The sequence below is a fragment of the Mixophyes fleayi genome, chromosome 7 (genome assembly GCF_038048845.1).
Source record: "Mixophyes fleayi isolate aMixFle1 chromosome 7, aMixFle1.hap1, whole genome shotgun sequence".
Lineage (NCBI taxonomy): Eukaryota > Metazoa > Chordata > Amphibia > Anura > Limnodynastidae > Mixophyes > Mixophyes fleayi.
Genome location: NC_134408.1, coordinates 32,475,500 through 32,547,588, shown reverse-complemented (window position 1 = coordinate 32,547,588; position 72,089 = coordinate 32,475,500). Strand labels below are relative to the sequence as shown.

The window sequence follows — 72,089 nt, the reverse complement described above, 5'->3', positions numbered from 1 at the left end:
GACCTCTGCCTGTCTCCTGGATCTTGATACCTGCTTGTTGCCCTGACCCTCTGCCTGGGATCTGGACCTGAATCATCGCTTGTTGCCCTGACCTTCTGCCTGTCATATAGATTTGAATCACCGCTTGTTGCCCTGACCTTCTGCCTCTTACCCGGACTTGAACCATCGCTTGTGGCCCCGACCCTGCTTGTATCCGACCTTCCCGCCTGTTCTCAGTTTAGACCAGTCAGACATTATCAACTCAGTTCCGGACCGCAGACCTCTGGCCTGTCCTTAACTCTGTGTTATTACCTCCCACTCCTGTGTGCTGCTGTGTGACCATAAACTTGTACTACACTGAGTATAAGACCTGGGGGCATCCGAGTACCTGTGAGCGTAACCAGTCTCCACAGGAAAGGCAGCTGCTATAGGTGAAGACCTATTCTGCTAATTTTACAAGTTTATAGCGCACTGGTGGCCATAACAGTTTTCACAAACTATGAAGCATAGCACAGTTCTATTGCCCTTTTGGAAAGAGAATTCTAGACTCCAAACAAAAATTGTCTAAACTTTTCTCTCTCAGTTTGTTGACTCACAAATGTACCTCCTTCAAGAATCACTGTCTGATACCCATCATAGGCATAATTTATGTTTCATACAGCACTTCATAGTACGAGTACGCTGCGCTCTCTTTATTTCATGTGACAAATATTTGAATCTTCTTTTCTTACAGACATTAGTTTATGTGCACACTTGCCCTGTATTTATATCCACATGCAGCAAAGGGTTTATTTGATATTACTGTGAATTGTCAGTGTACCATTGTTCCTATCCTACCATGGTGACACTCCATCATCCCAAGCCCACCCATCGCTCCATTCATTTGACTCACTCGTCAATACGCTGTGCAAATCTGCCTTATAGTCTGTACAAATAGGTACATGGACCATGCAATGCTCTTTTGTAAAGTATCAATGGTACTTGCAGGGCTCCTGCATTGTGTTTTCATTTCATAAATGAACAAAACTATGGGGTCTATGCATCAAGCTTTTTTGATACTTGAAAGATCCGCCTCTTTTAAGTATGTTTGTCAAGCGTTAACTGTCTTTAAGAGGGGATTTCATAGAAATCTCCTCCTTTTAGGCAAATACCATGCAGAATCACAGTCCCCATATATTACTATGGGAACTGTGATGTTCTGCAATGCATGAAGCTTTGATAAGCTTTGAATTGCACAGACAGGTAACGCCATCTCAGGATGGCATTACCTGTCATTTCCCATGGGATTCTGCTGAAGCCTCTCTGGCTTTGCAGAATCCGGTACAGAGGAAGTGCTGTACGCATGCGCACATCACTTCCTCCTATCACCTTCGCTGCCGATAAATAGTAAAAAAGATCGCAGCATAGGAGTCACTTGCCGGAGCTCCCAAAGTAGCATGGTGCATCTTAGCAGTGTACAAATATGCATCACTGCAGTTTGCAGTGATACATACTTAGGAGCACTGCAACTTATTGATGCATAGTCAGACGTTTTATTTATCTGACTATGTATGTATGGTGGCTGCTGCAATACATAGAACACAATTATCCACAATTAACCACAACAGACACAAATATGAAACGGAATATTGATACACACCAATATTATGAGAAATGCTTATTTGGAAATGAGTATTTCACTGCACAATAAGTTTTATTAGAATTGTGTCAAAGGTGGTCTGAAGGGATGGCAATCTTGCTTAGTATTATAGCGGTAGGATATGTTGGCTGTTTTGGAGAATTGCTACCCATGAGGCTGGTACACTTGCATATCTGTGGCATTCTTGTCCAGACAGAATGAGCATTCTGATTGGAATTCATGAAAGTTTTGTTGTTTTTGACATTTGAAAAATAAATATTTTTTTATAAAATAGACTTCGGTTGTTTAGTCAATATGTGCTATTTGCAATGGCTTTAGCTTTTCTTTAATAATAAACCGCTTATGGTGGACAACATACTATACCATCTTTTACCTTTACCAGGGTTAACTTAACAGACTAGAATAACGACACAGAGACTTGAATTGGCGTTTGAAAGATCAGGAATTTATTAAAGGCGAACCTGCTGGGGAAAATTGGTGGCCAATATAAACAGACCAATCAGCATCCAGGCCACACCTACCAGTTGTAAATTCCGTCCAAACTAATTTGGACCCGACTAGGCGTAAAATGCCAAACTCCCCCATTTGGCATATTAGCTGAGGCCCGCCCGCCTAAGCGGAGCCCCTTAACCCTGAAGGGCTATTCTGACTAATTGCTCAATCCCTTTAAGGGGAGAGTGCCTACTATGCCTTAAATGTAACCAAATTGGCCACTGATTGGGCTGCTTACCGCCACTTGTAAACTCAAGTACCAATACCAATACTAAAAATAGGGGATGGGTGGGTGGGTAACAACTCCAGACGGCAAGAGGAAGTCCAATCCTTTTCCTATATGTTATAAGCCTCATTTGGAAACCTAGCCCCTCCCCTTCCGGCTCTACTGATTGGGTAACTCAGATTTCTACCACCACCCAGATAAGTTAACTCCTGGTATGCCTGTACTTTTACCTCTGCCTGCCTCCTCAGCGTTTATATCACCTCGGTCTCATTCCATCCCTCTGTTATATTACTGCAGGCATGAAAATACAATATTTACAAATGTTTAAATATAATTTAAGGAATGAATAAATATGTGACACAAAATCATAAAAAAGAATGGTTACCTATCATAAAGAATTAAATATGCACAAGATAGAGGTGACAAAGGTTTCCCAAATTAATGTTAGCTATTTTGAGCGTTAAATTGGACACTTTCATGTTTTTATATTAGTTATTGCTTTCTGTCTTTAATGTTCTTTGGAAACTATTGTTAATAGTGAGAAATATCAATGCCACTTTTGTGAATTCCATCCTCTGTGTCTGTGTGTTTGCAGAACTACAGTGTGAGTCACAGGTGTAGCTGGTCCCACAGAGAACAAGTGGTTACAGATTTTACTCCACTGTTTAGAAGCAATAGAATTCTGTGACCACAAGCAATGCTGGAAACAGGATATGTCCACATTCTAGTATCAACTTCATATTGTTAGATATGTTCATCCGAATCAGTCATTTCAACATACCTCTTATGCCAATCTGTCCATAGGTACCTAATAAATAGAAAACTTATACAACATTACTTATTTTCAAAGCGCTCTACAGTAAAATCACAAGACTCGACAAATAAATAGATATATGATTCACCTTTTAATAACAAAACTTGTTTTAAGACCATTTATAATTAGTTATTTTATTTTAATTAGCATCTTTGTCATGTTGATGGGAACCCCAGTTTGGATCCCACTTGTTCCTAACCCTCACTAGTTTCCCAAAGTCTCCTTGTCTGTGACTCACCAGAATACATGAAGGGGATGTTAAAATTAGATGAATCAAAGACCTGCCTAGAACCGAGAAGTCTGATAGTTTATTTTTAGATACGTCGGGTCAGTCTTGACAGTCCTCCTCTGGTGCCACCTACTCTGCCAGCACAGCCAAATAGTGAGACATCTTCCCTCCGTATCAATGAGTAAGAAACATGTGTCATATATCTGAGTTGTTCTCCCGTTAATGAGAGATGTTTACTGTCTTATTCCAGTTAAGTTATTCACATTTTAATCTGCATGGATTTTAAAACCAGTCTTTCATTAACATTATTCTAAACACATACTCCTCTGTCATTTAGCCCTGTATTAAGGAATAAAGTTGTACGGCCAAGGGAGGGAGTGATCAACAATGACCTCAGGGGCAAACGAAGGATTTGTAGAAGGGGGTTTCCACACCACGCCACCAGTGGGCGTGACCAGCATGCATGGGGTGTTGCTATAATTTTAGACAGTGCTTGGCTGCTCTCCAACTCTTCCTATCCCCATAATATACATGGTCAATGCTGCGTGCACTACTGTTAGGTGCAGTAGTTAGGTGATCTCCCTTTTCAAGCACAACTGTGTGAAGCGGGGGCAGGGTCCAGCCACCTCACTTATACAGTTCCCCAGGCTTGGAGGAGGGTTTCCAAGCACTAGGACCCTCCCTTGGTTTGCCTATGGACCTACACCCCAACTGTCTCGAGTTAGGTGGCACAGCCTAGATTTGAGAACTCTGCCCCGCCATAGCGATAGGAGTAGCTTTGTCTGCAGACTGGAAGCTGGAGGGCTCTGTTCCGTTCACTGCCCTTTGTATAGCAAAGCAGCTGTAAACAGGTACCACGTGCATCCGCCACTGTGGCTTGTGGATTAGAAGGGGTGTTTTTAGGGGAGGGAAAGAGATTAGACACATCCCGTGATGCCTGGCCATGCCTCCATGACGTATGGCCACTCCCATGAAATAGCAGCGGGTGTATATTGTCCTGATTCTCCAACTTAAAGGCTTGGGAGGTCTGTAATGATAATGTTAAATACCAGACTTAGACAACCTACATGTCTCACTCAGACAGCTGCAGTCTTTAGGGGGAGTTGAAGGCATTTAGTGCCAATCAATGCAAATGGCAAACTTAATACCCCCCTGCCAAGTGTATTGTCCAGGAAACTTATGTACTGTATAATCTTTGCCTTCTGATCTGATACGATTCGGTGGTCCATGTGAATGTGAATCCATAAACTTGATTATTTCTACATCAAAGCTTTTTTGGTAAGATGGCTATGTCAAACTCTTCTATAACTACAAGTCCCAGCATGCCCTGCAAAAGGCTATCAGAACATGCTGAAACTTAGTATAATATCCGATAGCTGAACAGCCATATATGTGAAGTGAGTCATTGCAGAGAAGTGTCTGCAGTACTTTTTCTTGCCCCTGGGGGGGGGGGGCGCTAGGGTGTTTATAATATACAATTGCACATACACATGGGCTCAAGCTCACATGTATGCAGTATAAATGTTACCCCCTTCATGAAGTAATTATTGCCCTTATTAGCAGTCAAATATTACTGTCCACTTAATGTAGTTATATATTCATATTGCCCCCATAATTTAATAATACAATAATATTGTTGACCTTTATTATAATTTAAAAATAACATTTGCCCTCATATAGTTAATTTAAATTATTCAAATTGTCCCATAATTAATAAATAATGATTGCACCCATAATACATGAGCCATTGGTGCCTCCTCTTACATTCTGAATGGCAGGATAGCTCAAGCAGCCTACTCTTTAATAAATCTCGCCTCTCACACCCACCTCTCTTTTTATGGCTGTTTTTCCGATAGTTTGGCAAGCAGCAGCTTAGTAAACCTGAAGGTTTGTATTTTAATCATGCAAAAAATCAGGATGGTAATTTGCTGAAATGTGGTTTACAGGCTGATTTCTGGTGGTTTTGCCTTTGATAAATCTAATCTTAAGGGGTTTGCAAAGATATCTCCAGAATGAGTTCACTGTTTACAGCCAACTCTTCCCTGTGTCACAAACATGATGTCAATGGGTTTGAAATCAGCACTAATAGATTTTCTCCCTATTCTGTTCGAACCCAATAATAGTAGTGTTCTGTGATGCAGCACAGGGGGGCAGCCATAGATGGAAGGAAGGAAGATACTTGGATATGTCAGTGGGCATAGAACCTAATAACCAAGGTTTATTGCAGCATTAGGGTTGTGCAAACAGGCGTTCAGCGGACATTGCCCATCAGCTTGAGCAGCCAAAACTGACAGGAGAAAGATGCAATGCTGAATCTAGCTCCTGTAGGGTAATTATTATGTGTCACTCACCGGACTGTGAGTGCTTCTTCCCGGACTATTAGGAACCGTGGACGTCCTCTATCCTGAGGGACTGCGCATGCGCAGCCCTTTCCAAACCTTCAGTGTATGTTCCTTTAACTTAATTGGCAGATCAGGCAACCTCCCTATATTAAGCACCTGTGGTCAACACCACGTTGCCTGATCTTGGAGTCTCATTCCCCATGAGTCTCTGAAGGTGTTCCTGTGTTTCCTCGTTTATTCAGCCCAGCTGATTCCTGTGGTTTCCAAACCACTTCTACCTCTGTGGTTTCCAAACCACTTCTGCTACTGTGGTTCCCATACCACTTCTACCATCTACTGTATCATCGTGACTGTGAGCTGATTCCTATCCGCTGCCTCCGTGCACTACAGTCTTCAACCTGCAACTCGTCTGTGTTTCATCATCGTGACTGCTAGCTGATTCCTACCCGCTGCCTCCGTGCACTACAGTCTTCAACCTGCAACCCGTCTGTGTTTCATCGTGACTGTTTAGCTGATTCCTATCCGCTGCCTCTGTGCGCTTCAGTCTTCAGTCCTTGTCTACTCTACCGTGTTTCCTTGAGTCTGCTGCCACTATTGCTACCCGCTACTCTCCGTGATCATCTGTTCCAGTTCAACTCTGCTCCGGTGTGCCATCGTTACTGCACCTGCTGGTTGCTATTGGTTACCTCCGTGTTCCTGCAGAGACCCGCTGCTGTTACTTCTCAGCGCTACTCATCCATCTACTGCTGATCCGCTCTCCACGCCTTCCTGTGTTCCCTGCTGGTCTACCTACCTGTGCGCTGCACCTGCTAGACCCCTGCTTCACCCATCCAGGGACTTGTATCCTGCTGGCCTCCTGCCCTTCAGGTATCTCTGCACTCCTGTCTGACTGCCTTCTCCTGAACCACGGTATGCATACTTCCCATTGACTGTGCTGTGTATTGCATACCTTGCTGGACTGTGTTGGTTCTCCTCTGGAGTGTACTATCCGCTGAGTCTATTGCCATCATTGACTGTGTTGGTTCTCCTCTGGAGTGTACTATCTGCTGACTCTACTGCCATCATTGACTGTGTTATCTCATGCCGGATTACTTCAAGAGACTTTCTATATTGGCAGTGTTGTTCAGTCATTTATACATTTATATTGTGCATATTACTGTGGATCAAAGTCAAGGTGCCCGTGTATATATTGTGTTGCAGTCTCTCCCCGTGCACCTCCTCACATATATATTCAGTAGTACAACTTGCTAGTGGCAGACCACTGACTCCTGTTTACAGTTTCACCTGTTCCAGTATCCTCTCACATAGCAGTGGTACTACTTGCTAACGCAGACCACTGACTCCCCGGATACCTCCACTTGGATTCCATTCCTTCACTCAGACAGCGGTACAACTTGCTATCCGCAGACCGCTGACTCTCATCACCTCCTCGTTTCTGTTGGACATTTCTCCTCACTATAGCAGTGGTACAACTTGCTACCGCAGACCACTGACTACCTTCACGTGTCCTTTGTCCATACAGTTCCTCGTGTATTACTACCTCCATATTACCAGTGCTGCTAGTCATAGACTTTCCTGAGCATCTCATCATCTGCTATTTCCTGTTCCGTGATCACCCTGCTACCAGAGTACCATATTACCACCTATACTGCTCTGGTAAGCCTATCACCTGGTGATCCCTGGGTAAAGACTCCTAGTGCCCGTGACAGTAAGATCAGGCCATGACAGACCCAGATACGGAACCTACTGCTAAAGAGATGCTGCAGCATCTGGTCAGCCGTGTGGAGCAACAGGATGCTCGCCAACAGCTGTTACTTCAATGTTACCAATCGTTAACCTCCCAAGGAACATCTGGACAGACTGTTACAGCTAGTATTGAAGCTCCTGTGCTTTCCTCCGTTTCCCCAGTGCCATCCCAGGTGTCTACAGCTCCTACGCTTCACCTGCCTACTCCGTCAAAATATGACGGGGACCCCAAAACTTGTAGAGGTTTCCTTAACCAATGTTCAGTCCATTTTGAACTCCAACCTCAAAATTTTTCTACCCATCGTTCCAGAGTGGCCTATCTTATCTCATTGTTTTCTGGACAAGCCCTGGCTTGGGCCTCCCCTCTGTGGGAAAGAAACGATCCAATTCTACAAGATAGTGCCAAATTCATTTCCACGTTCCGAAGTGTGTTCGATGAACCAGGTCGTGTGACCTCCGCTGCTTCCAGCATTCTTCGTTTGCGACAAGGCTCCCATACAGTAGGACAGTATGTCATTCAATTTAGGATCTTAGCCTCTGAACTTCAGTGGAACACTGAAGCATTAGTTGCCGCCTTCTGGCAGGGGCTCTCCGATAAAATTAAAGATGCACTGACTACCCAAGAGCTTCCTTCGTCACTAGAAGATTTGATCTCTCTTTGCCATCGTGTAGACATGAGATTTCGTGAAAGAGAATCTGAGAAAACAACTTCTGCTAAAGCACCTCTTCGTTTAAACCCTCAATTTCGTCCAGTTTCACCTTCTGTGATTCCCATGGAGATAGGACGTTCCAAATTATCGTTAGAAGAGAGGAAACGAAGAGTAAAGAATAGACTCTGTATCTATTGTGCTGATTCCACACATATGCTCAGTTCTTGCCCTAAGAAATCGGGAAATGCCAGGCCCTAACTAGTTCTGGAGAGGTGAAGTTAGGGTCCCTGGAGTCCTCTCCATTGTCTATGAAATCTAAAGTCTGCGCTTTCGATGTTACGATTTCCTTTGCTACCAAATCCTTTGAGTCACAGGCATTGATTGATTCCGGAGCAGCAGGAAATTTCATTTCTAAATCACTAGTGAATCAATGGTCCCTACCAGTGATCACTTTAAAAACACCCATTACTGTGACGGCTATAGATGGATCACGTCTCATCAATGGTCTCATCACCCAGAGTACGTCTCCAGTAACCCTTCAGATTGGTGTACTACACCATGAAGAAATTTCGTTTTTAATTCTTCCTGTTACGACAAGTCCGATTGTCTTAGGCCTTCCATGGCTTCAATGTCACTCTCCCCAGATTGACTGGCGCACCCCTCAAGTTACGTCTTGGGGGCCTGAATGTCACCATCGTTGTCTCTCTCAAGTTATTCCTCTTAAAGTACAGCAATCTTCCATCTCATCTTCCTCCCCGGGACTCCCTCCTCAGTATGCTTCATTTGCCGATGTGTTTGATAAAGCTCAGTCTGAACGTCTTCCTCCTCATCGTTCTTGGGATTGTCCGATCGACCTTCTACCTGGCAAGACTCCTCCCAGGGGTCGGGTCTATCCTCTCTCGTTACCTGAAACTCAAGCCACATCTGAGTACATACAGGAGAATCTCCAGCGTGGGTTCATTCGACCTTCCACCTCTCCCGCTGGAGCTGGGTTCTTCTTCGTCAAAAAGAAGGATGGATCATTACGCCCTTGTATAGATTTTCGTGGACTCAACGCCATTACTATCAAGAATCGGTATCCCATTCCGCTGATCACTGAGCTATTTGATCGCATCAAGGGAGCTCGGATATTTACTAAGTTGGATCTTCGTGGTGCCTACAATTTAATTAGAATCCGTTCCGGTGACGAATGGAAGACCGCGTTTAACACCAGAGATGGGCATTACGAATATTTAGTAATGCCCTTCGGGCTGTGTAATGCCCCCGCGGTTTTCCAGGGTTTCATCAATGAGATCTTTCGGGACTTATTATATGTATGTGTCGTTGTCTACCTGGACGACATATTGATCTTCTCACAGGACCTGCCTTCTCATCACCAACATGTGGCAGAGGTCCTCTCCAGACTACGGAAAAACTCGTTGTTCTGTAAATTGGAAAAATGTTCATTCGAGTTACCCCAGATTCCATTCTTGGGGTATATAGTTTCCGGAGTTGGCCTGAAGATGGATCCAGACAAAGTAAATGCTGTACTACATTGGCCTCAGCCAACTACTCTTCGTGCCATCCAGCGTTTTTTAGGTTTTGCCAATTACTATAGACGCTTCATTCAAGACTTCTCATCCATTGCATCTCCCATTGTGGCCTTAACTCGGAAAGGGGCTAATACTAAGCAATGGTCATCTGAGGCTCTCCAAGCCTTTCAAATCCTCAAAGAGTCCTTCTCGTCTGCTCCCATTCTGCGACAACCTGATGTGACACTCCCCTTCTTCCTAGAAGTAGATGCCTCTAATGTGGGCTTAGGAGCTATTCTCTCCCAACGCTCGGAGCAACAAAAATTACATCCTTGTGCCTTCTACTCTCGGGGTCTTCTGCCCGCAGAGAAAAACTATACTATCGGGGACAAGGAGTTGCTGGCCATCAAAGCTGCATTAGAGGAATGGAGATACTTGTTGGAAGGAGCTCGCCATCCGGTGACGATCTTCACGGATCATAAGAACTTGTCATATTTGCAATCTGCTCAATGCTTGAACCCTCGTCAAGCAAGATGGTCTCTTTTCTTTTCCCGTTTTGAATTAATTATAACCTTCAAACCAGCTGCTAAGAACAAGAAAGCTGACGCTCTATCTCGAGCTTTTGTGACGTCCTCTGATGTAGAAGAGGTTCCCAACCATGCTATTCTAGACCCCAAATGTATTTCTCTGGCTGCTTCATCCACCAAAATGCTACCATTTGGGAAGACCCTCGTGCCTCCTACTCTGAGGAGGAAAATCCTTTCGTGGTTTCATGCCTCTCGTTTTTCTGGACACGCCGGTGAACATAAGACCTTTGAGATTCTCTCTCGTAGTTACTGGTGGCCTTCAATGAGGAGAGACGTCAAAGAGTTTATTGCTTCCTGTGATTTATGTTCTCAGTTCAAATCCTCCCGCAGAACTCCAGCAGGGTTGCTGCGACCACTACCCATTCCGTCCAAGCCTTGGACCCATATTAGTATGGATTTCGTTACTGATTTGCCACCAAGTAAGAATCACAATACTATTTGGGTAGTGGTAGACAGATTTTCGAAGATGGCTCATTTCGTCCCTCTGTCCGGTTTACCTTCCTCGTCTACTCTGGCTGAACATTTCATTAAAGAAATCTTCCGCATCCATGGATGTCCGTCTGAGATTGTGTCAGATAGAGGAGTACAATTCGTTTCCAGATTCTGGCGGGCCCTTTGTAAAACCTTGGGCATACGATTAGCACTCTCATCGTCTTACCATCCGCAATCTAACGGACAAACGGAACGAGTCAATCAAGATCTTGAGACTTTTATTAGGATGTTCTCTTCAGCCAACCAAGACAACTGGGTAGAATTGCTCCCTTGGGCTGAATTCGCCCATAACAACATGTACCATGAGTCATCATCCAAAACTCCATTCTTTGTGGTCTACGGTCACCATCCGTCTTTTCCGGAATTTCCTGCCCTCCCGCCCACCCAAGTTCCTGCTGTGGAGACTGCTTGTCAGACCTTCAAAAATATCTGGTCTCAGGTCAAAACCTGTTTAAAGAAGACATCTAACAAATATAAGTCTTTCGCAGATAAGAAGAGGCGGGCTATTCCACCACTAAAAATTGGAGATCGCGTCTGGTTATCTACCAAAAATATTCGTTTGAAGGTTCCATCTATGAAATTCGCCCCTCGTTTTATTGGTCCATATAGGATCATTCAAGTTATCAATCCAGTATGTGTTAAACTTCTTCTTCCTAAGAATCTTCGGATTTCCAATGCCTTCCATGTGTCCTTGCTCAAACCTCTCATCATCAACCGTTTCTCGACTCCTTCCTCAGCACCGCAGCCAGTTCAAGTTCATCAGGAGGAGGATTTCGAGATTACTGAGGTATTGGATGCAAAAATTTCGCGAGGAGTCCTCCGTTTCCTCGTTCATTGGAAGGGCTTTGGTCCTGAAGAGCGTTCATGGATCAAAGCTGAAGATCTTAATGCTCCTGCCCTTCTGAAGAAGTTTTATTCCAAAAATCCGGACAAGCCCGGTTCCAGGCGTTCTGTGCCCACCTTTAAAAGGGGGGGTACTGTCACTCACCGGACTGTGAGTGCTTCTTCCCGGACTATTAGGAACCGTGGACGTCCTCTATCCTGAGGGACTGCGCATGCGCAGCCCTTTCCAAACCTTCAGTGTATGTTCCTTTAACTTAATTGGCAGATCAGGCAACCTCCCTATATTAAGCACCTGTGGTCAACACCACGTTGCCTGATCTTGGAGTCTCATTCCCCATGAGTCTCTGAAGGTGTTCCTGTGTTTCCTCGTTTATTCAGCCCAGCTGATTCCTGTGGTTTCCAAACCACTTCTACCTCTGTGGTTTCCAAACCACTTCTGCTACTGTGGTTCCCATACCACTTCTACCATCTACTGTATCATCGTGACTGTGAGCTGATTCCTATCCGCTGCCTCCGTGCACTACAGTCTTCAACCTGCAACTCGTCTGTGTTTCATCATCGTGACTGCTAGCTGATTCCTACCCGCTGCCTCCGTGCACTACAGTCTTCAACCTGCAACCCGTCTGTGTTTCATCGTGACTGTTTAGCTGATTCCTATCCGCTGCCTCTGTGCGCTTCAGTCTTCAGTCCTTGTCTACTCTACCGTGTTTCCTTGAGTCTGCTGCCACTATTGCTACCCGCTACTCTCCGTGATCATCTGTTCCAGTTCAACTCTGCTCCGGTGTGCCATCGTTACTGCACCTGCTGGTTGCTATTGGTTACCTCCGTGTTCCTGCAGAGACCCGCTGCTGTTACTTCTCAGCGCTACTCATCCATCTACTGCTGATCCGCTCTCCACGCCTTCCTGTGTTCCCTGCTGGTCTACCTACCTGTGCGCTGCACCTGCTAGACCCCTGCTTCACCCATCCAGGGACTTGTATCCTGCTGGCCTCCTGCCCTTCAGGTATCTCTGCACTCCTGTCTGACTGCCTTCTCCTGAACCACGGTATGCATACTTCCCATTGACTGTGCTGTGTATTGCATACCTTGCTGGACTGTGTTGGTTCTCCTCTGGAGTGTACTATCCGCTGAGTCTATTGCCATCATTGACTGTGTTGGTTCTCCTCTGGAGTGTACTATCTGCTGACTCTACTGCCATCATTGACTGTGTTATCTCATGCCGGATTACTTCAAGAGACTTTCTATATTGGCAGTGTTGTTCAGTCATTTATACATTTATATTGTGCATATTACTGTGGATCAAAGTCAAGGTGCCCGTGTATATATTGTGTTGCAGTCTCTCCCCGTGCACCTCCTCACATATATATTCAGTAGTACAACTTGCTAGTGGCAGACCACTGACTCCTGTTTACAGTTTCACCTGTTCCAGTATCCTCTCACATAGCAGTGGTACTACTTGCTAACGCAGACCACTGACTCCCCGGATACCTCCACTTGGATTCCATTCCTTCACTCAGACAGCGGTACAACTTGCTATCCGCAGACCGCTGACTCTCATCACCTCCTCGTTTCTGTTGGACATTTCTCCTCACTATAGCAGTGGTACAACTTGCTACCGCAGACCACTGACTACCTTCACGTGTCCTTTGTCCATACAGTTCCTCGTGTATTACTACCTCCATATTACCAGTGCTGCTAGTCATAGACTTTCCTGAGCATCTCATCATCTGCTATTTCCTGTTCCGTGATCACCCTGCTACCAGAGTACCATATTACCACCTATACTGCTCTGGTAAGCCTATCACCTGGTGATCCCTGGGTAAAGACTCCTAGTGCCCGTGACATTATGTAAATGATGGCTTGGAAGTGTCTATTATTATAAAGGGCAAACTAGATCCTATTGGGCATTATTACCGGGAAAATGTAATTCTGCTGTGCATTATTACTTAGCAAATTACACGTTTTTAGGCATTATTTCTGTACAAATTATATATTCTGTGTGCATGTAATATTCTGGAGGATATACTACATCCTGCTGGTCATATTACCGGGCATGCAATTACTACTGTTAGGCATATTACAGGGCATGCTGCTCTGGCTGACTGGGAGAGGTGGCCAGGGGTCCGTGTATTTTGAAACTATGAGCAGTGGTTCATTTTTTACTTGTTTTGTTTTTTATTTTGTTTTGCTGTTATTTTGTTTTGCTGTTTATAATTACAAAGTGGATATAAGAGTACTGCTACTGTATATTGCTGGATAACGGAATAGAGGATGCTGTGAGATTTATTTAGCTTAAGTGTTAATGGTAATGAGTAAAGTGGGGTCTAAATAATTTATTCTACAGGACCCTGGGCAGCCCAGTCTGACATTACTTCCCTCCTGTCACAGCTAGGGCAAATATGGAAATTAATAGCCCAGTTATGGGCATACCTGGTTGTTTAGGGCCATTTATTTGTCAAACCCTACAACCTCCTATTTGGTCAGCATGCCTTGTGCTTGATGTTCCAGCCCTGATACTATTTCTGTGCAGGAACCTTTTGCTGCCTGTGATGATAGCAATGTCATTAATAATATGCATATTTATCATTTGTTTATTGTTCCACCCTGCCCCTCCTTTAATTTAGCAAAATTATGAGACGTTATGACTGACACTGACACCACCAGTATCGCATAACTGCAATACACTGGTGGTAAATGAAGGAGAGGTTAGCTTATCTCAGTTCTTCACCTAAAATAACATTTTAGAATTGAAAGCGTTAACTCACTTTCAGATTGTTCAAAAGAATGTTGCTCAGGCCCAGGGCTGCCTTCAGAAATCGCGGGGCCCAGTACAAACGAAACAGGCAAGGGCCCCTCCAGCACAACATCCGACAGCCCCCCTTCCCGAAGGTCCCCCCCCCTGCTGAACTACATTATCATCAATTACTGATACAAATTTACATTAAATACTAAGAGCAGCATATTTAAACTTTGTGTGCTCTGAATCGCTATTGGAAGTGGGATTTATTTTGGACTGTGGGACTGAATCACAGATATAAACTTATTGTTAGATTGGATTTGCCATATAGTTGTGAAATTGAATCACTTGAACTACATCGCAATCATTTGTGATTGTGCATCAAGTAGTGTGGAGATGAATATTATTTAATCTAAAATTTAACATAGTTTTAGGCTACCATATCCACCAACATCATTTCCTTGCTTTCTTTATTGCTACCTTATGTGCATTTTCCCTTAAAGTACAATTTTTGAATTTTGTTCAATATTGTATTTATTAAAAACTAAACCTCCATCTCAAATTATATCAACCTTTCAAGACATCCTAAGCATTAGCCTAGGTTATTGCTAAATTCTAATAAGTTGGAAAAGCAGAGTCAGCTTTTATCACACTATGACAAGGAGCCTTGTTAGCAGGTATAGATCACACAAAATATATATATCTCGCTCCTATTAGTGATAATGGGTCTATATGGATGTAAAATGTAGTGGAATAGAAAATGCAAAGGGATTTATTTTGCTTGGATTATGGATATAAATTTGGCTATCAGGAGTGGTCACACCCCCTGGCCTGATTGACAAAAGAGGTAGGGTTGGGGGGGTATGGTCAATTTGCGTGTATATATACAGACGTCCACCCACACGCCCTGTAAATAGGAGCAAACTACCACAGCATGGTTGTTAATAAGCAGAAGTGCAGTGGCTTGGGCAAAAGAGCAGATAAATAGATGCAAACTTAGACAACAATGTAATACACACAGCTCAGTTGCAGATTGGATTAGGAGCATACAATGTAAATCACAGTAACAGGCAATTAACTCTAATAAGATAATTACTACTAAATTCAGATATTATCATGCAATTCCTAACTGGTGTAGGTGACTGATCACAGTAATGTACCTTACTCTGTGTTAAATTCAGTATACAGTATGAATCACTTATAAACTACTCTCACACCCAACCCTCTGGATAACTACACTTCTGATTAATAATGACACATGTATCAGGCAGTGGTGTGGATGATTTTTCAGTGGTCCCAGAAATAACCTCACTAACAGGTGGAAGTGGTGTCTTAGTCTGTCCTGGGTTTGCATATATGTTAAATGAACAATAAATCTTTTTGTGTGCTCAGCCCTTAATGCAGTTCTGTCTCTGTGTAAATCCTAGCTGTCTTTATCCCTCCATTATGTGCTTTTTCCCTTAAAGTACCTCCATCTCTTTTAAAATAAAAATACTTACCTACATGTTGATTCCTGCAGGCTGCTTCTTCCTATAGTATCGGCAGGAACTTCAGTGTGAGGTCAGAACACACACAGTCAGCTGACAGGAAGAGGGGGGCGGATCACATGATCGCAGGGGTGGAACGATCATTCCCCTGCGATTGTGTTTGAAAGCTGCAGGATCAATGCAGCAGTGGGGATGCCGGGGTTAGAGCAGAGCGGGCCCCCTGGTGAGCCCGGGCCCCATACGCCAGTACCCCCTGTACCTCCCTGATGGCGGCCCTGCTCAGGCCTACACCCAAGTTTCAGGGACATTCAAGAGCTGTAGTTTGTGCATGATATGTATATGATTCTTTTTAATATAAGATTATGTAGGACTTCATGATTTACGCTTGTGCAGTGTTATAATGTCTACGTGACTAAAACACTATATATATATATATATATATATATATATATATATATTTATATATATAGATGTTGATTTGTTTTGATAAATTTAGAGCTTTGCAACACGCACCCGTGTACTAGGGCCTGATTCATCTTATCTTGTGCTTATTTTTAAGAAGAAACGGGGAGATAAGAGTGAAGTTAAGATGGATTTTCATCACTTACGCAGTGAATTTTGCTTCTTATCTCCCTTTTCTGAGCATGCACAGAGTGGATTTGCTTAAGATAAGCAAAAACAGCAGATAAGATCACTAATGAATCAGGCCCCAGGACTCTGCTGATCACTAGACAACTTACCTTTGACAACTTATATGTCCTGTGAGTAGTTGAGACTAAAGTTATAATACTCCTCTCCCACCCTGTCTCCCGCCATTCAGTGTAATGCTGATGTCTTCCTTTACCATCGGGGGCTCTGCAGAGTGGGGATTACCTGCTGTTTTCTACTGGAATTTTACATCCTGCCTCCAATGAATATTACTTTTTTAATGCAGCCTTGGGAATACAGTCCAGGCTACCTCCAGTGGGGCCAGAATGTCAAATTCAAATGCATTCTGCAGTTAGCTCCCACTTCCCAACCAGAGAGCTGCAGTGCCACCTGGAGCAAGGAATTGGATCAGCATTGCACCAAATCAGAGGAGACAGGGATGTTGCAGGGAATACGACAGCTATGGGGTCCAGAGGTGCCCTTTCATCTGCAATGCTGGGCCCTTTTCATTTGAGTTTTACTGTGTCTGTGCACTTAGAAGAGCAGTGTGGGAGCCTGGGGGAAGAAAACGCATGTCCGGACCCCCCTTAAAAATACATTTAATGGGCATGGGGATTGTTTATTATGCCCCTTGCAGCAATAATATGTTTAGCCTCTCTTTCTCTCGCTCTCTCTATATCTGATGAAAACTGTCATTAACAGATTATCACTATGAATGTTTATTTGCTTCGCTTGAATTGTTTGACTTGAAGCAGATTCTCTGATGGTCGATATTCATGAGCTGTAAATAACCCATTCTGTTTGTGTCACTACGAAAGTCCCGCACTGGTGTTCTGTTGTTATAACCCCGCTCACCCCCTGTCTGTGCGCAAAGGATCTTTGATCCCAGTCTGAGCTATAGTGCAACTACTCTAATTGTTTTTCAACTAGATAATCCAAGTGTATAATTCCTGGATAGATGACACAGCCTGTAGGTTTGCAGTAAAAATGATTTTGTTTAATTCCTCAAGACATGGAATTCTTTTCAGAGAGTGAATTATATTTTAAGCGAGTCTGTAACACGTCTTAGAACAGAGTTCAATGAGGATTGAAATCTTATTATCTTTTGTCACATTGAGCTCAACAGTGTAACAAATGGCTTTCCTGCAGCTTAACGGTGTACTTGAACCCCATGTATAAACCTTTTCCCTGACAGTGATCAGCAGCGAGCCGGCGTTGCTTAGCAACAGTTGACACCTTGCTGAAGACCACCAGAGGATAGCAGACAGTCTCTCCTAGAAGAGAGTACAGAACCGGTGTGAAGAAGTGACAGTGCCTTGCAGGGAAGTTCTGGCTGCTCCCTGGAGGATGGTACTCACCTCAGCCCATGGTAGCCACCACTGATCATATGCAGTACATATACTGTATACTCTAAGCCAGGCTTCGGCAACTTGTGGCATTTCAGCTAGCTTTTAAACCACATACTCAACATGCCCTTTTGGCACATAGACAGGTTAAGACCACATGGGTCCCTGGGAAACATATTGGTATGGGCCACTGCCCCCACCCCCCTCCATTTGTCAAAAAAATAAAACATAAAAACTGGCTAGGGTAAGCCACGCCACTCAGTGCCCACTGGGTTCTAGGCGGAAGCCAAAGTTACCTAATGGATGATTCGGTTATACTCTATATTACTACATGAAATCCTCCGTAAACGGAAGTCTTACAGCTTCTGAGATCCATAAAGAGAATGTTGCGTAATTCAAATGTTGTATAATGAATAATTAAATATGACTGGACAGGTAACGTGGCCACTCAATCATGACCCGTCTTGACTCCCTGTTTCAGATGACAAGGTTTGAATAAGTGCAGGCACTGTCTATGGCCTTGGCATCTGGACTCCTGAAGACTGTGAGAGCTATGAAGTGACTCTATGAACGTTAAAGTGAAAGGGGGGCACTAACCTTTCTGCTCTGACGGGAGAAGGCATACTTGGGGTGAGCTCCCATTGTGCAGCTCTCCTTTAAAGGTTCCTAAAAGTGAAAAACAGCTGATTATGAAAATCGTATTTGATTTATATGACACTTCCAGCTAAGTGAATTGTCTTTTCATGTCTGAGATATACTTTTGCAGGGGCTGGCTGGGCTGGGAGGCAGGGGACAGAGGCGGAACTACCGTTGGTACAGCAGGTGCGAAGCACCGGGGCCCATGGAGATAATGGGGCCTGCTGCACGGTTCCCTCCTCCCCGCTTCCCTGCACCAGGACCCGCAGCTCGCTAGTTCCGCCTCTGGCAGGGGGCATCTACCCCGTTCCAGTCCCATAGTGGGCTGCCTTTGGCTGGGTGACTGAGTTACCTGCATTTTTTCCTTTAAAATCTTCCTAATATGCTGCTGACCAGAATCTTGCCCCCCCGGGTTAAAATTTGCCAGCCAGCCCCTATACTTTTCATTGTTAACGTCAATCAGACATTCTAACATTTGTTTTTCATGAAATTGTAACCATTAATGGTCCTATTCCATTAGAGTCTATGGATAGGAATTCATTTTACCCTGGCAGAGCAACAATTTAAAAAAACGAACACCAATTACATAGCAGATATTGCAATGTCTCTGCCTGGCATATCTTGCTCATGTAATATATACAAATTTGAAACTAAATAAGGTCCATATTCTAGAAGAACTAATATCCATATGATTTATAATATATTTCTAGAAAAATACAACGAAAACACCTATTAGTATATATTTTCATTCTATAGGAAATACACTTGTTTCATGCTAATGCGGTAGTTATATGAGCTATCCGCTCAAGTCAGCAAACAAGAGAGATACTCCCTTGGTTGCTACAAGAATAGCTATATAATTAGTAACCAGATTACGAGCATCTGTCCTGACTTAATGAATATTCAATCAGAAAAAAGAGGGATAGAATTGTGCTGGAAACTGGTTATAAATATATCAACACTATATAGAAAAAGCATTTGTCGCAACTTCTTTACAATAAAACCAATTCATGTTTATTATATAAAACACAATAAATATATAGAATCATGTATAGAGCTAGGAGCACAGGATAAAGCTCACAAGTGAGCAGTAATAGCCGGTTTTATAGATTGTACTACAAATATTCAGCAGATTGGAAAACTAATAGGTTCACTGGACAGACAGTAATATTTGTAATCATATATAATCGGGATCCTCAGAAGAAGGTAATACTATGGGTGGATGTCAGATGGAAGAGTCTCCAATAACCAAATTATGGGCTTTAGCTTTTATAAGGAAACAAAGGACGACCTCAGCAGATAAAAGGATCCTCTCCAGTATTAATGTCCCACTGAGTGTAAGTGTTCTGTGTCCGACTTTTATCACTCAAGCACTGCTGTTTTAGAAGCGATCTTACCTGTTCCACGGCTTTGGTTGTATCGTAAGTGGCTTTAGAAAATCCTGTGTTAGTTCTCTTTAGAAGAAACAATCTCCAGATGGATGCCTAGATTACAGCATAAGCACCTCGAATATAGCGGCTGTTTAGAAAGATATCCAAAGCCTTGACGCGTTTCCGTGCGTTAAGCACTTTCATAAGATGGAAGTAAACACCAACAGGTTTATTTAACAAGGCAACAGGAAAGATAAGTGCAAACATGTTTATATTTGCTCTTTGCAACACAGTGTTAGGAGCAAAGACTGCTAAATATCCTCATCACGTATACAGTATGGTATTTGTATATCGTGTCTACTTGAACTTGGTGTTATCACAACATTTTTGTACTGATAATCACACTGCTGATTATGATTTGAAGCCAAACTTGCCAACTTCAGCAATTTGTCTTCCGGGAGGTCCAGGGGACAGGTGGGAGTGTGCGGGCGGGGCTCGGCGAATCGCGTCACTTGGCCCTGTCCACTAAACTGTCATAACCATTTTTGGCTTATAACAGCAGGGGGTGGGACCACCATGACGGATGAATTGCGTCCCAAGCCCCGCCCCCACCACTTAACTAAGTGGAACGGATCCAGGAGGTTGCCCTCCTCTCCCAGAAATATGGGAGTCTCCCGGACATTCCTGGAGAGTAGGCAACTATGCTTAAAGCTGCACTACCACATAGAGCATTAGCTCTGGCCCTTCTCCAGAGCTGGGGATTGGTCGGTTCTGCTATTTCCCAGGCTCCTTGGTTAGTCTCACCGCTCCGCTGAATAACCGGGTCCGTGGGATGGATTGGAGGGTGGTGTTAGGGTGATTGCCAGTGAGATGCTGGAATCATGCACACTGCTGTTTCATGGGGGGTGAAGTTTACTTGCAGGAACTGTGCCTTGGCATGTAACAAATATATTTACAGTTAGAGCTGCCTAGTTGAGTCATTATGCTCTAAATTAGTGATTGTGTACCACACAGACTAATGCCGCTCTCTCCAACACTCCCTTTTCATAATTTTACTGGCCAAAATAGGTAAATCCACATAAACTATTTCTATGTTGTCCCCTGGACAGTGCTACCCTAGGCCTGTGTCTAGTCAGCATTATGGTAATTAGAGCAGGGAAGTAAAAATATTCACTTGTGTAAACTCTATCCAATGATATTATTGAGCAAAATGTAGTGAACAGCTATGTCAGTAAGGGAAATCAGAGAAATTGAAGTAAAATAATTTCTCAATAATGGTTATTTATTAATTTGCCATGTGATTTAATACAATATAGCATGAGGTAGCAAACAGGATGGATACATTGGTCAGCAGCATTGGAAAAGGGTGGGTTTTATTCATGTACGTGTATTTTATACATATCACTTTGTGCTTATATCCAATATATATATTGTTTGTTGCTATATATTCAGGAATGACAATTATGATGTCATACACTTGGCGGTAAATCAAGATTGTATAATAAAAACACAAGTCATTTTTATCCAATGAAACCATGGTCAGCAGAAGCGTCCTGGTACCCACCACTCTTGGGCACCCACCCCGCCACTCCTGCCTCACCCCCAGATCTTACTTTGATTGAAGCAGGAGGGGGTGTCTTCTACTCCTCTGTCTTACTGGGGGTGTGGCTGTGACATCATTCTTCCAGCCTATCACTGACAGAGTTAAGAAGCTGCCCAATAGAAGCTCCTTCCTGCTCAGTATGGGCGTGCCTCAGGGAAAATAAAAAAATTGAAGGAGTAACATTCAGTGACTGAGGTGCCCCTTAAACCTTGTCCTAGGCAACTGCCTATAGATGCCACGTGGTAGTGCCAGGACTGAATAAAACAGCTCTAAGAGGTTTTAGGGAAGAAACCTGAAGTGTGTGTCCAATTGCTGTTTGAATTTGCTTGTATGATTTAAGTACAGCAATATAGTATGGCGTGAAATACATTATAATTCTTATAAACTGCGTAGTGTTGATGCCTTTTTTTCATTGCACCAAAACCCTTTTCATATGTCAAGATTTATTACTGTAAGTAAATAAATAAAAACGCTGACACCAGTAAATTTTGGCAATAAAAGTCAGTTTATTAAAACAAGACATGGTGGTGGAGAAGGCAAATTTAGAGTCAGCTACAACTAAAAAACAGATACCAAACAGTGTATGGCCATCCGGCACTAACCACTGGTCCCAGGACATAATCCTTTATGATTGGCCGGTGCTAAATCTGGCATCATAGTGACTACACCCCTTCTGGACTCACAATTTCGTGCCCACACAAATAAGGTCAAGGGATCCCGCACACAAAGGGACAAAGAGCCAGATTACATCAAAGAGTGCAGTGTCCTGCGGCCAGTCAGCGGTAGCACCGTATGAATTAGTCGCTGACTGCAAATGCCTTCCTGCCCAACTGAGCCTGCTCTGTACAGAGGGAGAGAAAAGTGTTAAACACAAACATATAAATGTAATTAGCACAGGTAGAGCTGAAGGGAGGGAGGGATTTCCTGCAGCAAGTAAAAAAGACCAGCAACACTGGGAGAATATATAAATAAACCGAAGCTCCTCCAGTGGTTATTATTGGCTGGAAGATGCAGTGGAACTTAACCCTGGATAGGTAAGCACAAGGACACTTGCACAAACACATGCGTTTAAGTGCGTTCAGCTTCTAGCATCTTTTGTCAAAGGCTAATTCCACTTTTGTGGACTTTTTTCGCTTAGGTTAAGGGGTATATTTACTAAACTGCAGGTTTGAAAAAGTGGAGATGTTGCCTATAGCAACTAATCGAATTCTAGCTATCATTTATTTAGCACTTTCTTCAAAATGACAGCTAGAATATGATTGGTTGCTATAGGCAACATCTCCACTTTTTCAAACCCGCAGTTTAGTAAATCTAGCCCTAAATGTGTAACTAAAACTCGTATCCTAGCTTTCAGCCATTTCTATATACACAATCTAGTGAAGTGTATACAGCACTAACTTGTCCTGAAGCTCCTGCCACCTTTAGGGGGAAAGCCGTAGTTAGTCCTCTTAATACAGTCGCCCCCCCCCCCCCTCCACTGCGTCATCTTGATGACCTCATCAGATCTGAGCAGACTAGGGCGAAAATCTATTTGACGTGTGACGTCATAATTGTGACACAGCCCTTCCCTACCTGCATTTATGTTGTCTACCTTGTAGGTCTCTGTTCCACATATGTCCAGTGCTGTAGAGCATTGCGATGCCTTCCAAATCAAATACAACAACATAGTTATTTTATTATCATTATTAGTAGAGAGTGTAACCATAAAAAAAACTACTTTGAGATAGGAGAGGGATTATATCTGCACATTTAGCCCCTAAGAAAAAGAAATCCAAACAACTGGGGTTAACCAATAAAAAAAAATTATGTATTTGTTTAGTTGTTGCTTGTAAATTTGATACATAAAGTAATTAATGTAGCCAAACAAAGTAAGCTTATATGGAGATGTATAATAGCTCTTTAAATAAAAAAATAAAAAAAAAGATGGCCTAATTAGATTTCTGGAAAAAGACAATAACATTTCTGAAATCAGCCTTCATTAATATTGAAATAATGTTTTCTTCAATTATTATCAAAAGATATCTGCTGGAACACATCCATAATAAATTAATACCTTTTAGTCTAACACAGAGGAAAAGGAGAGGCTCCATGTAATTCTTTCTCATTTCGCAAAACACTGTGTACTAGATCTGAACAGAACCTCTTGTACTTCCGAGAGACAATGCCTGCCATGTCGCCATGGTAACAGTCATGGTATCACACCACACAGTGTAGGAAATGAATGTCATACTACTTCATATTCATGTCCTCATGAAATAACATGGGCACCGACTCTGCTCATTCATAATGAGCACTGAGGGGCAAGCACATGATTTTTGGCAGGGAAATGTGGGGAGTGTAGTTTCTCATTTTCCTTTTTATATTTTCGATATACCTATATACTATAACATTTTATATATTCTTTATATTTACCTAAATCTAAGATCTTCAGTTTATTCACATCAGTCCCTACCCTATGGCACTTACAATTAAATTTCCTTATTAGATACACCAGGGTCAATGTTCTCAAAGAGGTAAATTTATCAAGCTGCAAGATTGAAAAAGTGGAGATGTTGCCTATAGCAACCAATCAGATTCTAGCTATCACTTTGTAGAATGTACTAAATAAATGATAACTAGAATCTGATTGGTTGCTATAGGAAACATCTCCACTTTTTCAAACTAGCAGCTTGATAAATTTACCCCAAAGGCCAGTTAACCCACCGGTATGTCTATGGGTCATGGGAGATTACCAGAGCAGTCGTAGCAAATTGACACAAACACACAGAGAACATACAAGCTCTCCGTGAATCGCGGGATAGACTCAAATCCAAGGCAGCAATGCTAACCAGTGTTCCACCATACAGAAAACAGTATATATACTGTGCTTGTGTTTGTTACTGTTAAATAAATCCCCACTGCATTGCATTTTAAATAAAACTGCACAGTAACCCATAGCAACCAAACAGACGTTTACTTTCACTGTCTAATTTGTATCACATTGACCCACTCTAATCTCTGATTAATCTTGGTTACTGCACATTTTCACCTGTTAGTGAAAAAACAATTCAGTGTATTTTAGACAAACTTAATGAAACTTATTGGTGACATGCCCCAAGCTAGATTGTATGATTTGTGGATAGCATTTCAGGGCACAGGCAGTATTTTTTTTATTATTATAGATTTGTAAAGGGCCACAGTGCGCCCTGCAGTAGGGAGAACAAGACAAACATAAAACAGGCAGTAAAAACCATATAAAAAGTATAAAAAAAAAAAAGCATAATGCTAGTGGTCTAGTGAGAGGTCCCTGCATGGTTTTCCCACCTCATGCTTTAGAATTCATAAAATCACACCAGCAAGTGTGACCCAGGCAATGTAATGCCTGCAGCCTCTACGACACATGTGGCAGTATAATGTATGTCATATGACAACCATTTATCTCCTGTTGTCAAACTAAAGCGGACCTCAGATTGGATGGAGGAGGAGGACTAAGCCTACACAAAGGACACTTCAGACAGCACGCAGTCAATGTACAATAAGCGCGTGCCAAGCTCGAATGCACATATAAGCGTCCTATTCAAGCTTTAGTCATCTCTAAGGTACATGTTTTCCTGTTGTATCACTTGCACCAGCTTCAGGTCTGGTAAGTGCAGAGTGATAGTGATAACGGTCCCGTATGTATTCTAGAACAGGTGTTTGCAAACCAAAAACAACTGTAAAAATGCATTTTATGTACAGTAGACATTAATAACATCAATGTATTTCATTGGAAAAAAAAATTAGAACTTTTTCAATGTTTTTTCATTAATGATTATATTATTAAGAAGGGAAAATAAATGAATTCTTTATTTATTTTTTTCTGTGCATTCTGCTATATTCCACATATATATTGTTTGTATTGTCGAAGTCAGCAAATTGGATAAAGTCATTTAAATTAATATCGTGCAAACTTGGTTGCCTTTGTCTGAAAATATGCATAGAGCCCGCTACGGCGTGGAAGGGCGTATCCAGCCACAACACGTGGCAATAACAGTTTTTACACTTTTATACACATTCACACGAACACACATATTTGTAATTAGTACACATTAATTGTAGTTGCAACACATAGTTATTTATGCCAGGATATAGCAGTATTTATGTTTAGTATTTTAAGTTATATACATGTTAGTGAAACATAAGGTTCAGTTTGCAAGAAATGTATCATGTTTGGAATCATTTTAATCCCCTATTCATCAGCAGTTGTCCGGTTCATCCGCCGAAGAGATCGCACATTGCATACTCTAGTTATTGATGTTAAGGAATAAATCTTTAAAGTGATACTGACTATAAAATGCTAATAGACTGGTTGAGACTGGATTCTTGGCGGGAAAGTCTAAGCACATCCCCCGGAGAGATGACCCCCACCTTTGGATATTTGGGTTTGAACTTGCCTATGACCTGCAACATCCTGGACCTTCCTGAATCCTGGACCAATAGAAGCAAGCCACACCATCTGCATTGTTTTTACTGTATTTCTGACTGCATATAAGCAGGAGCTCTGAGCTTAGTGACCAGTCTTCTTTGACCACAGCCTTCAGACCTGAATGACTGTTCACTGGATCCAGGGCGCCTGCGATAAGTAACGGCTGTACTTGTTTTTATTTCGCATGAATTATTCTACTACTTTTGGATAATAAATTACTTTGTGCTTTGGAAACACAAATCGAGATTCGACAATCGTTATTGGATAGCGACAAAACGTGCATAACAGTATCCTGCAGTGTATTATGTCTGTCTCAATATGGCAAGTGTGTATATGCCTAGTGTACCTTGACCAGTATACAACAATAGACGATTCATCTGATCGGGTTGTAGCTAAATACAGTTGTACGTTTGCCTGAATTACAAGCAGTATGAAAAAAATGCACAATATGTTCATTTTGCATACCTTAATGATTCAGGCCCACTGTGTACATATGTGTATATGCAATGCTGGGTACAAAATGTATGTGGGCATGACTGGGCCCAATGTATAAATGCCAATATGTGCACTGTTGGTTACAGTGAGTGAGTGGGTATTTCTGGGCACATCCTCCATGCACTTTGATAAAGAGGGTAAATATAGAAATTAGTGGAGCATTATGCATGACATTTTTCAATCTCAAGGGTGGATCCAAAGTACCCCAGTCTAATAGTGCATAATTGTGAAGAAAGGCATAGTGTACATTTTCACAGAGAAGTAGCGATCAGTTCAGAATATCACACTGAACCATTCGGATTTGTACAGGTGTAACCTCCGGCACCCGATGCTCATCTGTATAGGAAGGCCAAGTCCCGAATGTTGAGAGACAGAGAACCACCTGCAGAAGGTGCTAGAAACTACATCTCCTGTGACGGGACCGTGTCACACAGCCAAGATAACATCTCTCACCGGCCCATCAATTTGCAGGGCTACATGGACTGTCACCCCAGGACCAGTTCTTAAATTCGCCTGGCGGATAGGGGAGGGCTTATTACGGACACATGGGGGAATAAGAAAGAAGGGACAGGAAGTGAGTGATGGCTAGAAGCCCTGACATGTACCAAAAGCGTTGAAGAGGTTAATTTCAGTAGGGACTGGGTGTTATCTAAGATCTGGAGGTGGGGATTGCCAAGGATTACCCATTGTCTTCCACAGGACTGGCCCAGACATTATGGCAGGGACACAGCAGGGGAGTCACTGTGGAAGGCTCACTCATCTCCCCTCCAACCCCCTTGTCCAGCACCCACCAATGATTAAGGAGAGACACAGGGGTGTGCCCGGGGGAGGGAAAACCACCATGGGAATTTTACCATGGATATAAGGAGCCACCTAAGACTGCATTTCTGGAAGGTGCAGGGCTGACTGGTGTTGAGTTTCTGTACTCTATCAGCAGACCCGGTGATCATCACTGTCCTGTATCTTGGTCGTTGTTGCTCTATCTGGGGACCTGTCATCACCCCACTCCATTGGGAGACACTTACCAGATTCTGGGTAAATTGGTGCGCCCACAGGAGTAGGGACACTGATACCCGAAGCGTGGACAGTTGGGCAAGCGGCCAGGAACAGCATAATACCAGGACTCCCTGAACCTCCTGTCTTTTGCCTGTGAAACTGTTGCATGACTAAGGTGAGTGGGGAACTTTACTGGAACTCCTATTGACACTGGTGATCCGCTGACCTATTGTTTAAAAATGTGCAGGAAGTCCAGGTCCAGTGCAGAGGGAGTCAGGGATGGGTCTGGTTGTTTACATAATATCCTGTTTCATTTCAATTGTTTGAGGTGCCGTTGTTGCTGCTACTATAGGCCTACAAAGGTGAGTCATTGGAGTCCAGGGGGGTAAATGTATAAAGATTCGATTTGTGTGTTTCATCTTTTTTTGGGCAAGTTTGAATCCACCAATGTATGAAAGTGCGAGTTGATAGTAAATCACCAGAAACATGATGTAACCAAAATCGACACGCTACAAATCGCTGTCCCAGTGTTGTCGCATGCTGCTACTTGTAGTACAACAAGTGTGCACTTTAAATGGTGTCCCTCATCAGGAAATATTAAGTGTTGTCACATCAGAAAAATTATTATTGCCCCATTGGTACTCAAATAGTATGCCCCAATAATATAATAAAATAAAACATTTTCTCTTTACAAAAAAAAGCATACAAAAAATTTGGGCCACTAAGTTATTAATAAAATTATTTTGCCCCCTGTAAGATTATAATATTTTTTGCCCCTCTATTCTAGAAATAATGATTACCCTCATAATTCATACTTGTATTGTGCCTTCTGTTATTTTAAGAATGGCCAGGTAGCGCTAACAGGATGCTGTTGGAGCTACCTAGCCAATCAGAAGCGGGTGTAAAAAAAAATTCCGGCGATTCTGCTGAAACGTTGACTAAACCACAGGCAGCATAGATGTTCATAAATCGTCACACATCCCCAGAGATTAGACTTTGGACTCTCAAAATCGTGGGTTAATACATATGGTGGCTTGACTCATAAAATTGCCGGCAAACTTGAGCGATCTGAAACAATTTCAAATCGCTGAACAAATAAAAAATGTAATTTAAAAATCTCTGATACATTTACCCCCAGGACTTTTTCCCATGTTTTAAGAGCCCTCCAGGCTTCCAGAGCTCGTCAATGTTCACGGCAAGTTTGAGTGACCCGCTACATACTGTACAACGACATACACGGGCTAACCACTAGTACGGCGGATCTTCTGAACTAGAAGTTTGGCCTTGAACTGCCACATATTGCCTGTAGTACAGCTTCCTACATCCATTGTCATTTATCTGTGTTTATTCTTGTTCCCACCAAATATTACATAGACTGGGGCTACTATCCACATCTTCATCCTCATAAATATTATTATTGGGACTAAAACTCCCATAAAATTATCTTCATCTTCAAAGGGAGAGTCACATTCTTCTTTGGCTACGTTACAAAGATCATCGTTGTTGTTCCAACAACATTATGTTGCTACCTCATCTCTTATGATTCAGAGACAGAGTTTATGGTCAGTTCCTGTATGAGACATTAGTTAGATCAGGGTCGGTGCCAGCTAGTTAGACTGAGAGTGCTGCCCGCTCTAAAACCCACTACCAACCCAATGTTTTGAGCAGAGAGAGTGACACTTAGCATGGTACTACTACACAGTCACATATTAGAAAACTACAATGACTTATTTCTTGTTGTATAGTACCAGGAGTATTCCTATTGCGGAACCTGAATTTCACCAATGCTATTACTGCTTGTCATTGCTTTATGTTATCATCATTATTCAATGCCATTGTTGAATGCCAACAAAGAGCACCAGAGGCACGTAGGGCATTCTTGGAACAGAAGTCCCATAACATTAGGATCATCACATTTTGCTCAAACTTAGGATACTAGAAGATAAGTATGAACTAAACAAAATAATGTTCAAAACAATTCACAACTTCTCCAGCAGGCTACACTGTGACCCAATGTTTTATTGACCACATCTATGCAACAAAATAAATCAGAAGCATCGTTTACTATTTACTATTTGACATTGTTGTTGTTGAGCAATAAAAATTGCTAAATTCAAAACATGACATTTCAGTTTTAATGCATTATTATCCTATTGAAATACAACATCCCCATTCCTTCTAATTACATTTTAACTGCTGACTTTCCAAGTGTTCCTATTTCTTTAATTCTAGCAATGTCTCCTTCTACAACACATTTGCATTTGTACTGAGCACATATTAAATATGCTATGTGGTTGGGTTTATGACGCACTGGAAGTGGTACCAACGATGAATTTAAACTTTATGGAATTAGTCTAATTTATGCAGTGTAAAGGACTTATCTTGCTTCCAAAAATACATTTGCAAATATTCCTAATGTAAGAACCGCCATGTGTGTTTCCCCGACATTGTAGGCAGCCTTCTCTATAACCTTACTAGCGAGAACTCCTCCCTCTGACCTATCAGTGAGCAGCAATGCACACTCACATCAGTTTAAATTACGGGAGCAATCTTATAGAAGTAAAGCCTTGAATGGTTTATTATATTCATAAGACATGGTACTGTAACAGGTAATGAAAACATCAGGACTTAGGCTGGGTACACACTACAGGTTTTTCAGCTGATTATCTTGCCAATCTCCCAATAAACAAACCAATCGGCACGATATCGCATTAGTTTGTACGCTCCAACGATCATGTTTTATCGTTCTAAGGCACATCATATCGTTTGACTTGAGTTTTAAAGCAGTCTAAAAATCTCATTCAACGATGGAACGATGTCGTTCCAATTCTGCAGTGTGTATGCACTCAGGACCGGCAGTGTCTTTAGGTCTCTATGGAGTGTGCAGAGTTACAATCTTTTCAGATGATGGTTATGACAGATGAATAGCACAGATCTGACGGTAAATCGTGTAAAACATGTTTAGTGGGTACACATGAATTGGCTACTGATCGGGACTTTTTTTGTAAAATTATTAACTATATCGCATCGGGAGAAATTGTCTGTATTTTGTACCCAAACTAAATCTAAACAAACCTGTTTCCCAATTGCTGTCTTTAGCTTTGGTTTCAGAGAAAAAAAACCTGTCAGAAGTGGGAATGTTTTCTTTTAAAAGCACATGGCATGTATGAAGCACACGTGTCAATCTACTTAAACAGACAAAACAACGTAACACTTTTCATCAAGAATTGTTTTTCATTTGCTACATCCGATTCAAAACACCCACATTATAGCAGAAAGTATTAACATAAGGTTTGTATTTCTTCAATAGCTGACTATTGTACTGCTGTGAATGAGTATTTGTCTCCATAGTCAGAGATGCTTTAATGTGATTGGCCAGAGCATGCACGGAGGTCACAAAGACAGATCTGAAGCTCCATTAGTGACTCAGAGTGCAATGTGGGAAATTCTGACTGTGTTTCAGGAAGGCTCAGCATTAACATACGGCAAAAAGAACATTAATATAGTAAATTAGATTTATTAACATTATGGGTTTTTTTTTATTTTGTCTTTCACTTATGTATGATTATTTTACTAGTTATGCCGTAGGAATAAAATAATGGCAGAAATTGTTTAATTTCACAAGTTAGACAGCCTGTACTCTCCCTATGGGCCATATACTGTCCCAGTATGGTGAATCTCTCATATCCGTGATAGCTTCTAGGGAGCAAACTTTTTATTTGTGAAACTTGTTTACAATTAGCTACGAAACCGACCCTCACTATAAGGGTCAACGTGAACCTATAACAACATTCGTTGAAAGCATTTATTCTCAGCTCAGAGAACATTGACGTGTTTCTGCCAATATATGTCCCGTATCCCCAGCCACTGCAGCGGATGACTTGTTAGACACAATATATGTGACCGAAAACATTTTACCCCTTAATACCGGATCAGAACATTCCCAAAACCTGGACGCTGTTTTTATTGTCAGAATATACAGCAGTGACTTGCTGAAGGCCAGATTTGCAGGGTGGGCCAACTAAACATAAGGACAATCTAAATTAGAAATACTGTTTGATACACAGCACACTTTCACCACACTGTCTATCTCCTCTATTGGCTGGATTACAGGTGGCTGCACAAACCAACTAACTTAAAAGCAGTTAGAATAAAAGTGTTTTAATTCAATCATTTTGCATCCCACTTCAACAGATCTCAATAGAATTTTTATTGAACAAAGCCTGAGACAGAGATCCCAACTAATGCCTATTTGTAGCTGTCCAACCAATATCATTTGTTTTCATTATTCTGCGTTATCCATTTTTTTTCCCTATAAATTGAAATAGTTTACTTGTTAATTTCATTTCCTCGATTTACTCCATGTAACCTTATGTACAAAAAGTTATGTTTATGGAGACTTTATTCAAAGAAAGCATCCTGTAATGTTGCCGTGATTGATAGATGTTGAATTCCCATAGCTTTCACTGTCTGAGGACCACTCATCCTCTCCCATAGATCATCCTGATGCATAGATAGAGGGCCCTGATAAAGCACCCATATCTACCACCATGTGTGATTCAGAAATTTCAAACACTTTGATGAACACATGCATCATCATAAGTAATAAAAGATTTTTTTTCATCCAGTCAATTCTTTAAATTGTCCCGGTGGCTGGCTTGTATCTTTCATTACTGTGGGTGTACAATCCACACAAAGGTTCTGAATAATCACTAGGTACATTATCATTGCATAATTGTTTCACACAGGCTCCATAAAGGTACTAAAATGAATACAATACAAAAAGTATAAACTAACTAAATATGAAAAAAAAAAAAATCCATGAAAGCACAATAACTTGTGGGTCTTACCTGGACTCTGTGGTTATAATGTCTCTTTGGGGCGGGCTCCAAGGTTATTCGCCTTGATACGACTTCCCTGTAACACAGCAGTTTCAAATTTGGCGCTCTTTAGCTCCAAAGGAAAACAAAACATAAGTTCTCATATGGCGCATCTTCAATGCAAACTTGGCTTGTAAGCCAGAAGAAATGCTGCCGTCTCTCTCAAATGAATGGCATAACGTCGTCGCAGGAAGCTACCCCCTGCTCTGTGCAGCAACAGAGCGCAGTGTGAGCCCAAAGCCTTCCAAATCCTGTCCTGGGAATGAGCTGAGCAAGACCGGCAAAAAAAAAAAAAAAAGAGAGAACACTGTGGAAGCCACAGGGCTGTCTATACTCAGCTGAGGACGTTAACTCATTGGTCACAGCTACCAGGGAGTCCAAAGAGGAGACTGTAATTAATAACAAGATACAAAAGTCGGTGTATAGCGAAAAATAACTAATTCACTCTCATTGGCCTAGCATGCACTACACTCATCATCAAAGCTCTTATTTGATTGGTTGCAGAACTAGTTTGAGAGCAATTGGGCCCTGGATAGAGTTGCAAACTTAGGGCCCTCTCCAGATTTACAAACAGCAGTGCAATAAAAAAAACACAAAACCACAGGGAAAAAAGTCAACCGGATACCCTTCAAGAGGCACATGTGCAGCCATCTAACCTTTAAAATGGCCGCACCTTACCCTTAATCTCAGTGAGAATTGAAAACAATACATTTTTGATATGCCCCATGACAAGGTCAGTAGGACCAACACTTTGCAGCACACTGGTGCATAACAGGGCTGCCTAAAACGTCTCATCTTTTCTTTAATAAAGCACTTTCCCCCAGATTATTCAAATTGCAGACTGTACGTCCCCCCTCCCCAGATCTCAGATGTGCTGTTAGCTGTGTGACTTCTCTCCAAACTGTAACCCACAGATCTTCATCCGCTGCACCAATTCTTATTTAAAGCCGAGGCCAAGGTTAGGTTCAGTGGTGCATAAAGCAGATTCCCACAGAGCATAAAGCAGGAATGAGCGGATAAAGGCTTGCCTAAGAGGAACCCAGGGCTAGTTATACAACTGCAGTCACATATGCTCCCACATTACACAGCTCCACACTTATCGCCAACCTTTACTTTTTTAGTAGGTGGGCCCAGAGAGGAGACTCTGGGATAAATGTGGAGTGAGGTCAATTAAACAGACTTCCTGCTAGAATTCTGCAATGCTTACATCACAACAATTCCTATTATGTGCACTCTGAGCACCTCTACACTAATTTGCAAGACAACAGGTGCTCTTAGATCACTGCTAGTCTTACATACTGTACCCAACTCATTTTACTGCAGAACGATGACCCAATGCAGCCTGCAACCATGGAGCTGATGAGAGGTGAACCTGGCACCTCTGCTTGTCAATGATTATGCTCAGACAACTTGGGTCTTAGGTGTGAGCTGGAGATGTTGGCTCATGCATAATCTGTCATTGATTAAGATGGTCCTCTGACCTATAGCAACCAAAGTATCACAACAGAAAATATTAAAAGGTTTGGAACTCTGATTGACAATTACATTCTAGGACTGATTGTATAGCTAGCAAAACCAGTTTTCAACCTACAACTGCTATATCCAAACAGGAAGATTAGTGTAAATATTCATGTGTACGTATATAGTCTGTTTGTTTTAAACTTTGCATGTCAACCTTTATTAGGTTTACAGACAGAACAAAAAACAGAAATCATTAAATGACTTCTCCCCTTTTTTTTTTTCTGACTGAACAGAGCCGAGACATACTTCCGCCCACACCTTTGGTAAATTTCCATAATGCTGGTTGCTATAGCAACATAAAGTGTTGCGCAATATACCCTTTGTTTCCCTTGTTACAATTCTTCCAAATTCCTTGTTAAGAGTGAGGAACCCCAGACAGCAAACAATGGGTTTTAAACAGACTACATTCTGCTTTGTGTAATTTTTAGCTAAAGTTTCTCATCATTAAAATGGTAATGTTAACAAAATCTAGTTAAGAACATGCTACATTTCAACTATTGTAATGGTGACCTAGTGGAAAAATGGTATGAATGGCTAGTGAATGAAGCAACAATGGGCATCTAGTGTTCTAGAATTTATATAGTCCCTGCATTTATATAAAGTGTAGTATTAGAAGTGTGTGACTATAACACACTTATTAACTACAGCATCGCAAAAGTGGATGCCAGCGATTTGGCTAGTGCCTAGTGAATCAATAGACTTCATGTTAATGCATATTGGTTTAGCCCATTGGCGCTTCAACAATGTGTAGGATACCGCACGACAATGCAAACAGGATAGAGCTAGGACAAGGTAAGCCATACCCACTAAACCCCCAACTGATCTGCCCAGGCCAATTTCCCCCCCAAGGACACGCCCCATTTGACCTCCAACAATCTGGATTGTTGCAGGGTACACCTTTATAAAGGTGTTACTAAATAAAAGCAATGAGTTATCAGGTTACACGTGACCATCCATTTCTAGCTGTCTAATCAAAGTACTATAACCTCTGCAACAGTCAAGACTTGCAGCAAGTACATAGGAGCTGGTTTCTCCTACAGGACATAAGGAAAATGTGTTTTCTATTCATTTAAAAGTTCAGATACATTTGTTGCACTGAAGACAGAAGAAACGAACGCATCATTTCCAAAAGACTTCAGGACTGTCCGCTTTCATACAGACAAGCCACAAATTTTCTTAGCACAGCCAGATCTCAAGGAAACATTGAAGGTGTTACATCAACAAAAGCTGCCACTACAGATTCCTTTTTGAGAAGGAACTTGGGGGAAGAGATAATGTACCATTAAACAAGTTATTTTGCTTATGGAACTCTTCACTGCTTTATTAAGCGCAGGCAGAGACTTATTCACAAACATGGCATTGGAAACCTAAAAAAAAAAAAAAAAAACAACTCACATTACAGAGAAAAAAAAATATATAAAATAAAATCAGCGCAACAGCTGCCATTTTGCAAACCATAACCAAAAGTGTGTTCTACCCTGTGCCAACATCACTAATTCTATGGATTCACAATAAAGCACTTTTTCATTTCACGATGAACTAGTAAAATAATATATATATATATATATATATATATATATATCTATCTGTTCTTGTCCCCTCTGCCCCCATCTTGTCAGGAGTACAGTGATTACATTACATCCTTTCAGTGAAGAGGTAATGGGTGCTATAGTATGGTCTACAGTGCCCATTTTTCTTTATTATTGATTCTTTAGCCACAAAGTGCCTCCAAAATGTCCGCAAGATAATTTTCGGTGGAGATTAGACAGACTTTTCCCGCTTATTTTCCTTACACAAATGACCAGCGTTTTCTACCATAATCGCCAGCAAAGCCCGCTGCACGATGTCCACACGTCACATTGCCAACAATTGAATTCCCTCATTAGACGAACATACCAAGTGTTCAATTGAAGTAGAGGAAAGAACTTTAAACAACCTTGGTCTATCTTCATTTAAGACTATGACAAGGCTGCATGTGTCACGTCAGGAGTGGGAGGAGGTAAGCAAGAAGGCAGAGTCTGGGTTACATAAGGGAAGGTGTACAAACTGCTACAGGCAGATTATGGTGTCAAATGTACTTCAATGCGAATCGCAGTTCTTACATCCAATGAGAGTCAAACTAAAAAAATTAACACACTTTTGGCAAATCCCACACATGTAAATGAAAAAGGTTTAAGCACAAATATGAGGGAGTGGGCATCAAGAATCCCAACAGTTACGCTTTCTGAATAAGCCCTGGATTCTGAAAACAGGAGTCTTAGCATCCTTACTTTCAGTCGTCCACAGTATTGCTTGAGTTCAGGGCACCAGTTGCTTGCACAGAGCAGAGAGGGGCATTCTGTTCGCAGAACTAATCATGAGACTGTACGCTATGGCTTCCCTAGGCACTAGTGTCAGAGAAGACTATTATAGGCTACACAAGAACAGTGTCAACTGAAAGGACAGAAATTAAAAAAAAAAAAAAAATTACGATAATAGTTGGAAACAATACAAGGAACCAGTTTGTTTACCAAAACCAATCAGTTCCAATGGACTTGTTTTATTTGCATCAGTATAGTGGTACAGTGTTCAGGAGATTGCGGAATCTCTAACAAAGATCATTATACTTACCAGGTTTTTGGTTTACTGCTGTTTAGTTAAGTCTGCATTTTGAGATTACAATACATACAGTACGTCAGCCAATTACATCAAGATGCCAGGCTATATTCTAGATATCCTTGTCATGTTCCAAGAAAAAAAACAAAATTTACAGTCAAACTTGTTTCGTTTGTTTTTATACAGAATGCACAGAAAGTGTCAATGTTAATTTACAAGCCAAGATATCTACTTGTATGGTCCTTTTCATGAAAAAGATAAAAGAAACAAAAAAAACTTTATATAAACAGTTTATTTAGTCTAAACAGCAACACAGACAGAACGCCATATAAACACAAAAAGGAAGTGATGCAGAAGCAAGAGGCTGACTGACCGAATCTCAGGCGCTGGGTTGAAACTAAATACAACCCAGGTTCTGAAAGACCTAGAAGGAAATTTAGGGGAGGGGAGGGGAGGGGGTGGAAATTATGACATTGGTTTTTAGTACAGCCAGCTATAGGCTAGATATAGTTCTAAACATCTGTTTAAAGCATGCCTGCATCGGATAGCAAAAAGGAAAAAAAAATAAAATAAAATAAAAAATAAAACAAAATCAAAAACTATAGATTACTAGTGGATTTATAGAAGTATAAAAGTTTATAATTTTACAGCAGTTGAAATACTGACATCAATATTAAAATAAAAGCAAGTTTTACATCATAACAATCAAAATACAAAAAGACTGAAGGAAGAGACCCTGTATGAAAAAACTGGGGGATATTCAGCAAATTTAGAGTTTTATACAAGTGGCGAAAAATGGCAAATGGCACACATATAACCCCCTCCCCTAAGTGACTTATTTGTATTTAGCATCATTCAGTTTTGCAAAAAAAAATTGTTTTTGTAAACAAGTTCTTGCCAAACCAATCCCTTCCTTTTTTTTTTTAAATTTTTATTTTTTTGTGTGTTTTTTGTTTTTATTGTAAGATGCCGCATGGCTGAAGCTTATGATGGCGCAAACTTCTTGGCTTGTGCTCTGACTCTTTTTTCATATTCAACTCTGTTTTGGCTGCAATAAAAAACAAACCAGTGTTAATGACAAATCACAAAGGAGATGCAATGAAATTCAACTGATGTAATAACACTAAAGAAAACAACAGAGTGGTGTTCAGTGGCCTACAAATATTTGATTCTAGACTCTTAAAAGAAACGTTCCTAGTCTCTCCGGCAAACTAGTTTTAGCGGTCATATTCTCTGCAATGTCAAGTTTTAGTAAGAGCTGTGCAGATTACTAGATATTGCTCTGGAGATATTAAATGGAGCCTGAAAACAATGCAGGTCATGGTACCCGTACAAGAACTTATCCCAAACACGAATATAAGATCACAAATGCCCCTAGTTACTCAGTTTTTTATTTAAGGAAATCCATTATTCATGCATCGCACTCTATAGTCTATACACTATAATTGTGCAAACTGCTAACAAATTTGGGTGAGTGGGCCTGTATCACTCCCAGATTAAAGTAAAAAGCAGGTGACGTAAGCTCTTTGGCCAAGACCTACTGGGATGATCCAATTATGAAACCGTTCTCTCTAAAATTATTTACTTAACAAGGCTATTGAGAAAACTCAATAGCAAGAGATTCAGATTCCCACACCAAGATACTAAAGCTGGTTACACACTACAGAAAATTTCTCCCAATGTGATATCTTTAACGATTTTACCAACTGAAAGTTCAGATCCATGCTGATCGGAACACATGATTTTACACGAATTCCCTTCAGATCTGTGCTCTTCATCTGTCAACCATCTGCTGAAAAGATCGACTATTCTTTATGGAGGTATGTCTACACTGTAGGGTGTAGAGTGCATACACACTGCAGAATTTGCCAGACATCAATCATAGTGATTTTTAGTGCATTTATAAAATAAAACCAAACTATATGATGTGCTTTGGTAGGATTAAAAAAACAAAACAAAAACCACAACAGCCCATTATCACAGAAGTCTACACACTAATGCAATATCGGACCCAACTGTAGTTTTATTGTGTGATTAGCAGGATAATCGAATGAAAAACCTGTAGTGTGTACCCAGCTTTAAAAGTGTTAACAATGAGCGGAAGATGACTGTCGCTCAAAAGTTTAGCAGCGAGCACAAACATAACGTATTTAAAAAGAAGGTGCAATGAGATATTGAATCGAAATAGACAACCCGCTAGTGGACAGATAGTAGTACCACCTCTACCTTCCATTAGAAGATCCACATAAAACACAAATGCACATTCCAGCCAAACAGTTGACTCATGTTTGTGCTCATAAATGAATTGCCTTAGGGGCCTGACTATTGGTAACCTATTGCAATCCACATAGACAATAAAGATACATAAGAAATGAGGCATGAAGCAGTGCATAAAGGGGGGGGGTTGCAGGTTCTGACATTATTTGTGTGATGTCAAAGTGTTTAGATTCTTAGACCCATAGCTACACATTTTGCATCAGACACAAATGGACCACTCTCCCCCCCCCCCCCCCTCCCATTTAGAACTTGCATGAAACGCCGGGTAGAGACTCGGCTTGCCTACTTTTGAGAGTGGATGCATCAGATAATGGGGTGGGGTTTATTAGGGCTTCAGTTTTTTCGGATTCCTTGTGTAAACCAGACTAATACTAACAGCAAGACCTTGTTCCAACCTCCTTACCCCCATTAACGCTATCCACCTTGATACACTAAAAAGGGTGGTAGAATATATTCTGTAAATGACTATGATGGGTGACGAGTGCAGAGATTTACTGGTAAGCTGAATCTTGGGACCAAGGTTCCTGTCTGGATGACCCATTTGAGAATTGTGGAAAGCTGCACAGAATGAGGAGCCTGGCTGCCACTGCCTGCAAGGTTTCTATCAGACCCAGCTTGCTGTAGTGGGTCCAAACAACACTCTGGAGACCCTAGAGTCTGGTGCTGCTTACTATTAGCAGCAGTGTTGGGGGACACAAACACCAAGCAAGCTTGTGAGAACTTCACACCTCTGGACATCCATTCAACACCCATTGCGATTTAAAATCCTATGAGGCGGCTAAAATTACTCAGTTGTACTTTGTGCATTTCTTTTATATGGAAGCGTAGTTTTACCAGTGCAAGACGCACCTTTAAGTTCTCCACAAAAAAAACAAACAAAAAAAAAAACAAAAACCAGCAAAACAAAACCTCACAGCCAAAGCAGTGTACAACAACACTGCACACTGCTTTGTGATTAGTTTTCAACCACATAAAATAAAGCTGCCTGGATTTTCTGCTTATCTACTCTACTTAGTGCCCTCACAATTTTCCTACTTCATTACCTCCATTGAGAGGACCTGTGAGGTTTGGGATCACCCAATTCATGCATTTTATTGTCTCTTTACATGGACTATCCGGTCTGTAATGAAGGACACATTATGTGTATTTATTGAATACTGTGATCCCTAAATAACGGTTCTTGAATTTCTAATTCTCATATGCCCATATCACAACATGACCAGTCTCTGAAGAGTACTACACATCTTTTATAAGCGGTCAGCAGGAAATCTGCAACACATTTTACACACAAGAGATACTGACCAGTAAATTGTGTATGCCTCTGCTTGAGCTGGATCTTGTATATTTGGTTCATTTAGAAGTTCTTGTATGCCTAACAAGATCTGGGAAGAGAGGAAGGGAGTTAGCAGAAGTGGTGAATGCTCCTGATCATCCTCTCCTGGTGAATGTGAAGCTTACCTGTTTAATTGTGATTGCTGGCCTCCAATCCTTATCTTCTTCTAAGATAGACAGACACACTGTGCCTGAAGGATATACATTTGGGTGGAATAGGGGAGGCTCAAATTTACCTATAGAAAGAGAGTGTGTCAGCAAACAAGTCTGGGATATGCCAAGGTAGGAAATAACTTCGACCATAAAATTCATTCTTACAAATACTATGGAGTCTGCGAACATTGACACCGAACACAAAGTAAAAAGAGACCAATTTGCTTTAAACATACTGCATTAAGGTAATCAATATGGAAGAGAGAGTCATTGAACTCTTAGACATCAGGTGACCTACAGGATCTGAAGGAGTGCCAGACCCCATATAATACTCCAGAGTGTTTCATTTAATATACTTCACAACCAGAGACGAATTAAACACCCATACCATTCAGATGCACTGTTCTGCAGATAGAACTCATGTAAAAAGGTGGTGCAGGAGCAGATTAATTCAGTTTGCCACATGAGCAACTACTGGTGGAGAGTTCTAAAATACTAGAGCCAGCCGGTAACTGAAGTACACCATGAACAGCTGCAACGCCATGATAAATACCTCAGGACTACTTATTTTAGCTTCATTCTTTTCTGCTACAAAAGTTCGTCAAATCATAGTATGAACCAACGGAGGAGTGTGAACACTGCCTGCATGCAATTCATTTCCAACCATACACCTTGTAATATTGTCCATTTAGTCTATGATATAGACTCTGCATATTGTATTTAGATCAAGCATATAAAACCTCATCGACCTGCAGTGTGAGCCAAGTCTTTGGACAAAGAAAACAATGTATAGCAAGAAGTGGAAGTAATCTGGGCACCCAATTCCATTTCCAAGTTAGGCATCATCCCTGTACAACCAAGGCCAGTGACAGAGATAAAACCACAATTTAATGGCTTTGGAAACCTACATACAGATGGACCCAAGATGTTCTCACAGGAGAAGCCAAGAGCAGGCTTGGGCTAAAGCTGGAGAGCCTACAATTCTGAGTGTGTTGGTGCTTGCTGAAACTTTCAGATCCACAGGCTACCCCAAGCCTGTACTAGAAACATATCCTGTACAAATTTCTTACACAGCATTACAGTATATAGTCTATAATTAGATATTTTGAAGCAAAAATCTACTTACATTTCGGAGGCGAGGAGGGATAATCATCCTTAAAAAGCATCCGTAGTTTAAATAATCCTCCTTCCCAAGGGGTCTGCAGAACATATACAAACAGCATAAAACATTTATGACAAGTCCATGCAATAAACAGTGGGAGAGAGGGGAAAAACAAAAAACCCTCTTGATATCAGCATGCATTCTTCCCCAGGAATCATTTGCATGATAACCTTTTCAGGAAGGAGACCTGGAGCTCCCATGCAGGTCTAAAGACTGAACATTAAATGGTGCACTTTATTGGATGAATTGCAATAGTGGCCTGGTCCACTGCCTCTTCAGCTTATGGGTCCATATACAACTATGAAGTTCACGTGCATTTGTTTGCATGATAAACACAAGAAACAGGTTCAAATACATTTAACAGCCTGTGTTGTAATGAATTACTAAAAATGTATTGAAACCCATTAGGTGGGTATGGACTTCATTAAACAGTATATTTCTTTAGAGACTGCAATACAAAAATAGAGTATTTAGAGCAGAGGTGGCAACCCACAGCTCTTTTGACTTTAAAATGTAGGCACCTGGCTAGCTGGTTGATACTCTTTGGCTGTCAGCAGCGCTCTGGTGCTGACAGACACAGAGCCGACAGCTCAGCTGACTGACAGCAGCCGTGTCATGTGATCTCCTCATATAACGCAGGGAGGTCACATTATGACAGGCTATCCAATCAGGGAAGGAGGAGGAGAGTGTGTGTCTGCAATCCCTCCATCCCCTGTGTGGAATCAGACATCTGTGTTAGAGGCAAGACAGGTAGGTAAGGGGCATGTGGAGAGACTGTTGTGTATGCAAGGGGCACATGGTAAGGTCTGGTGGGAATGTGAAGAGGTCTGAGGGGCATATTGGCTATTTATGACTCTTTATTTATCCCCACTTCAACAGTTCCCTCCACAGCGATTGTGGATACAGAAGCACAGTGAGCTACTGTGGAGGAACCAAGTACCCTGTGAACCCTGCTCTGCTGGACACAGCGGCTAGGCAAGATCAGAGTTGATTATTCTGAAGATTTTCTTCTTGTTCACTTAGTAAGATATTATAAATTATGCTATATTTTCAATGTGTATTATGTATGCACATATTAATACTGTGTATATGTACACACATACACAAGGCAAAGTTGGCTATTTGCTGTATCTATGGATATTTTTGGGCTCTGACTGGTTGGCAACCCCTGATCTAGAGCATACCAAATAAGATAAAAAAAAACAAGTTTTAAAAGCAAAATTACACAAACTTATTATTTTAATGGAATTGCAAGATTGGTGGCAAATTAACAAATAAGCTAAACACACACACAGTACATTTTGAAGAAATTAGAAGTTCTATACAGATGAATAACCTTAACCTGGCACTTAAGCATCTCCCCGAAAAACACAGGTTTTCCAAATTTTCCAGACACAGGTGTAGTCACTAATTGCAAACGCATTTCAAGGCTGCAGTCATGTGTGCGCTTAAAGTTAAAGTTCATCAAGTGGAGTTGTGACCAAGTCTTAAAACATTCCTAGTGTGCAACATGAGCTGGCGTTTAGGTTATTTTTTGTTAGCTGCAATTCAATCAAACCATGGTATTGCAATTAGAAATGAACCCCCCCCCCCCCCCCCACCCCCACCCACCCTACCAAATCAACCAGGAACACTGCCAAATGGGGGGGGCGGCTTTCTGGACCATTATTTTATTGTAGTCTTCCAGGAAAAATCTTCATTAAGGTGTTTGTACAGGTCAAGACCGACAAACAGTTAGATTGATTTGGGACTCATTGTCCAAGAAGAAAAGATAATTAACAAAAAAAAATAAAAAAAAATAAAACACCTCTATGTACGTCATTATCGGTAAGGTTTAAAAAACAGGTGTCATTCATAACATGACAGAGACATGATACAGGAACACAGATGGAGGAGGTGGGAACAGACAAGGGGAGAGAATCCCGCCTGCGAGTGCTTACAGTCTAATGTTGATCTGGTGGTTGGAAAATATCTGCATTCCCCCAACATCTCTAGGGGAACCGGTATGACAGGCGATTTACACACTTTCGTTTAAAAAAATTGCTCACACTAACAAATTGTGTTACAGAATTATTGGTCATAAATTCTAGAAATAAAATGCAGAGGCACAATACGCCAATCTGCCTGTATTTGTTTTTTTAACACAAGTCAATCAAATTAATTTAAAAAAATATATATAATAGATAGATATATATCTCTATCTCTATATCTATGAGGCTGGAGCTAAATACAATAAAAAGGAAATAGTATGGACCTCAGTCTTACCCCTTTCTTGCCTGGAATAGCACACTCCCAGTTCATCAAATTCATTGTGCCATCTGGATTTTTTGTTGGTACTGCCACAAAACCCTTACAAAATAAAAGTTACAGTTAAAAAAACAAAAATAAAAAACAATAAAACACTTTAACACTCATTTAAAAACAAACAATGCACACTTACAAAAGGATGGTCTTTTCTCCAAGCTTTTCTCTCCTGTGCGAGTCTGCTCAGGGCTATGCCAGACATAGTTTGGGTTTCTGTAATGTAAACAATAGGGTCAGATGATCTTAAAATTACACAGGTAGAGCATTAATCAATTATTGCATTATACCACCATCTAGTGTCCAAAACTCTCACTGCAGAATACAGAGCATTTCATCAGCATTTATTAAAAGAAAGGACATCAGAATGCTAAGGCGAAGGTATGCTTATCAGAAATGCAACAGTATTTAGAAGCATTAGCCTGTCAGCAGTTACGGGAAGGATACAACAGTTATTTCCCAGTTACCATATGATGAAATAAAAACTAGATCTCACTATATAAGACAATTTATTGGAGTAACAAGTGTCAGAGCTTATTCGAGTAAGGGAAAAGAGAATAAAGAAAAAACAAACCCACACACCACATAGAACATCTCTTCATAATTACATTTCCCTTCCCTGTTATCGCTCGGTCATCTGCATAGATATCACTTTCCCACCCCCAGAGGAATAATATAGATCTTTGTTGAGTCCACATAATTGTTGCCATGCTCGGCTAAACAGCACCAAAATTACAATACAAATTTATGTCATGGGCACAATTACACTAAAGCAGAATTGTTACTAAGTGAAGCGACATAAGAGATTACAACTCACTTTTTTTGGATGCAGAAAACCCACTTTGATAAGTTCTCCAAGTCTATAAATACCACTGCCTACTTTTTTCCTCTGGGTGTAGTAGTCCTACAAGAAAGCAGCCTATTAGGGCTCATACATGTGGGCATTACACAAAAAGCCTGTTAAAAGCTTAGAAATCTAAGTGTAAGGATATGGCTATGTACTTTATGAGGATTCCCATAGCACTCCATTATACTGTACCACGCATTAAAGCTTCCGGACACTGCAGGCAACGCCGAAATTGACCCAAAGAAATAGATCATCAGCCTCCTTAACTTTATTTTAAAGCGTAGTAAAAACTGTTTAAGAGCCAACCAATTATTTGTTGTCAAGATTAAAAAAATAAAAGTAAAAAAAAATAAATAATAATTTAGGGGATCGTCAAAAGAGTAAAATAAAACATAGCTACAAGGCACCAGTATATAAACAGTAATGTACAACTACTGATGGGACACAGGACAGTCCTACAATATAGCATTTTTTGAAAGTCTGCAGCACAAGTTTTTACATCAATACATCCCCCCCCCCCCTCCCCTCCCAAGTAATAAATATGGGGATAGAGTCCATTCCTTCATAAAGCCAGGAGACTTTTAAAAATGATTAAGTACAAAATAAAACAGCCAAAGAATAAAATGACCTGCAGGCACGTCACTGACAGTATTAACAGGAGGACCCCATTAGCAGAGTGTGATCAGATTGTATATGGATTACTATGGGTGTGCTAGTCATGTTTGCTTTATGTAATCACTGCATTATTTTTTCAAAAGGCCAACTATGAGTCATGCTGCGCATTACATTTTAAAATACAGATTGCAGGCACAAGACCAATGGTTACCAAAAAGTTGAAGTGAAACAGAAACAGTACAGTGGGAGACAATGAAAAGAAGAATCTACTAGCAGGAACACTTAAATTGCGATGACCCATTGCGGCCTGTAGAAGGTTCCTGCCAGGAGACTCCGCATTCAGGAGACCCCAGCATTGGATCTCATTTGCTTAATATGTACACGGCAGCAGTGAGAGACTGGCTACATGGGCAGATGTGGCCAGGACATTGAGGGAGCAGTTCAGTCCAATGCATATAGATAGGTCAGGTAATTATATATAAATAGCTCAATAAAATTTGGACAGTGTGCCGTAAGCATTTTATGACACCACATATCTAAGTTCTAGAAGACTATTTCAACAGCGGTCATACACAATGCAGTTAGCAAAATACTAGCCACTTAACTCTGCATAGATTTGAAGGGGCACCATCATAGGTTAATTAATCAATGTTACAAAAATAAGAAATGTCAAGATACTCCCCTCCCCCTCTGGGGTCACAGAGAATGCACAATTAAAGCTCCTTTAACAGACTTAATATCCAGCCATGTTTTATTACCATGTTTTTCCCCTTTTGTAAAGCACTGCAGACTACACAGGCGCTAAATAAATGTTAGAAACGAACTGCCACTGCAAAATGGCGTTTTGCCTACTTGTCTGGGATCCAAAGCACATTCTAGCTTCATTTATGGCTTAATCATTAGAGTTCTGGGACATCAGGACTGTCTTTACAATGTGTCACGTTTGTGCATGCAGACAGCAATCAATAGATACTTGTGCATATAAAAGTGTATTTAGGTATAAAACCCATCACGGTGGACAGTACATCACTATGGCAATCCATAGCTCCCAAGAACTGTCCTTTCACGGGGAAGAGGCTCCGAGACCACAAGCTAATCAGGGAAAACCACCTAAAAGTCATAATTACTACATGTCCATTTACAGATACTTTTCTCCAGCCTAATAGGATGTCCCCCTGCTCTACATGACCTCTGGTGCAGGCAGAATTTTAATGAAAGAATTTAAAGAAGCGTTTCTGCTTTAACAATTCAGCCACCATTAACACAAAATGAATAAAAAGGCTGTAGTAGACTAGAACTTCTAATGAGACCAATGAGTCGCACTTTTGCTCCTAAAAAAATGTCATGCTACAAACATCACATAGTTACGAGCAGCCCCAATGCAATACTCCAGACATTCCTGTATAGGGAACTTGACTTGAATGTGACTGATCTTGGTGGAGACCACCAAGATCAGTCACATTCCAAATAGACCACCTGTGTGCAAAGGTGGGATAATTATTGTTCCAGTCAAATTATTTTACCTTGGCAAAAAAAAAAAAAAATGCCCCCCACCCCCCCCTTTTTTTTTTATTTCAAACAAGAGGTTGCCCTAGTACTTACACAACTCAAAAAGTTAATTCCAACGCTGCATGGAGCATTTACAAGGACTTAGGGCTAGATTTACTAAGCTGCGGGTTTGAAAAAGTGGGGATGTTGCCTATAGCAACCAGATTCTAGCTTTCATTTATTTAGTACATTCTACAAAATGACAGCTAGAATCTGATTGGTTGCTATAGGCAACATCCCCACTTTTTCAAACCCACAGCTTAGTAAATCTAGCCCTTAGACTCTAAAATAGGAACACTATACTGCAAGGAAGCTTACACAAAACATTTTAATTAAAATGACTAAAAGACTAATTCCATTTTTCATCACGCGTGGATATTAGCCTTAACTTGCACAGATTTGTCCATTCAGGCATCAGGCCACATGGTAATGTGAAGCAAGCTGCTCTGTGCTCCCTTCAACTAACAGATCAGCCAGTGAGCAAGTGGAGGTGTCTTTGGGTTGGCCCAGTTTCCTATCCGCTGTATCAGACTTAACCCAACTGGATCAGTTTTAATATGACACAATATGGCCCCACACTGTACAATGATCAGCCAATTGAACCAAAAACAATGCTACCATACACAAGTGTGCACTTGGTCAGCCGAACTAATTCACAGGTATCATTTTCTGAAAGTTATTAATTTAGCGCCTACATATTACGCATCGCTTTACAGAGAATGTTTATTCAAAGCAGTCCCTGCCCCAATGGAGCGTATAGTCTAAATTCCCTAACACAGTAGTGTCAGAAGTCAATTAACCTACCAGTATGTCTTTGGACTGCGGAGAAAATTGGAACAGGCAACAATACAAACCAATATGGCACTGTGCTGCCCCAAAAAAACTGACAATTTAACATTTAGAGGGATCAATATTTTGTCATTTTAAAGATAATAGGCAGAAGGGAGAAAAAAAAAAAAAGAGGGTTCAAGGGGAATGGTATGACGCATACATTGGACATTCACTTCAAATGGGGTGGCCCTTTTTTGTATGTAAAAGATTACAGTACCAAATATACAAATTCACTAGACAGAGCTGCCAATGAAGAAATTACTTCTCCCATTGCATCCTCAAGGAACTCATACCATTAGGTGAAGCCATCTACTAAGACTACTTAGAGAGTAGAGGATTATCTGATCATGCCCTCACCCCACAAAAATAAAATAAAAAAAAATAGCTACCATCAAAACAGTTCTGGACGCTTTATAGAACCTATGCAAAATCTCCACTCAAGTGCCCCAGTTTCTTCTTTCTCCTGCAAGTTTCTTTATCCCAATTGTAAAGTGCTACAGAATTTGCTGGCGCTATATAAATAAATGTTGATGATGATGATGGTGACACTTTCCATACACTGCTTCTTACGGGCACTCTCTCATTTGCCATTCAAGGAAATATAATTTTGTTCAAAATGTGAAGGAAGTCTTGCACATAAACTATAGCCATTAGGAGATCTAGAAACAGCTGCAAGGAGATTTTCAGAAGTCAACGACACTGGCAACATAAAATATATTTTGGCCCTAACCAAATTTTTCTAGTTGCTATGGGAGCAGGAAAATAAAAACTGGGAGCTCCTTTATCTTTACGCTATATAGCTAAAGAACCAATGAAATACTGTAAAACATTTACCGGTATATGGTAAATTAATGAATAGACTAATGTCTCTACATATCAGTAAGTGGCAATAATGCAAAGAAAGGTTTAGCAGTCTTTTCCATATGCAATATAAATATGTGTTTTAGTGATAATGTTTTGACATATGAATCACTGGAACTTTGATCTGATGCTCCCAGCTATTGTGACATGGACGCTGGTAACATTTTGGAGAACTTTGCACTAAAGTATCTAGGGCACTACTCTGTATATTTGTAGCAAATCATTTGTGAATATTTTACTCACATACTACTTCAAATGCTTTGTTATTCTGGTATTGATATTTCCTCTCTACACAAAGATTAGGCAATATCGATATGATCTTGCCAGCATTTCTACTTGGGAGCGTACATAATGGGCAAGGTAGGAAAATTGATGCAATACCAAAAAATTCTATTTGTAAATAGCCACTACCGATCCAACCACTTCCATAATCAGTGGAAACTGCAGTTGGATTAAGCTACAAGTCAAGAAACAGTAAGTACACAGTAACCTATTTTTGGAGCTTCATCAGATATTGTACAGCCTCAGACACTAGCCTGCTTCTCTCATTAGATATGACACACCCTCTCACAATCCCTTTGTTGCTTTAAATTATTCCCGTCATCCACCAGACCCCACCTAACCAGTGGAAGACGCTTATATCAGGGTCCACCCACTGGATGAGTAGTATCCATTACCTTTGAAGTACAAAGCAACAAAATACATACTCATGAAATGGCTAATGAAGACAAGGATAAGCCAAGTAGGAAGCTTTGCTGTGCAGCCATTTACCAAGTCAACTACACCCACCAAGACAGAAAAGCAAAACCACCGTTCATATCAAACTTTATGGTGTTAAAACACAAGGTGGTATCAGATTGAAGTACAAGATGGATAAGTGAGAAAAAGGCACAGTGTGCATGTCATCTTGTGCTCTTTTGTCATTATAATGCGTTCACTGTGCAACAAAGATGTCAATGCAGTGAGATAGCACTTTTTTTTTCCTTGAAAAGCGTGCTTTAAGTACTCAAAGTAGAAACCGGAGCCAGATTACTATGCTTCCAGAAGTCCAAATCCACAGGAAACTTTACTCATTATGCAGAAACATGTTCTGTATGAGCTTTCCATTGGTGAGATTGCTGTTTAAAGCCAGACTCAGCGAAAACGCTAAATTAGTTATTAATATGTGCTTGCATGGATTTAAGCAATCGGTTCTCCAGCTCCTGGCTGCTCATCCATTCTAAAAGGCACCCTTACGCATGGGGAAAATAAAATAAAAAGTATACAGGTTTTAGTTAGCATTTTAAAGCTACTTTTAAATTACCCCACACCAACTAACATCTGCAGCTGGCCAAAACTGAACTTGTGGTCTTCTCTCCATCAAGAGTCTCCAACCCTCCCAACCTCTCCATCACGGTTGACCCCAGCATCTCCTCTGTTCCACAACACCGCCTGGGTGTCATTTTTGATTCCTCCCTCTCCTCCGCACCCCACATTCAATGTCTTGTCCAATCCTGTTGCTTACAGCTCCGCAACATCACTCATAGCAAATCCTTCCACTCCCAGAACACAATCAAGACTTATCCACTCCCTGACCATTTCTCAACTCGACTACTGCAACCTTCTTCTTACTGGCCTCCCGAGCTTCCATCTTGTTCCTCTTCGATCTATACAGAATGCTGCAGCCAGACTTAGCTACTGCTCTCGAAGCTCCACATCTGCCTACCCTTTCCCTACAGAATCCTCCTTAAACTCCTCACACTCACAAGACCCTCTCCAACTCCACTGCTCCCTACATACTGCCTCCCATCCCTCCGGTCAGCCAATGATATAGACACCTCCCCCCCCCCCCCCCCTACTGGTAACCACATCTCACTCCCATATCCCAGATTTCTCCCGTGCTGTCCCCCACCACTGGAACAATCTCCCTCATTCTATCAGACTATTCCCTAGCCCATATAGCTTCAAATGGTCATTGAAAACCCACCGGTTCATAAAAGCCTACCAGTCCTCCACTTAATCATTTCACCATGTAGAATATCTAACCCTTATCCTCATCCTCATGCTTCTTGCCCTCAGATCCACTTACACTGGCTTACCCCCATGTATCAACCATTTGTCTGCTCCTTTCCCTTTAGATTGTAAGCTCATAGTGAGGAGGGCCCTCTTCCCTCCTGTTCTCATTCTCACTAACCACAAGTACTTGGTTCATGTTTGACATGCAGTGGTAACATGTCCCTGGCATTTAACCCAATGCCAGTAGGAGACCAGTCTAGAAGACAAGTGGGTGCCAATGCTTATTTTCTGAGACAGAAAAAAAAAATATATATATATATTTTTTTTTAACTTAAGACGAGTACCCCCTTTCACTCTTCAGCACTCCCCTTGCCTCCCAAGAGCAGCAATCCCAAAAGGGTAGCATAGTATTGTAAAGCTCCACAACTCTTAAACATTCTTTCCAAGCCCCAAACAGACAAAAGTGACAAAGCATCATTTTTCAAAATGCCAATAAATAACATTACTACAGATTTCTAAGTTTACAAGGCATTATAAGCCACAATCTTTTAGTTTTGCTCACCTAATATAACAATAAGATGCCGTCACAATAACTACCACTGCTGCCTTTTAGTACTGGACCATGGACTAAACTCCAACACTCCAAAGACATACTAATAGGTAACCTGGCTCCAACCTATCTGGCCTTGGTCTGTTTGGATTCATATACCATAAAAGTGTGATTGTGCCAGTGGATAAGGGACTGAAGTACTAGAACAAGGTTTTGATTCCACAACACTGAAATATGTTGGCACTTCATAAATATTAGAATGGTACCAAGAATATTTAGGGATCTATATAAATGCAGCAAAAAAGCTGATTTTCTATCGACACTATCTTTATATACTGCTATGCCAGGACAGTCTCAGGAGACCAGATTGTATATTAACAAAAAAAAAAATTTGCTTTTTAAAAAAAAAAAAAAAAAATATATAGCACTGTTGTGGCCAGTGATGAACTCTTTATGTATAGGATGAAACCCTATCTGTGGCAAAAAACACTGTTTTTGCTGGAGAAAGGGCTTTTCACCTTTTAATAAATAGGCCAGTACACCACTACAACATTGTTGCTAGTTTCTATGTGCAGATGTTGTTAATGAAGCACAGCAAGTCATTCTATGGGGCATATTTAAGAAAGCACGATAATGCTTTTACCAGGTAATTAAGGTGCCTCCATGTCCTCCACAAATTTATGAAAGGTGCACCGCAGCAGATATCGGGGATATCTGCTGCTTTGCACTCCTCTTCGTTTTTGGGAGCAGTCACCATTCAACAGTATGGGGACTGCTCCCGGCTGCAATCTAACAAGTTCCGAAAAAACATTTTTTCCGGAAGCTTGTCTTGGTAATGTACGCCAGCTGAAATGAAAAAATCCAATGCTGTCAGCTCTGCTCCGAAGAGCAGAGCTGGACAGCGCATGTGTGGAGGGATCACATGATCCCTCCCTGTCACTCACCGCTCGCAGAATTGCAGAGACAGAGCAGAGATCTTCGAACTGCACATGCGCAAACTGCTGTTTCTGTGTTCCGTTTTTAATAAATTTGAGAAATAGTTCAATCCTTATAAATGCGATAAGGATTGATAACTATTTCTCATTTCTGCCGATGATTGATAAATGTGCCCCTATAAGCTTCCCGTTACTTTTTCTCCTCAAAAAAATGAATGAGAAATGCAGACATCACCAACAAGGGTTTAACAAAAAAGTCTGACTGATAATTACTACTAATTAAACACTGAGCTAGTCATCAGTATATTTGCTTTTGTTGAATTTGGAAAATCACTCTTTTAAACAAAACAAAAAAAAGATAAAAATCTAAAGCTATCAAATAAGCCATTAGGGCTTTTCCACCAAAGTAATTATGCTTACACCCTTTCTGTTCTATCCCTATGTATCCTAAAACAAGGATGTAAAAATTCCCCTCACAGATGAAGCTGAAGGATTCTGTGGGATACTGCTACTACACTAGGACAGTTTAATGTTACATAGTTAGAAAGGGGAAGACTGAAATAACTCCTTCCCTAGAAGGGATATAGTTGTAAATATCATGGTCTCAGCAGATTTAATGGCAAGGACCATTTCCCTTAATAAAAAAAAAAAAATCAAGTTACCTGATGATTGAACATATTACTAAATACAAAAGGAGTTGATATTATCCCTACCAAGTTGTTTTGTTTTATTTTTAAAGTGTTTATTTTTTAATAGACACCAGTCTATTAAGTTCAGTGTTTCCTGAATTCTAACCACGTTGATTCAGAGGAAGGCAAAGCCCCAGAAGACTTGTACATCCAATGCAGCTTTGAATGGTATAAACTAATCTGGATTTCCCATTCCTTTTATAGTTCAACAGGAGTGATTACATGCCATTGGGTCTGTGTACAGGGAGTCTTGACAGGTGAGGGGCCCATGCTGATAGGGACTTAGGAGAGACCTAATGTAAGAGGTGTAAGCAGTAACTTGGATCACAGGTTAGATGATAAACCAATGTATCACACGCAGGTGTAAGGAGGACAGGGCAGGAAGTGCCGCTAACGAGGCTTTAGCTTCACTTACCCCCCACCCAGGTGGGTGACACCAAGCAGAGCTGCAGCAAGGGAAGTGCTCACTCACACTCACTGAGAATGAATGGGAAGGGGGGGAAGGGGTGCCTATGTTGCGGGACAGCCATGGGGGATACAAGGACCCCTCCTCTCTCCAGAATGAGGGCAGCCAGCAGACACGACGTATGTATGAGCACAGCACACGGGGCCGCCGTGTCACCCCCCCATGATACCCCGGATGATGGGGGTTACGGATCACTCCCTCCCCCCTGGTCACGATGCATCCCTCCCGCCTCCCTCGCCGCGATCCTGGGGGAGGTATGGCCCCCCATTTCTCTGTGGCCCCCGGGGCCCGCTCACCTGCAACGGCTTCACCCCCTGACAATCCGGGCTCCGCGGCGGTGACTGCTCTTTGTCTCGGGACAAAGCCCCTGAAGTTTCCCTCCTGAAGCAGTACTGAGCCTGACCCAGACTAAATAGGACCTCATGTCACAAGGACCCCTGTCATGGGCTGTCCACGCACATGCCTGCACGGGGGGAAACCCCGCCAAAGCCCGGGGTGCCACCCAGCCCGCCGGGGATTTTACACCGTAAATTAAAGTTAATCACCCGTTAGATGACCGGATCTCGCTTCCCTGAGATCAGTACGTTCCCCATCAGTATGCCCCCGCCAGGTATACGGGACCCGGGTTCTAGTTTATCACTAAAATGCCAATGATAAAAAGTGACTGCTGCATTAATATAGGGAATGTTACATCGTGCACCTATAGCTATCAGACACTACGCACATTTTATTACAGTAAAATTATAATTAATGTTTGCACAGGCAACTCTCAAGACAGCTACACACTTAAAGGAGCCGCGTTCTAAATATTAGGGACCGTCTGCAAAGCGCCAGTCGGGATGAAGGACTAGGCCTTGGGGAATGTGTAGCAAGCTGTAGTAACGCGGTTTGGGCAGATAACCGCCTATAGGCACTATATGTCGCGAGAGCAGTCGACAAGTCATCGATATATATCGAAGAATAGTGTTGGGGCTCATATATTCAACCGGTAGTACTGTGCGAGGCCTAATGTGGCTCAGGGTTTTTCCTCGTCTGTCAACGGGAATCCGATTCCGGCTCGGAGAAAGCTCGCTTCTGATTGAAGCTACCAGTGAGAAGTGGGCGGAGACAGGAGATCCCGACCAATCACAAGGCTCGTAACAAAGGCGCACCGCTTCTGTAGAGAGCAGAACAGAAGAGTGCAGATGGTCCCTAAGTTTAACCTGAGAGAAGTGTAACATGATCTATAATATCAGAAATGAAAGTGAACACATTGTGCTCTTCCTGTACACGGCCTATAGTGCAAATGTTTATAACACCATTAAACAATAGTTACATTTGTTTAAAAATATTGAATAAAGACAAAACATTAGGTGTGAAAGAAAATTATGTTTGGTATTCATCTTTGTGTTTAGTGAAAATGAAACTAAAATATTGCTGTTTTTGTAACAAAATATTTTGGAAACTGTTTCTATGTTTGCAATATTGTAGCATTCTGTTTGTACAGCTGGTTATTAACCGTGTATGCAACTTAATCTAAAAAGCAAAGGCACTGACATGTAAAAGCAGCTGCTGTTGCACATATAAAAAGCTTTGCCCATTTTACAATTAACTAGAGTATAACGTTTTTAGTGGCATTTCCTATGTAAATTTAACTTAGTTGCTATTATTGCATCCATTATCACATAATTGACCTTTCTGCTCAATGGCACTGCAGATTACGTTGACACCCTACAAAGAAACGTTTAATAACAGTGGAGCTTTTCCACAAGGCATCCATATTAATATCATCATCATCACCATTTATTTATATAGCGACACTAATTACGCAGCGCTGTACAGAGAACTCATTCACATCAGTCCCTGCCCCCATTGGAGCTTACAGTCTAAATTCCCTAACATACAGAGACTAGGGTCAATTTGTTAGTAGCCAATTAACTTACCAGTATGTTTTTGGTGTGTGGGAGGAAACCGGAGCACCCGGAGGAAACCCACGCAAACACAGGGAGAACATACAAACTCCACACAGATAAGGCCATGGTCGGGAATTGAACTCATGACCCCAGTGCTGTAAGGCAGAAGTGCTAACCACTTCGCCACCGTGCTGCCTCAATATATGTACTTGTATCATTAGCAACTGTATAAAATGGCTGCCATCCATAGTTTGTTTTGTGTGTGTCCCTTTACTTGACAAACTCCATATACTTTATGACATATTTTTAATATATATTTTTAATATTTTGCACACAAGCCTATAGTACTAACCTAAATGTTGCCTGCTATATAAACAAATATTAATGTACATACTTGACATATGTCACAGTGTAATAATATTCTATTTCTGTTTTCCCTCTTATTTTCCCATTGACTGGAAATAATAATTATTCATTTGAAATTACTGAAAATGAAAAATAAGTTGGAAAGCAGGAAAGGAATATTATCACAATGTGAAATGGATCAGCAAAATTTCTAGGTATACTGTATATGCAGATGACAGTTCTTGTACGTGTAGGAAAATAACGCTAAGGCCCTTTTCTTGTTGGTATCTAAATATGTGCTATTACTAGAGCTGTTAAACATTAATAAAAGTATGTAAACATCTATGGGAATGGAACCCATTGATTCCAGTGACCCTGTAACCACTAACAATTGCATTTTTGAGTGGCAGAGTTTGCATTTCAGCACCATATTTTAGACACTGCATGCTCCATTTACGCATTGGAATCAATGGATTATCCTTCATTGAAACCCCCTCCCATAAATTAACCACTACATGTCAAATGTGACCGTGAATGTGTAATCAGCCTAACATGGAATATATTTTGGAGTGTTCCAGACAATAAACATGAGCTGTAATAGTAAACACTGGTCATTCTGAAAATGGCACAGACACTATTTTTCCAGCACTTGACCCACAATTCATACTGTAGTTGATATGAATAGCTGAGACGTGCCGGCACTGGGTAGCAATCATTACAATGCCTGCTTGATTTTAGAGTGTGAGGTGTAAGCAACTTCTGCAAAAACACAAGTCTGAACAAGCCCTGGATGAGCAGTTAGAACAAACAGGGTAAAAGCTTTTATTTCTAACAGCTTGTGCACTTATTTTTTATAAATAAAAATAACACATTACAATTGTTATCCACAATAAAGGGCACTATATATTTTTAATATTGATTTTTAGATAAAAATGTTTTAAAGTTCGGGCCCAAAAAAGGTGACAAAACTTTTGATGAATGTGTCTTAAAAACCAAATTACTCCTGGCTATGCAGCATAAAAATAAATCAAGGAAAGTGTGTATTGTACTAATTTTTTACAAAAAATTGTGGTCTTTATATTTAGGTGGGGGCTACCTGGGTGATTTTTATCTGTGCAATGAAGGCTAGGTCCACACGAACATTGTATTTTTTCATTATATATTTGATTTGCCCTTCTAAACATCTAAAAAGCACATTGCTTTTTCAAGTATTTAATTTAATAAACATGTAGTTATAAACTTTTTTATATGTGTTTTATGACATGTCTAGAGCGCTTCAAGTTGTCATTGCTGAATACACCTCAACCCCCTGGGGAAAAATCCAGCATTGACTTAATCTAAATTGCAACCTTGGGTGGACAGAGGAGATCATCACACTACACAGCAACTACAAATGGCTTGTGTACTAGAGCCCATAGGAAAAACATAGGCACCAAATGTTCATAGGAAGGTTGGTTTGGGTTTGTTTGTTTTTTTAACATTTCATTCAGGTGACTGGAGGGATGTTTTAGGGATATGTTGAAATGTTAAAGTACTTCAAATACATTGGAAAATGTGTCTATCTGGATGAAACCTTAGATACACAACAAGTGATCACTGCTGTGAGATTAATTGCTATAACTAGGAATATTTCAGGTAGGTTTACTGATTATTATGTGGCAGTTAAATGGTTAAGGCAGGGGGAGGGTGTTCTTTTTCCTTCATGAATATATAGCACACCTGGGATGCCTAATTAGCAAAGACAGCTTGGCTTAGTTTAAATGCTTTGTGGATTGGTGGAGGGTGTCTCTGTAACAACATGAGCCTGGGAAATGGAAATACTGGTTTGGAAGGATAAGATATATTTGTTGTTTAATTTTGCAAAGGATTTGTCCTTTTCTTCTATTGGTGGATTTTGTGTATATATATATATATATATATATGTGTGTGTGTAAGAAGCCTGACTACAGAAAGCTTATTAGTTCATGTCACTTTATTGAGTATATGATTTGTAAAATTATTTTGACTGTTTTATGGATGACAGCTATTTAAACATCTGGTACTGCAGTGATGTGAGTTAACTGTCTAAAGACCTGGGTTTATTCATTAAGCCCCCAGAAAATCACATATTCATCATTTCTCTTGGCAACTAAGCACAACTACAGTAATAGGTTTAAGAGCTGCATAAGCTTGGTAAGTATCTGTAGCACTTTTCCTCTAGATTGTGAGTAATGCTTCCATTATCTTGATGTATTTGCTATAACATTTTCAGTAATTTATTTTAATTTTTTTATATCGCCCATAATGTTAACTGCATTGCTATTTGTGACATATATTAATTTAGACCAGAGGTTCTCCAGTACCCCCAACATGTCATGTTTTCAGGATTTCTTTAATCATGCACAGATCTGATTTGTTTTTTGTTTTTTTTGCCAGTAATTATCCCAATTGTTTTATACACAGTAACCCTGAAACCAAGACCTGTTGGTGATATTAGGATTGGACGTGAGCACCCCTGAATAAAACAATTTGTGACTTTTAAATACTAACTGCTATAATTGCAATGTCTATTTTTAGTACTTCAAACCTCTCCATATGGTTTGCAGCACAGAAAAATCCTCCAATAACTTTGGCTATGATTTTTTTCTTTACACAGCTTTTTAATTCACCTGAAAGTATCTCTAGCTAGATGATTGGCAGTCTGCCAAGGTCTCTTGTGAATGGCTCATAGTTACCAGGGAGAAAGAGGATGTAAACTCCATGTTTACTGCACTTAGTTGGCAGCTGTTAAGTGTGTATAAACCTCTCTATTTACAAACTGTAGAAAGTATCGGTTTTAAACATATTCTAAGAGTTACTTTCATGACCTAAATATGAACTGGAATTGTAATGTTTTTGCAGCAAGTCAGTTGTTGGGTATTTATCTTGTTCTCGCAATAGTAAAAAAATGAACACTACTGTCTGTGGGTAGTACAAGGGTAAAATAGACCTCCCTGCCTCAACCATGTCTTACATGGTTGGTGCCTTTCAGCACCTGCATATCTTGGTTGTTTGGTAATGTCCCTTGCTGTGTGGCAGCTATAATAACTGTGCTCTAATTGTTCTGTATCTCTGTGTACAGTTTGGAGAATAGCCCAAGCGATGTATAGAGCGCGGTGAGCTGATGAATTGTAGTTCAAGTTGACTATTGCACAAATGGTGGGGGTTAATGACGTTAAATTTTGACCTTTGTTTGGTGAGACCCCCAGAAGCTGCATACCCAGTTAGCTCAAATGTCAATGAGTGTGAGCCTCCATATTGGTACGCACGGCTAGTGGCGGCACTACCGTGGGCACTACTGTGGCATAACCATAAAAAAATTAAACCATTAGATTTGAAGTTCATGTGCTGATGACATTACAATCTAAATGTTGATTTAACTTACACTCTAGAGACCATATGGAAAGGTACATTATTCTGTAAAGGGGATTAAGACAGCAATACACACTTTCTATATATTTTATTATAGATATATCCAATTACACATACAACCATGCCTTACATGAAATCCCCTTAAAGTAGCAATGCTGTAGATGGTTAAAAGCAAAGTAACCCAGAAGATAAAGTATTAGAATGTTGGGATGGGATGTCCAGGTCTATTGACCTCAATTGACTCCATTTTATTACAGCCTCTTTTTTTTATTTTTTATTTTACCGCATTTGACGTTCAAGCACATGGTTATGAATGTAATGTTCATGTACATAGTTGGATAGCTAGCACATTTGTAGCGTTAAATTTAATCGCACATTCCAGAAAAGAATAGATAACTTTATTGTTTGTTTTGCAATGGTGATCCTTTGTTTAATGTGTAGTGTCTGCTTGCATTACTGGAGCTATTGATTTCCTGGCTCAAATTTAGGCAATGGCTCCACTCTGCAAATATGTAATATAGAAGAAAAATAATAAAGTTCCTCCTCTAAAACAGTGTTGGCTAACCTGTGACACTCCAGGTGTTGTAAAACTACAAGTTCCAGCATGCTCTGCAAATATATAGCAGCTTATTGCTGGAAGGGTATGCTGGGACTTGTAGTTTCACAACACCTGGAGTGTCACAAGTTAGCCAACACTGCTCTAAACTATTGGAACTTTGGATGTCCCAGTTAGGAACTCCAATGGCTTATTCTAGTTAGAGGGAGGGTTGCTTTTGGTGAAACATCAAGCTTGGACGATGATCTCAAAATGTTATCCAGGAAGTTAAAGTGGCAGTCTCTCATAGAATGTTGTCAGCCACACACCCAGACTCTTAACATGTCAAGTGAAGGCAGAGGGGGGTTTATTTTGCAGTACACTGAGCTCAGAAGAGCTTTCCAAAGCCTCTCTGCTGACATCATGTGTCTGTGGTTGCCCCGGATGTCACATAACACATGTGCACAGTTTTAAATCATAAAAGCCAGAAGAAACAATTCAAGGCAAAATTATAAATGCAAAGATTCTTCTATCATTCCATAGTAGCTTGCGCAAATAAACACACTGATTCATGGGATTGCTGCTTTTAAGTTAAGTTCATTTTGTCTTGATGTCAACTGCACACAATAGAGGCAACTGTTGTGTAAGCTGAACCTTAGGAGGCAGCAGGGGCGGATCCAGACTTTTGCTATACCCCGGGCGATTTTAAGGGGGGGGTGACTTAGGCCCCACCCCCTTTCTAATTTCTAAGGCTGCCAGCGGCTGCACAGTATGTGCAGGTCCGCTCGGCAGTGACAGTGTGCTGCCCGGCTGCTCTGATTGTGTTTTACACAATCAGAGCAGCCGGGCAGCACACTGTCACTGCTGAACGGACCTGCACAGTGTGCAGCCGCCGGCAGCAAGCCCCTGCTAGGGGGGGCGATCGCCCCCCCTGGATCCGCCACTGGGAGGCAGCCTCTGTTCACTGGAACCAGTAGCATAACCAAGGCATTTCATGAGACAGGGGATTTGGGTGCATTTTTAGACTGCAAACTCATGAATAAGTTCACCTGATTACATTGCTGCTGAGACACTGTATGTGAGTCAGTTAAAGTACACTATGGTAACATAACCGTAACTGGGACTCAGAACTTATCACACATGCTGCAGCTTATATCAGAAAACTAAGTAAAATATTAGAAAAACATTTTGATTGCTCCTTTTCTTGTTGGTCTTCTATATCTATATTGATATCTCTGCACATTTAAGATGGAGGAGCCAGTCTCAATAACATTGTAGTGGTCATTCAGATGAACAAACTGTTCTGAAAATTGTCCTGTCATTGGGATCATAATTGGTACACAATGAGTGCACAACGCTGTTGTTCAGATGACCCACAGCATGACATACGAGTTATACATTGTTTCTCCTAGGGTCTTGTTAGTAGAGATGCTCGGGCTCGGTTCCTGAGAAAACCGAACACACCCGAACTTAGGGGATCCGAGTGCGGCTCTGTACTTCCGCGCTTTTTTGGATTAGAAAACTATGCAAGACGTTGTCGAATCTTGCGAGTATTGGAATCTATAAATACCGCCCTCCATGGTGATCTAGAGCGGGATACAGAAGGGTTAGCAGAATTGAAAGAGGAGGGTGGTAGCAGTGTTAAAGAAAGTAATCAGTTACATTCAGGAGAGCTCCATTGCTTGTGTTAAATCTCATTGCAGAAAAATACAAATACTATTGCTGCTGTCAGGGTTGGTGTATTTCTGCAGTAAAAATCTACAGTGTTCTATAGGTAACACAAAAAGGAGAGCTGCGTTGCTAATTGTCATTGCTGAAATACAAATATTAGTCTTTGCAGGCTTTTCTTCTGAATTTGCAGTCAAAGTGTACAGTGTTATCAAAATGGATTCACAGCAGTACACAGAAGACCAGGAGCACCAAGCAGCTGCTGCCACCAGACATGATGATAGTAATCCCTATACGTCATCTGGTAAAGCCTATGTAAAAGTACATTTAAGTCAGGCAAACAAAAATATAAAAAAAAACACCTTTTACCTTGGTCTGTCGCTTAGCATCCAGCCAGGTCGCTGCAGTATTTGTCCGAAAGTGTATGAAAATAATATTGTGAACTGTGAGGTGGTCAAAGTTGACTGCAAATGACTTGAAATTGGTGCTATTGAGGTTAATAATAATGTAGGATAAAAAAAGAGCAAAATTATGTGAATTTTTTTTTTTATTTTTTTTTAGCAATTTTTCAAACAAAATCAAGATCCAAAACCGCTTCATGGGGGTCAGTGAGCATATCTAATTGTTAGAAATGGCATGGCCTTTTTGGTGCCCATTCCCTGTAAGCTTCCCATGAAGCTAGTGTTTTATTTCTACAAGCAGCATGTGAGACATCTTGTGAAAGATGCAATTTCTTGGGGTAACTGAGTTGCCTATAAAAGGGAAATATGTGTTATAGGTACTACAAAACAAACATATTGTTATTAAATAAACTGTCCAAACCTCTAACATCCTACAAATGACTTCTTGATAATACATTAACTGTTTTTAAGTCTATCCCAATTGGCTACTTTCCATTGATTGCATCTTTAAAGTACTTCTTACTATTGCTTAATGCTTGAACTGGCAAATTACTTTTCAGGATATTCTTAAAGCTGGATGAGCATTGCCTTTTATCTGACATTCTTTGCATTCAGTTATTGGTGGCCATTGATTAGCCATAGAAGCTGACTTGCTCTCTAGTATTTTACAGAAAAGGGTACTGTCGCACTAATTGCTAGGAGCTGAATTCCCAGCTATATTGTGATTCAAGAGTTTTTATAGAATAATATTTTGATATTTATAACCTACATTTGAATGCACAATCAAGTATTTATTATGCGGGGTGCGATCTTAAACCGAATTGTAATAGAAATAAAAAGAAAAAAGAAGTGCATCTTATAAGCAAACTATCGGCTCCAAATATAAACATTTTTAGGGATCAACTTAAAGTTTAAAATATAACTTATTAAATTAAAATAAGCAAAATATATTACAGCCTCTTGGCCTCCTACAAACAACCTAATTCCCCCACTCATGAAATTAGGTGGGAGCAGTGTCGGACTGGGGCATGAAGGGCCCACCAGGGGACTGCAGCGCTAGGGGCCCACCAGAGGGGGTGTGGCCAGCCATCATAGAGGTGTGGCCAGACACTAGGGGGGGGGAGTGGTCAGCTCACAAAGGACAGCTAGCACCATAGTGTAGTATATAAAGAGTACACAGTGCTGACCTGCCCCTTAGATTGGGCAGAACAGTCACCAAAAATCGGGATTGTCCCACTAGACTAGGCTTGACTAACCTGTGGTACTCCAGGTGTTGTGAAAGTACAAGCCCCAGCATGCTTTGCCAATATATAGTAGCTTATTGCTGGAAGGTTATGCTGAGACTTATAGTTTCACAACACCTGGAGTGCCACAGGTTAGCCAAGCCTGCACTAGACTCAAAACATTTGACAGACTGTCCTACCTGTTCTTGTCACTTTTACCACCTGTGGCTGCTGGTTTCTTTAGTTGCGGCTTGTCTGGATCCTGGAATGTTGAGGGCCCTATTTGAAAAAAATAATGGGTACATTTCAAAAATTCCAACCAGCCCCGGCATTAAATAAATAGGACCCACAATTAATACTTAGGCCTTCCTCCAGCCCCAACATTAAATAGTATTCCCATTTAATAAATAAACCTGATACCCTCCCTCCAAACAGCCCCAGCAATAAATTAATAGCATTTACATTTAATACATCCATTTCCCACAACCATTCTCGGCATTAAATAATATTCACATTTAATAGATAGCCCTCCTCCCCACACTCAGCCCCAGCATTAAATTAAAGGTCCTATCACCCCCTCCCTATAGTGTTCTCTGTGCAGTACCCTCCCTGTAGTTTAGTATAGAACGGCAGCCCAACTATAGTTTAGTATAGTCAGCCCCCCTATGCCACACAGTAGTGCCCCCAAACAATATTATGCCACACAGTAGTGCCCCCAAACAATATTATGCCACACAGGAGTGCCCCCAATGTTATTTCACACAGTAGTGCCATGTTATGCCACACAGTAGCACCAAAAATTCACAAATGCCACGCTATAGTGTCCCCAATTCATATTATGCCTGCAATGGTGCCGTCATATATATATATATATATATATATATATATATATATATATATATATATATATATATATATTTTACACATTTTACACAGTGATAGCACAAAAAATATAAACAAGTGGCTGAAAGCTACTTACCCATATGTTGATTGTAGAAGCCTCTCTGCTCCTGGCAGCCTCTCTACTTCTGATGCTCCCGCTGCTGGGAGCAACAGGCAATCAGCTGACAGGGGGAGGGGGTGGGTCACATGATCGCAGCTGCGATCGCATTTGAAGCAGCGGGAACGCCGGGGAGGACAGCGTGTTCCCTAGTGCGGACAACGGGTCCCCAGGGGCAGTTCCGCCCACTTTTAAAAGGGGGTGTGGCCGTAAGGCAGTGCGGCCCACCGGTGATTTTTCTGGTATCCTGGTGGGCCAGTCCGACGCTGGGTGGGAGGCGGATTTGGGTGAGCTGCCAGATGAGGATACCTGGTCAACTATTAGAGAGAGAGTCTCTAAGACATCCATTTCATCCCTTGTCACGGAGAATGCGTATAAAATATATTATCGTTGGTATCTGGTACCCACCAGGCTGAAAAAAATATATGGTTCCACCTCTGACTTATGTTGGAGAGGCTGTGGGGCACAGGGGTCCTTTCTTCACGTTTGGTGGTCCTGTCCACATTTTGCCTCTTTCTGGGATGATGTTGCCACTCTCGTAAGTGAGGTTACTTCCGTCCAGGTATCCAAATGTCCTTGTTCATTTCTGCTAGGCTACCCTATTGAGATTTTGGATAAACATGCTGATAAATTATCTATCCAAATTCTCAATGCTGCTAGATGTTTGGTTGCCAAGCATTGGAAAAACCCTGATTGCCCCTTCTAGACAACAACTATTTAATTTGGTATCTAGCTTCTATGGAAAAAAACTCTGCATATTTAAATAAGAAAACTCATATATTTTCTTCTCAAATTTGGAATGATTAGTTTATTTCTAATGGTGCCTCTGGGTTTGCACACCAAAATGACCCCCCCTTGTATTGCCTCTGCCCTCTTCCTAGACTAATTTTAGGTAGATGATATGCCACAGAATCACTCGGCTTCTGGGGGGCCCTGGTCTTGGTCTCATCATTTCCCTTTCCCTCAATCTTTCTTCCTCTTCTTTCCTTTTCCTTTCCCCTTGATATAAATCGTCACTATATTATACTTCCTTTCTGGGTCTATTTTCCTTACTTGTCAATTGTACCTTTTGACTATGCTGAATGCTTATATTACTTTGTGGTGAATTCTAATAAACAATGTCTTTAAAAAAAATAACAAAATAAGTGACATCTAAAACTAAGTGTAGGTGCATATACAATAGTGACGATAAAATTGCTGTCTGGTAGGTAGGGAGATATGTTTGTTTCTGTAGTAACCTTTACCATACATAGAAATCTATAGGTTTAGTAATGCTGCATATTGGAGCAGTCTATATTCAATCCTCTTCTCTATAGCAATTATACTCCCAAGAAAGTGTCAATCCCTTCAGCTGTCTCTAAATATTGTGTGATATTATCGATGAGACCACAACCATGCCCAGAGATATGGGGAGTGTATTGCTATCTACCTAAATATTTACTCCAAACTACATGTGGGTTTATTGGAGCAATGTATTACTGTGGCATAATGGCTGCCTAATAAAATAAAACAAGGGGCAGTCAACGAGAAAGCTGAATTTGCATAGATCTGCTTAATATTTCTATTTTCTTGGCGTAGAATTTATTATAGACTGTTCCAATATGCAGCATTGCTAAACATATGCTTGTTGCTGTTGTAACCTGTACTATACATAGAAATCTATATATCTTCCTACCTTTATATCATTGGCTTACTAGGAGCCCTTATTTTTGAGGTATTTAAAGCATAAAACCTTAAGGTAATCTTGGTGCAGACAGCAGTTTTATCTTCATTATAGTATATGCACCTACACTTAGTGTTATATTTTGCTTATTTTAATCAATTTAATTTATATTTAAAACTTTAAGATCCCTAAGAAGAATGTTTATATTTCGAGCTAATAGTACATCTTATCAGCAAACTTCTTCTTTTTTTTTTTCTTTTTTATTTCTATTGCTCTCTAGTATTGTCAAGATTCTGGCATCCTATTACACTATAACGGTTAACATATGGATTACTGTTTTGGTTAAAACTTGTGCAGACCATTAATTAAAGTCTCTGACCTATTCTGTTAGCTACAGGCTCTTCAAAGCCTAAAAAGAAAAAAAAAATGCCACCTTCTCCACCCACCCGAGCAGCCCTGATTATGCTAATCCCCAACCCATTGGAGCCTCTCTGATAAACATTGGTGACTGTGGAAGGGTTCTTTTTAGGCTTTAAATGGGATCTAGTTAACAAAATTAACTTGCAGTGTGGGTGGTGGGCTTAAAGCAGGGGTGGGCAAACCAGTCCTCAAGGGCCAACAACAGTTCATGTTTTTAGGATTTCTGTCTGTAGAAACAGCTGGGATAATTACTGACCCAGCCAAATACATTAACTCAGCTGTGCATGATTAAAGAAATCCTAAAAACATGAACTGTTGATGGCCCTTGAGGACTGGTTTGCCCACCCCTGGCTTAAAGGAACCCTCTAAATAAAGTACAGTAAAAGATATAGCTTCATTTGGTGTGAAACTGCTGCTGTGAACCAATATTCAAACTTATTCAATAGGAACTACTACAATCACTAAGGCCCCTTAGGGGCAATACAAAGGTTTTTTTTTGTTGTTTTGTTTTTTAGGGGGGGGGGGAGGGGTTCAGAAAAACTGTCTTTACCCAGGATTGTGCAAGTAACTTTACTGGAGGAAATTATGTAGAACTTTTGACTACATTTAAGGGTGGTGTCAGCATGATAAAGGCTTGGTCTACATTTTTTGTTTTCTTTTGTTTGTTGAAACCGGTCTAATTGGTTATCCAACATCATGTTTAAAGGAGGTATGTGCTGCACCTCCACAGCTTTGTGGTCCTTGCTGTGACCTTTTTACACTTTTTTTTTTCTTCTTTTTTTTTATATATATCCTCTCCCACTTCATTATTTGGCTTCAAACAATGTCAACATCTATGTTCCTGGTCATTCCCACCTACAAGACGTCTCCTGTACTGCTCCCCACTTCTGGAAGTCCCATGTCCAATTAGGCTTTTCCACAGCCTTCAAATCTTTAGACTCGCCCTCTGATAACATAATTTTTTTTATTTTTTTTTGGAGCTTACCGTATCCCTGATGCTGATACTCGCACTAATACCGTTGCCCACTCCCTCCTTTTTGCAAACTCTCAAATCTATAGGCCTTTGTAATGCTGTCCTCTCACCTCGGCATCCGCTCCTTCTCAGTCTCTACACATGACTCCACATCTCCCCCCCCCCCCCCCCTCTTCCCTTACCTGGTGGATTTCCCCAAGGTTCTGTTCTTAAGGCTGCCTGCTCCTCTTCCTCTATACACCCTCCCTTGGTGCCCTCATCTGCTCCTTTGGCCTCCACTACCCCCTCTATGCTGATGAAACTCAAATCTTTCGTCATCTGACCTCTCCCTTATGTCTCCTGCTGTCTCTCGGCGATCCTCATCTTGGATGTCCCAGCACTTGTTTAAACTCAATATTTCCAAAATCTTGCTACTTCCACCTCCTGGAATATATCGAAGATTATACCCGGGCTGCTCATTCAGCTGTAGAAGGATCTCCCATTCAATCAGGTGAAGCCTATACACCTCAAAGGCTTCAAGTGTGCCCTTAAGACTAGTTTCTTTATTCAAGTCTATCAGCCCTCCTCTCTTGTCCCAGATTTCACCCCCAATCATTACTACTTATTTGTGTATTCCCCCTTTCCTTTAGGATGTAAGCTCTTGTAAGCAAGCCCCTCTTTACTTGTGTTCTTCTAATATTTTGTGATCCTCTGTATCTCTTGCCCTGCTTCCCTAGCCCTGTTTTCTTCAGCTTAGGCCTACTTCTTACTACAGTCACTCTTGCTTACTGTCCCACAAATAATTTGATCTGCATTATCATGTTACTTGTCTATTTATTCATTCAGTATGTCTGGTCTTTGTATTTTGTTATTCATGTATCATGTTATGGATCACTGCTTTCTGTATATGTCATGTATGGTGCTGCGGACCCATTGTGGTGCCTTATAATTAAAAGATAATAATGCAACATCATAACTATCCCAATCTCCACACTGAACCTCACTTGCTCCTCTTGTTTCAGCTGTGCCCTCTTCGACTTGAGCAGGTCCCTCCATACCCCCTTTTTTTTTTTTTCTATGTTTGGATTTATTTTGTCTACATTTTTATGTTTTGGTTTTTTTTTTTGTTTTTTTTTTACATGTCCTGTTTCCCTATTGTACGGTGCTGCTGAGCCTTACAAATCTAGTATAATAATGGTATGTCCCAAGTTTGGCCGCTCCACCTAGTTTGATATTTACCTAAAACTGACCTGGTTACTGAAGTCTAGATCGGTGGGCCACTGCCTTTAAAACTGAGGCAGTCACCTTGGCCCTCAAGTGTCACCTAGTGGATGAGAATCCTATCCTGAGTCTTATGTCATGGAACACAGTCAGATCGTGTGAAGGCTCCAACTCCTAGTGCGTAGAAATTCCCCAAGAAGTCCTTTGACGTTGTGACTCTCCTATGGACATCCAAGGTTGCAAGAGTTATTACACTCAGAACTGAAACTGCCAAGTGCTGGCGACCACCTTCAATCCAGATAACTCTGGACTCCTTTTAGGTAATTCCTCGCCTCTTGTACAGGTCACACATGGTAAGTCTAGCCCTCAAGTCAGGGGGGGAAATGGACAGTGTGGATAATGTTTTGGTTTTGTTTTTTTTAGTGGTGGCATCTGACTGTTATGACAATGCTATCCACGTCATCCCTGTGTAGCTGGTAGAAGCACAATGTCCAATGTCTCACTCCTAGCATATAACTTGGACTGCTGACTGAACATGCACAGGCTTCACATCTGGACCCACAGGCTGCAAGAATCAGAAGAATTAAATTCTGAGCAACACCAAATTCTCTGAGTTAATAAAAAAAAAAAAAGCATTAAGGGCATGGAGTGGTGAGATCATTACATGAAGACAATGATAAAGAGTTATACCATACTTGCCTCCTTTTCATAATTTCCATTTCGGCAGATTCTGGAGAGGGTGGTCTCAGGATGGAAGGGGTGGGGTGCAGTGAATCACATCTATTTGGCACAAAAGTGTAATTTTTCCACAGGGTGCAGGGCAAAAAAAAAGTAAATCAGAGCAAATTGCCTCATGGAGGCCCTTATCCTCATTCAGAAGTGGGCATGATGCGGGAGAATAACCTGCTCGCCTGGGAGACCTACCTGGCGTTAGGGAGTCTCCCGCACATTCTGGGAGAGTGGGCGAGTATGAGTCACATGAACTCCCTGTTATAATCAATGAAGAAATGTGACTATTGAAAAAGATGCTGATGGAGGTTGTAGTACTAACAATGCACTCCTGCACTTCTCTCCATTTTGTGGTGTGAATGTCTTCACTTCCCACTCTTCAGGCATGCTGGGAAGTGTAATTTCTAGTGCCAGAAGAAGCATCAGACTGCTCTGTGCCAACGGCCCCTCCTTCTCTGCCTCTATACTCCTGGGACCCAGCATCCCAGAACAGGTCACTTACAAATGTATTGTGTATACACTTATTCCCCCTCACTCGCTAACTGTCTAATAAAAGAAGGCTCATGGCCATTGCTGCCACTGTACAATTATTGGTGAAATACTCTGGTCCTTGTCCCAAAGGCTTTTTCCTTTTAATCTATACGGATTTTGCAGTTACTACCCTAAGCTTCCTTCCCTGCCTTTACAGTAATTCTCACCCCTAACTAATTTGTTCATTCTACTGTGCTATGACCTACTTGCACCCTCTCCAACAAATATCCCATACTCTGTTCTTACCCACTATTAAAGTAATTTCGTTGTTTTCCAATAAGTATTGTCTAAGTGATTTTGTGTGGTTCCAAAGCACAAACAATTTATTTAGCAAAATCAAAGGTTAAGCAGTTCCATAAAGAAGCTACAGTACAATACAGCCAACACCACATACATACATAGGCTGCGCTCTCTGCTGGGTCCAGTGAAACAGTCCTTCAGCCCAGAAGACTGTGGTCAGTGATGACTGTTATAGCTGGTCCAAAGGGAGCTGTATATATACATGTAGTGATACAGAGAAAACAATACAGATGATTGGCTTGCTTCTATAGGTCCAGGCTTCAGGAGGGTCCAGTTCAAACTAATATATCCAAAGGTGGGGGTCAGCTCTCCAGGGGATGCACTCCGATTTTCCCGCCCAGAATCCAGTTTAAACAAGTCTATTTACACTACACAGACAATATCATTCTAATCATTTATTCCCTACAATCTATAACTACTATACGCAATGTGCGTTCTGTTTGGTGATTGCCCCGGATGTCTGCCAATAAATTGGGGATTGGAATGATACTAAACATGACATGTTTCTTGTAACCTGAACCTTAAATATCACTAAAGTGTACATATAACCTTATAATATATATAACTATAAAACAAATACCATCTACTCATAAACGACTGTGGAATGGAACCATTATGAATATGAAATATATAAATAAATGAATGTTAAAGTGCGAGTGTATGCGTGCGTGTTTAATCGTGCACTCGCGCCATGACACGTAACACGTGGCGTACTGATCGCAATCCCACGGTAAAACAATATTAATCAACTTTCTTTCATCCAATTATACAACTTCGACACCACCTACACCAGCTAATATAATTCTCTATTGTGCCAGGAGATAATACTTGGCTGACACCCACCTACTGTACACTATACCAGTCCGAATCCTCAGGTGTCCCACATACTGTACCTGGACTACATACACCAACTGCTGTATAATCAGTGATCTGGAGAATGTTACCATTTATTTATATCGGGAGAATTTCATATTCTCTAGGCATTAATCACCACCTTCACTTTTTGCTTTAATCCTCACATTTTGTTGACACACTGGGAATGTAACTCACATGAATTAGTAAAATATATTCATAATATTTAAACGTTGAACATGACTTAAGAATCATTTTCTTTATTAAATACCATCTTGTATCTGCATAGTTTAGTGTGTCCTTACACAAGCTGAGAAATCCACACTAGCTGCTGGTTATGACATTAGAAATAATGTTCCACATTCTATGTGATTTTCTTAAGAAATAAAACCTTTCCAGGGAGGATAATTCTAGTGTCCCTACTGCCAAATCCTTCAGGACAAATGAGGATTGGTGTAGGCAGAGTGGATGTCTTTTGGTTTCTTCCAATTATCTTTCAATGTATTCACAAACGGAATTTGATCACTGCGGGAGTTTTCCATTGCTCCCTGAAACTGATAACGAGCCAAGGCATGGACTGTCAGATCCAATTACTGGGCCTGATTACTGCATGCGACTACCTCACTGAAATAATACCTCTGCAGACGAGACCGCTTCAAGCGATATGTTAGACAAATAGTATAAAGCTGCTTGCTCACAGGGTACTTGGCCTGTGCTGTGTAGAGTGGATGAAGTGTAAGAGAGCAGGTTGTCATTTCAATTACAGATGAAGCGTTGGATCCTGAACTTTCAGATAGGGTCAGGACACGCTGGCGGTTTAAAACACTGCGGCTTTCTGCCCCAGAAAACCGTGGAGGTTCTAAAGAGAGCATACACTGAGATACGCTCATTTAGTTTTACATGGATTTAAATGGGGAGCACTGTTACCCTATCACTCCACTGCATACAGTACTTTGACAGGGGAACAGCATCCTTCATTCCCTTCTATCTTACCTTGAGGGGCCATAACCTGTTTAGAATATTGCAGTTTCCTATTCAAAAAATTGTTATGTTCTAAAACCTAAGTGTCACCTGCCCCTTAAAAAGTCTTAGAGACGTCACCCTGGGATCATTAGGGATAGCTAATATATTTTGACATTTTCTATTGGTAGCTATAGCTTTCTAGTAGTGTACAATAATGAAAGCATAATACTTTTTCTACAGTTACCTGTACAACAGGTTTCATAAATGTCTCGCCCTTATCTAACTTGTAAACTGCAAGCAGTTATTTTTCAGTCGCTCTAAGCTGAATCGATTAATGAAGTAGACCTCCAGGACTTTAGCTTCAATTACTTTCCCTTTATTCTACAATCAACAGGCAATAAATAAACAGAGGGATCATCAGTTGAAAAGAGGGGACTTCCCTTTGTCAAACACGGGTACCTCCACCTTTCAAAGTGCCAGACATAGAGAGATAAAGGCTCTAAACGTGCGCCCCCCTATCCCCAGAGCCACCGAGAGGGATTTGGGCCCTGATACAGCAACTGTCTAGGGCCTAGGCCATCTTCCACACACAGCAGCAGAAGGGATGTGTGCCGCTGCCACCATCAAAGGGGGCGTGGCCAACAGGGGCTGTGGCTGCGCCTCTTTACACATGACATTTTGGGGGGAATTCAATTAGCCACGAAGTGTATATAGGGGTACTCTGGGATGTAAATTGAATCTATTAAAAATTATAATCTTTATTGAACAAACTTAAAATATCACATTATCCTGACAATGAGAAAGCCAGCGACATGTTAAAAACAAGTAAAAAAATTGACTGTGAAATTAAAATTGCTGGGACAGTGTGTGACCTTACAGTTCAGGGACTGGGAGCTGCTGATGGCTGTCAGCTCGCTCCCTCTGTCCCCCTTTACGCCCCACTCCCCCCCCCAAAAAATTGCGGGGTGCATGACCCACTAGTGAAAAAAATAATTATTTGCATCCACCTCCTCGCCCTCTCTGTTTCCCTGGCATTTCCCAAAGATTACTTTTCTCCAGCAGCATCAGAAAACCTACAGTTCATGATGGGAAGTGCTCTGTCGGTTTTATAAACAACTTAAATCAGAGGATGAG

The 72,089-nt window shown here is 41.0% G+C and overlaps 1 protein-coding gene across 2 annotated transcripts; it reads right to left on the bottom strand.

Moving 5' to 3' along the window:
* Window positions 1-36,582: 36,582 nt before the first annotated feature.
* On the bottom strand, window positions 36,583-53,328 carry UBE2I (ubiquitin conjugating enzyme E2 I). 2 transcript variants are annotated; one of them, XM_075179600.1, is made up of 8 exons: window positions 53,167-53,328; window positions 44,351-44,437; window positions 43,673-43,749; window positions 43,498-43,581; window positions 41,197-41,269; window positions 40,044-40,153; window positions 39,888-39,967; window positions 36,583-37,356 (listed from the first exon to the last, which is right to left on the bottom strand). In XM_075179600.1, the coding sequence occupies exons 3-8, from the start codon at window positions 43,736-43,738 to the stop codon at window positions 37,293-37,295; spliced, it is 477 nt and encodes a 158-aa protein (XP_075035701.1). In that variant the 5' UTR covers window positions 43,739-43,749; window positions 44,351-44,437; window positions 53,167-53,328; the 3' UTR covers window positions 36,583-37,292. The 2 variants fall into 2 exon arrangements, with proteins under 2 accessions (XP_075035701.1, XP_075035702.1); XM_075179601.1 differs by lacking the exon at window positions 44,351-44,437.
* Window positions 53,329-72,089: the final 18,761 nt, after the last annotated feature.

Excerpts from the sequence above, each read along its gene's own strand:
- UBE2I (XM_075179600.1), bottom strand. The coding sequence starts at position 43,738 with ATGTCTGGCATAGCCCTGAGCAGACTCGCACAGGAGAGAAAAGCTTGG. Across the intron at positions 41,270-43,497 it reads CTATTCCAGGCAAGAAAGGG|ACCCCTTGGGAAGGAGGATT; the intron begins GTAAGACTGAGG and ends TATGTTCTGCAG. Across the intron at positions 40,154-41,196 it reads TCCCTCCTCGCCTCCGAAAT|GTAAATTTGAGCCTCCCCTA; the intron begins GTAAGTAGATTT and ends CTCTTTCTATAG.